The following is a 72,089-nucleotide window of genomic DNA, read 5'->3' as shown; positions in this document are numbered from 1 at the left end:
TGTTTGCATTTGTCCCTTTCTGCAGGTGGTGATGGCCATCGACTCAGAGCTGCTTCACAGAACTGTCTGCCTCAGAGACCTGCATACCACCTTGGCCAGATTTGCGGGGTTGGGTTTTCAGAACTGCGGTGGAGCACTCAACAGGACTCACAACCCGATCTGTGTACCACCCCATCGAGCAGCACAGTATATTAATAGAAATGGCTACTTCTCCATTGTGCTGCAGGCTCTGGTCGACCACCAGGGTCAATTCACAGACATTTGTGTCTGGTGGTCAGGCCGGGCACACGATGCCTGCGTATTCTGGAACTCCTACCTGTACCGCAGGCTGCAGACTGGGGTATTTTTCCCAGAGAGGAACTATGCAGTCAGAGAGGAACTATGCAGTCAGGGATGTGCAGATGCCTACGTGCATCATGGCCGACGCGACCTACCCCCTTATGCCCTAGCTCATGAAGCCCTACATTGGCCACCTGGATGCAAGCAGGGAACTGTTTAACTCCCACCTGAATCAGGCTCACTTCCAGGTGGAGTGCACCTTTGGCTGTCTGAAGGGCAGATTTAGATGCCTGCTCACTCAGCTGGACATGGGGAAAAACAACATCCCTGATATGGTTGCAGCATGCTGTGTGCTGCATAATGATATCCCTCCCCGATCTTGCACTTTTCACCCCTTTCCACACCCAATCCCTCATTCCCACCTCCTGTCTCAACCCAGTGTGTGTGTATAAGGACTGGGGATAGCAAGTGATGGAGAGGAGGGGAACAGAGAGGATGGGGCCTCAAGGAAGGGGTGGGGTCTTGGGGAAGGAATATGATTTTCATGCACTGGTGGGTTCCCCTCTCCCCCCCCCTTTTTTTTCTTAACAAACCTAGGGGTTCCTTGAAATTCTGAAAGGCTGAAAAGGGATCCATGGCCAAATAAAATTGGGAAACACTGGCTTAGAGATGCTTTGAGGATAAGTACATTAAAGGTTGTGAAGGGCTCTGATTCTAAAATAATTGGCAACATATTTGAAGTACATTAGATTGATAGACTTGTTTTGCAATTGTAATTTGAAGAAAAAAATCAGTGCACTTCTTTAAAAGCCTGAGAGTCAAAAGTCGACAAGTTGAAACTTCTTTAAAAAAAAAACCCTCAAACTGAACATTTAATTGCAGAGGGATCTATGAAATGCTGTAGTATTAATTGAAATACCAAACACCATGGTGTTAAGGATTCTGCAGAGTTAAAAGGAAGGGGACTAAGGAAAAGAAATTCTGGTGATCTAGTGGAGTTGCCCAATGGTTATGTCATGGGGACTGGTTTTGTCCCTTCATGGAAAAGTCCAGTGGTATTGGCTCACAGATCTGGGCAATCTATTGGGAGACTGAGGTCATCCAGTAGGAGCTCTTTCATGATCCACTTCTGGACCCTATTATAGTCCAGAATTCTCAACAGAGTTCTCATTTCAAAGTTGGCATGAACATGAAATATGACACATTAATTATATCATTAATATGAGAGAAATGCTGTCACTTGCTCAGCATCTCAGGCACAGGTAAATTAATTGGAAAATTGCATAATTGGGGGAATGAGGAAATATTTCTCTGGCAGATAGATTTCAGAAAAATAAACTATATGGTGGCTGTTTAAAATTGCCCAAGGATTTGCAATGTCTCAGGGGAGATAGATTAATCACCACAGTACAGGTGAGGTAGTGAAAGTTTCATGATAAATTACTTTATCACGAGGCATGTGGAGTCTGTGTACATACAAATGTATCGATCATCTTTTTTGCATGAGGGCAAAAATATTCTCAAGTACAAATAGGCATCATTCTGTTGAAGTCAGTGGAGCTGCACTCCCTCACATCTGGGCTGAGTATGGCCCTAGTTGATCACAGTTCTTCATATTCTATGTAAACTGTACATTCTCATTCTCTGCTCAATGGTAATTATTTCAAAACCTAGCAAAAATTTGAATGTCAAGGAATCCTGTGGCGCCTTTCAGCAGAGCTAAACTCAAAATAAACGATTCAACTTGAGCTACGCTAATTGCGTAGGTTAAGTTGAAACAGCCTATTTCGAATTTGGGTACATCTACGCAGCATTTATTTCGAAATAAAGCACTCTTCCCCTAACATCCTTTACTCCTCATACAATGAGGTTTACAGAAGCCAGAGTAAGAAGCCCATTAGTTTGAATTTATTTCAAAATAATGGGCTTGCTGTGTAGACACAAACAACGTTATTTTGAAATAACTGACGTTATTCTGAAATAATTTTGCTGTGTAGATATGCCCTTAGAGACTAGCAGATGTATTAGATTTATTAGGGGATAAGCTTTACCCACGAAAACTGTTAGGGTATGTCTACACTTGCTCCCTAGTTTGAGCTAGGGATGCAAATATAGCCAACTGAAATTGCTAATGAAGCGGGGATTTAAATATCCCGCATTTTATTAGCATAATCTCGCCTGCACGTTATTCCGTTCAACAGCTGATTTGAACCAGGAAGTGCGCTTCAGGATGTGTTAGTTCAAAACAAACCTCTTGGTTCGAACTAACATTACTCCTCATTTTTTGTGGAGTAACGTTACTCCATTTTTTGAGGAGTAACATTAGTTCAAACCCAGGGCTTTGATTGAAACTAACGCGTCCCAGAGCACACTTCCTGGTTCTAATCAGCTGTTGAGCGGAATAACGCGTGAGTGAGATTATGCTAATGAAGCACAGGATATCTAAGTCTCTAAGGATATGTCTACACTAGCCCCCTACTTCAAACTAGGGAAGCTAATGTAGGCATTCAAAATTGCAAATCAAGCCTGGGATTTAAATATCCTGCACTTGATTTGCATCTTCCCGGCCGGTCACCATTTTTAAAATTTACAAGTCTGGACTAACTGCCCGCATCTACACGTGGCAGGGACCCAGTAGTTCGAATTAAAGCCCTAGTTCGAACTACCTGTTAAACCTCATTCCAGGAGGAATAACAGGTAGTTCGAACAAGGGCTTTATTTCAAACTACCAGGTCCCTGCTGCATGTAGACGCGGGCAGTTAGTGTGGACTTGTACATTTCAAAAATGGCGATCGGCCGGGAAGATGCAAATCAAGTGCGGGCTTGATTTGCAACTTCGAACTAGGGAGGCTAATGTAGGCATTCAAACTAGAGGCTAGTGTAGACATTCCCATAGGTGCTACACGAGTCCTCATTGTTTTTGAAGCTTCAGACTATTTTGGCTACCTCTCTGAGACTTAGGAAAAGTTAGTAATGAAATGTTTGGATTCTTCTACCCTGAGGTATTAATCTGGGGATGACAAGAACTCAAAGCATGAAACTTTACAGCTTGAGCTAGAAAGCTAGCTTATCTAACTAGTTGAGGGCTGCAACAGATTTAGCTCCTCTGTTGCTCAGGTGCAGAGAGAGACATGTAACACATTTACCAAATAGTGGAAAACAACAAAAGCAATATACAGGCAGTCCCCAAGTTACGTGGATCTGACTTATGTCGGATCCCTACATACGAACAGGGCTTTTCTCGCCCCGGAGAACGCGGGCGGCGGAACCACCCAGACGTGCTGCGGTCCCGCCACCCGCGTCCTCCGTGGCAAGAAAAGCCGCTCCGCGTCTCCCTGGTCTTCCAGGGGGGGAGCCCCCAGCAGACCAGGGAGACGCGGAGCAAAGCACTAGCTGTGCCCCCCCCCCCCCCCAGCAGACCAGGGAGACATGGGTGGCGGGACTGCCGAGATGGGCCGCGGTCCCGCCACCCGCGTCCTCCGCGGCTTTGCTCTGTGTCTCCCTGGTCTGCTGGGGGGGGGCACAGCTAATGCGCCCACCCCCAGCAGACCAGGCTTTTCTCGCCGACGCCTGTGGTAGAGCAGCTGGGGTGCTGCCGGGTTGGTCCCGCAGTACCGCTCCTCGGCGCTACTTGACCAACCCGGCAGCACCCCAGCTGCTCTGCCCCAGGCGTCCCCAAGTCAGCCGCTGCTGAAACTGACCAGCGGCTGACTACAGGAAAACTTTTCTGTTAAAAGCATTTGCAGAAAATCATTCCAGTCTAGACGTAGCCGCTGTGTGTAGCTTTAGATCTCTTTTTTTCCTCATATGGTAAATGATTTTGACCGCAATATCCATTACTGCCAGCAGTTTTGTTGTATGCTCCGGGTGTCCCTTCTAATGTCTTTGTAGTATTCTAAAAAGAGGGTTGAACATGTTTGTATAATATCAAAACAACTACAAATGCATCATATCTGAGAATGATAGCTGTTGTAGATGTATTGAGTAGCAGACCACATTAACCCTTTAATGAGTGGGTAGTGAGAACATGTGCTGCAGTCACTTTTTCAATCTTCAAAGAGTTTTATCTTCTCAATAATCCTGGGAACTTGGTTGATTTACTTTGTTGTGTTTCTCTGCTTAACATGAATACAAAGTTGGCTTCAATATTTTGAACACTTTAAGTGGAGTTCAAATCAATGAACTGCTTGGTATCCTGGAAACTCTTGAATCTCATTGGTTTCATTTCATATAATTCTTCAGCACCAGGAAAATATTTCTTTACTGACATGCTCAGTTTTTGTCCTAAGAAATTATTCTTGTTCATACAAATATGAATCAAATAACTGATGTCAGCCAAATCTTTAACAGCTCTTGCATGTTCTCATTTGAATACTGGGTAAATTTAAGACTATATTAAGTAGTGTTTGGTTATTCCATTGCTGAAGACCTTGCTTGTGGTCACTCTGCTTACTTTGAGCTCTGCCTCTCTCTGTTTCACTTTTTGAAATGATCATCAAACATAGAAGTGACCTTGAGAGGTCATCTAGTCCGGTCTCTTGACTCAAGTCAAGAGTATTAGCTAGATGATCCTTGACAGGTGTTTGTCTAACCTGCTCTTAAAAACCTCCAATGATGGAGATTCCACAACCTCCCTAGGGAATTTATTCCAGTGCTTAACTACCCTGAGAGGAAGTTTTTCCTATTGTCCAACCTAAACCTCCCATGCTGCAATTTAAGACCATTGCTTCTTATCCTATCTGAGGTAAGCAAGAGCAACTTTTACCTTCTTCCTTGTAAGAATTTTTTTTGTACTTAAAAGAACGCCTCTTCTCCAGACTAAACATATTGAACTTTTTCAAGATTTCATCATAAGACATATGTGCTTGATCTTTCTTGATCTTGTTGCTCTCTCCTGGACTTTTTTCAGTTTGTTCACGTCTTTCCTGAAATACAGTATCCAGAATTTGACATAGTACTCCAGTTCAGGTTCTGTCAGCATGGAGTAGAGTGAAAGAATTACATCTTGTGTCTTGCTTTTACAATACTCTTTCTAATACAATACAAAATGTTGCCCTCTTTTTTGCAGTAGATACCTTTCTGCAGTATTCCTCCCTAGACAGTCATTTGACTTGTTCAGACTCAGATCTCCTGATGCAATTCTTATAGCTGCCTTTTTCAGCAAACAGAGGTTGTGGTAGCTCCTTGCACAGATGGCCCACACTCAGCATCAACTGGAACTTAGCAAAGAGTTTTCGGCACCACAGATGAAGGACATCATTTTGGTTCACATCTCCCTTCAGCCAAGAATCGAAGAGTACTTTACAGTGGTGAATATTGGCTCCAATACGCTTTGCTGTGTTCCACGAGTGTAAAGAAATCAAGTGATTTACAAAAGCTCACCCAGTAAGTCTGCAGCAAAGCAGAAAATAGAACCCAGGTTTCTAGACTCCAAGTCCTGCCATACTGTGCTTCCTACCAAGTTATTGCACAGTACCTGGGATGGCCTTAAGCATGGGTGATGTGGGTGACTGCCCAGGGAGCCATGCTCAGTGGTCACCAGGGTCACCAGGGTCACCAGGCTATGGAAGGACTGTGCCTACCCGGGAGGTGGTGAAAGAGGCCACAGGGCAGGATCCCAGATGTTCACATTCATCCCCTTTTCACCTTAAATACAGTACGTCAGCTTCAGCCCCATTGCAGCTCCACATGCTGCTGCTGGTCTGCCTTCTGAGTGGCCACCTGCTGCTAAGGGAGAAGTGAAAGTAAGTTCATTGTGGATGACATTTTCCCTTAAGCCAACAATGCACAGTACTTATCTATTCGCTTTCTCTGTGTGTCATGCCCCCCGTCATGCTTTATGAAAATTGGCTTATGAATTATTATTATTATTCGAAATAACTTTGCTGTGTAGACATACCCAAAGTTACTTCTGCTCTTTCTCCAACATGTAGAAAAGGCAACTACATTATTTTCTTCATAATGCCAACATAACTAAAAAGCCATCATTTGCTAGCAGATGCTAAAGAGCTACGACAGATATCACCTATTCCATGCGCAAGAAAAAACCCAATAGTTATCTCAAATAACACTGAAGGTTAGCTATTGGTGCATGCTAATGGTTTAGTGGCTGCATGTGTATAATAGAGATACAAACACCCACACACTGTATTTTTTTTATTTTTATAATTCATTTATAAATTATACTTGCAGAATGAGGCAACTGTGACATCCTTTCAAGTCTGTCATTTGAACACAAAGGGTGATATCATTGATGACACTGAAGTCAATACCAAAGTTCCTGTTGATTTCAAAAGGCCAGGAATTCACCTAAATAATGTGAGTGAGTGTCTAATACTACAAATAATTGTAGTGATATTTTAGGAAAGAGCTTGAAAATTGGCCATGCCAGGTGGCTGCTTTTAACACCCAATGTTGTGAATGATTATCTTTATCACAGTGTCTGAAACTCCATAATCTGCTTGATTAACCCAATTCTCACAAGAATATAGTTGTTCATGAGACCTTATACTTCTTTGTGCAAATGAACCAGTAGTACAACAAAGACATCACTTCTAAGGGGGGAGGGAGCTGGCAATTCTAGCTCATCTGGAACAAAGTAATGCAGATTTATGTGAAAAGGAAATATATAAGGGATATGCATAAGGGCCACGTGTGCATATAGTATGTGTGTATTTAAAAAAAACCATTCAATTCAGGTCATTGCCAGATTGAGGAGAAAACTGGTTTCTGTTTTGCCCAAGTTTATAATGATGATTCTCAAGAAAATGAAAATATCTTTCCATCATTTGTAGGAAGAAAAAAGATCTGTTATATTTTGTTTTGTTCTGGACTGTGTCATGCTAGGAATGAATTATTTAACATTGAACTACAGAGACAAAGATGCAGGAGGTAGTTATCTCCCTATTTTCTTTCATTTCACTCCCATGACAGAACAAATCTAACCCTGTAGTGTGAGAGAGCCAATGCAAGGCTTGGCTACTATTAATTTGCTTCAGTAAGAGTTGGTGTGGACAGATCCTAACTACTGTCTGACCAAAAAATATTAGATAAATTGATTTTTGTTAAGCAACCTCTATTTTATCTTATTGCTGTTTTTTTAAAAATCCTCTTCATGTTAGTCTACTACAATGGAAAGCCCTCACTTTTCCTGATGATTTAATGTTATAGTTGCACCTGACATTTATCACTGTGTCATCCAACTGTAGAAACATTATGACATATGCTCAATAAAGAATTGGAAAGCTACCCTCTCTTGTATGTTATAATGTAGAGCCCAAACTAGCAGACTTTGGCCATGTATTTGGTTCTTTGAGCAATACCCTTGGTTTGTATATAAAGAATTTGTCTTCTGAAATTGGTTCTGTGATTTAGGAAAGTTACATGTTTGTCTCTGTTCATTTGTTTCATCACTTATGATCTCTCTTATGTAGTAGCCTCCATTCCTACTTAGATCAGGCAAGACCTATGTATAATAATTCCATAAGATAAAGACATCATTATTTAATGCTGAAAAATATTAGCAAATGACTTCTGAGCCCGTTCAAGTGTGATATACTTATATTTACATTTAAAAATATTATTTTCAATTGTTTTCTCCAAAAAATGAGGGAATCATTATCCTTTCTCCATCTCACCATGAAGAAACATTTACTAACACCTTCCATTGCTATTTCAGACCATTTCCACATTATGGGAACTATAATGGTACATTGTAATTATGTCAGCATAACCCATAGTGTAGATGCAGTCTCCAACAATAGAAGATGTCTTTTGGTTGCTGTAGGAGCTCTATCTCCCAGGGAGATGATCAATAGTATTTTCCTATATTTAGATAGGAAGTGATATAACAGATATTCAGCTAAAATGCTACCAGAAACTTGCTAAATATTTATTAGCATTACTTTCCTTATTTTGTACTTTAATAAGAACAATCTCTGATTTTTTTCTAGTTAGTAATGGAGCTTAGCTTAAAAGAATAGTGGAAATTCTTGCTGTTCTATCAGCTGCAGCTAAATAGACTTAATTTTAATCAGCTACTGACCAGATGGTTATCTGTACAAAAAGGTATGAATGGCCCCAATGTCTGTATAATTCTATGAGAAAAACGTGTTATGGGTTTTTAAAGCACATTTGTCATCATGTACGTGGGAAAAACATGCTAAATTGACAGCCAGTCAAGGTGGTTAAAAATGTAGATTAGTATACAAAAGTTTAAATTTACAGTGCATCAAGAAGCTGAGATCCTTTGAGACATACAGACTGTCTCTGTTGGAGAAGACATGCAGGATATGTGGCACTAGAATTGCAACTTCATGCAGGAATAGGAATGATGGATGCTAAGATCGTGTAGATGGTGATAAACATCTGAAAATATCAAAAGGATGTAAACTAAGCAAATCATCAACATAGAACAAATGCCTGCATTCAGAGAGAGAAGGGGGTGTGAATAGATGGCATATGGACAAAATGGTGTGTGTGGAAACTGGCAAAGAGAGAGAAAAGCTGAGAAAAAGAAAGTCCAGCTGAGGAATGAACTTAGACAAAGGGCAACTGGAGCAGTGTTGAAGCTTGTTTATTGGTATAGATTCTTAATGGTAAGACAGTACTCAGACACACACTGCATTCATAGTGATACGTTAGAGGCAGGCTGCAAGCACGGCATCAATTACTTTCCATCTTGCAGGTAGCTGGAACCCTGGTCAGGTGACAGCTCCTCTGAGTCTGGCCGTGAAGGCGAGGGTCCCCGGAGGTCCACTCAGATCTGCGGGAGGGCTCTACTTCTTGCAGGCCATCCCCAGGCTTGGTGTGCTGTTACATCTTATCTGAGAGAGAGCGAGACTGTCACCTGGCTGCTTGTCACAATAATTTAAGCACTTTGCAAGATCCTTTCTTGCCTTAAAAGGTTACAAATACTGGACTACCTTATGATTGGATGTTTCTCAGTCACACTTCCTCACTCATTTCATGAATTTCATACATATTCACAAGGATGGGTATAATTCTATGTACGCAATGCAGCTTCTAAGCAAGCATCTGGAGGGTTTTGACATAACAGGAAGCTACTTAAACCACATTTGCTAAATAGCATTGGCTTATCAGGAACTAGTCGAGCTCTGGCTGGGAGAACTAGAAATACAAAAAAGGGGAAAGAAACAAGAATTTGAATCATAGAATCAAAGAATCATAGAATACTAGGACTGGAAGGGACCTTGAGAGGTCATCGAGTCCAGTCCCCTGCCCTCATGACAGGAGCAAATATTGTCTAGACCATCCCTGATAGACAGTTATCTATCCTACTCTTAAATATCTCCAGAGATAGGGATTCCACAACCTCCCTGGGCAATTTATTTCACTGTTTGACTACCCTGACAGTTAGGAACTTTTTCCTAATGTCCAACCTAAACCTCCCTTGCTGCAGTTTAAGCCCATTGCTTCTTGTTCTATCCTCAGAGGCCAAGCTGAAAAAGTTTTCTCCCTCCTCCTTATGACACACCCTTTTAGATACCTGAAAACAGCTATTATGTCGCCCCTCAATCTTCTCTTTTCTAAACTGAACAAACCCATTTCTTTCAGACTTCCTTGATAGGTCATGTTCTCTAGACCTTTAATCATTCTTGTTGCTCTTCTCTGGACCCTCTCCAATTTCTCCACATCTTTCTTGAAATGCGGTGCCCAGAGATGGACACAATACTCCAACTGAGGCCTAACCAGTGCAGAGTATAGCGGAAGAATGACTTCTCGTGTCTTGCTCACAACACACTTGTTAATGCATCCCAGAATCATGTTTGCTTTTTTTGCCACAGCATCACACTGCTGATTCATATTCAGCTTGTTTTCCACTATAACCCCTAGATCCTTTTCTGCCGTACTTCTTCCTAAACAGTCACTTTGCATTTGTCTTTATTAAACTTCATCATGTTTTCCTCAGACCATTTCTCCAATTAGTCCAGATCATTTTGAATTAAGACCCTATCCTCCAGAGCAGTGGCAACCCCTCTCAGCTTGGTATCATCTGCAACCTTAATAAGCATACTTTCTATGCCAGTATCTAAATCATTGATGAAGATATTGAACAGAACCAGTCCCAAAACAACCCCTGCGGAACCCCACTTGTTATACCTTTCCAGCAGGATTGAGAACCATTAATAACTATTCTCTGAGTATGGTTTTCCAGCCAGTTATGCACCCACCTTACAGTAGCCCCATCTCAGTTGTATTTGCCTAGTTTATTGATAAGAAATTCATGCGAGACCGTATCAAATGCCTTACTAAAGTCTAGATATACCACATCCACCGCTTCTCCCTTATCCACAGGACTTGTTATCCTATCAGAGAAACCTATCAGATTGGTTTGACGTGATTTGTTCTTTACAAATCCATGCTGGCTGTTCCCTATCACCTTTCCACCTTTCAAGTGTTTACAGATGATTTCCTTAATTACTTGCTCAATTATCTTCCCTGGCACAGAAGTTAAACTAACTGGTCTGTAGTTTCCTGGGTTGTTCTTATTTCCTTTTTTTATAAATGGGCACTATATTTGCCTTTTTCCAGCCTTCTGGAAACTCTCTTGTCTCCCATGATTTTCCAAAGATGATAGCTAGAGGCTCAGATACCTCCTCTATCAACTCCTTGAGTATTCTAGGATGCATTTCATCAGGCCCTGGTGACTTGCATGCATCTAACTTTTCTAGGTGATTTTTAACTTGTTCTTTTTCTATTTTATCTTCTAAACCATCCCCCTTCCCACTAGCATTCACTATGTTAGGGATTCCTTCATCAGACTTCTCAGTGAAGACCGAAACAAAGAAGTCATTAAGCATCTCTGCCATTTCTAAGTTTCCTGTTACTGTCTCTCCCTCCTCACTGACCAGTGGGCCTACCCTCTCCTTGGTCTTTCTCTTGCTTCTAATGTATTTATAAAAAGTCTTCTTGTTTCCCTTTATTCCCGTAGCTAGTTTGAGCTCATTTTGTGCCTTTGCCTTTCTAATCTTTCCCCTGCATTCCTGTGTTGTTTGCCTATATCCATTCTTTATAATTTGTCCTACTTTCCATTTTTTATGAGACTCCTTTTTTATTTTTAGATCATTCAAGATCTTGTGGTTAAGCCAAGGAGGTCTTTTGCCATATTTTCTATCTTTCTGACACAGCGGAATAGCTTCCTTTTCAGCCCTTAATAATGTCCCTTTAAAAAACTGCCAACTCTCCTCAGTTGTTTTTCCCCTCAGTCTTGATCCCCATGGGACTTTACCTATCAGCTCTCTGAGCTTACCAAAATCTGCCTTCCTGAAATCCATTGTCTCTATTTTGCTGTTCTCCTTTCTACTCTTCCTTAGAATTGTGAACTCTATAATTTCATGATCACGTTCACCCAAGCTGCCTTCCGCTTTCAAATTCTCAACCAGTTCCTCCCTATTTGTTAGGATCAAATCCAGAACTGATTCCCCTCTGGTAGCTTTTTCAACCTTCTGAAATAAAAAGTTGTCTCCAATGCAGTCCTAGAACTTATTGGATAGTCTGTGCCCCGCTGTGTTACTTTCCCAACATATATCTGGATAGTTGAAGTCCCCCATCACCACCAAATCTTGGGCTTTGGATGATATGTTTAGTTGTTTAAAAAAAGCCTCATCTACTTCTTCCACCTGGGTTGGTGGCCTGTAGTAGACTCTTATCATGACATCACCCTTGTTTTTTACCCTTTTTATCCTAACCCAGAGACTCTCAACACTTCCATCTCCTATGTCTATCTCCACCTCACTCCAAGTGTGTTCATTTTTAATATATAAGGCAACACCTCCTCCCTTTTTTCTCTGTCTATCCTTCCTGAGCAAGCTGTACCTTTCTATACAAACATTCCAATTATGTGCATTATCCCACCAAGTTTCTGTGATGACAACAATGTCATAATTGTACTTATTTATTAGCACTTCCAGTTTTTCCTGCTTATTACCCATACTTCTCGCATTTGTATATGGGCATCTAAGATACTGATTTGACCTTGCCTCCCAGTTTTGCCCTGATCCTCCTTTCTCTCTGCCATTATAGCCCACGCTCCCTCCCATTTCCAACCCATCTCCCAGGTCTCCATGTTCTCCATTTACCCGTGGGCTTTGCTCACCTGTCCCCATCAAACCTAGTTTAAAGCCCTCCTCACTAGATTAGCCAGTCTGTGTCCAAATAGGGTCTCCCCCTGCTCGAAAGGTGAACACCATCTCTGCCTAGCAGTCCTTCCTGGAATAGCATCCCGTAGTCAGGGAATCCAAAGCCCTCCTGACGACACCATCTTTGCAGCCAGGCATTCACCTCCAGGATACACCTGTCTCTGCCTAGGCCCCCACCTTCAACAGGAAGGATCGAAGAGAATACCACTTGAGCTCCAGACTCCTTCACCCGTACTCCCAGAGCCCTGTAGTCACTCTTGATCCACTCAGTGTCACATCTTGCAGTAACATTTATGTCCACATGGATGAATAGCATGGAGTAGTAGTCAGAGGGCCAGATAATCCTCGATACTGCCTCCATAACATCTTGGATACAGGCCACCAGCAGACAGCATACCTCCCGAGATGAAATGTCAGGGAAACAGATGGGTGCCTCCGTCCCCCTCAGAAGAGAGTCTCCGACCACCAGAACCCTATATTTCCTATTTGCAGTGGTAGCAGCAGACCTCCCAGCCTTGGGGGTACGAGGCTTCTCCTCCTCTGTCGTAGAGGGTGATTTCTTATCTCCTGTATAAAGACGAGCATAACGGTTTCCTAGTACCATGGTGGGAGGGTTTGGAGCAGCAGTGCCTGCTGCCAGAAATAACCAGCTGCCAGTGTCCACCCTGAGCTGTCTCCTTCTCCATCAGTGGTGTGTTCGCAGTCCTGTGTACTGAGATAGCTACCTTAGCTGTCTCCTCAGGAACACAGTCCAGGAATTACTCATGGATTTGGGATTGCTTGTGGATTTGTGTCCAGGCAGCCACACTCTATTGGGAGGGAAGGGAGGAGTGAATCCAGTTACAGAAAAGATAGTGAATGTGGGGAAATGTGGAAGAGAGACGAAGGTGAAGAGATGTTACCATTCCCCGGACCAGCTGAGGAATGAACTTAGACAAAGGGCAACTGGAGCAGTGCTGAAGCTTGTTTATTGGTACAGAATCTTAATGGTAAGACAGTACTCAGACACACCGTGCATTCAACAAAGACTTGGAAAGCTTCCCTCTCTTGTATGTTCTATTGTATAGCCCAACCTAGCAGACTTTGGCCATGTATTTGGTTCTGTGAGCAATGCCATTGATTGGTATATAAAGAATTTGTCTTCTGTAATTGGTTCTGTGATTTAGGAAAGATACATGTTTGTGTCTGTTCATTTGTTTCATCACTTATAATCTCTTATGCAATAGCCCCCATTCCTACTTAGAACAGGCAAGACCTATGTATAATAATTCCATAAGGTAAAGACATCTTTATAAAATGCTAAAAAATATTAGCAAATGTCTCCTGAGACAGTTCAAGTGATGTATTTATATTTATCTCCTGGCTTTTGAATGGACATAACTGACTACTCAGGGTGTAGAGTAGGAGAAAATCATTTTTGTGATAGGGTGAATGTCAATTCATTCTCCATATGCATCAAAGTAATAAACACACAAGTTAAAAGGGCCCCATTTAGTCTATATATATTTTTTTTGCAAATGAGGCAAAAATTCAGGAGTCGTTTAGTGAGGAAAATTACTTTGTGTAAGTGGGCCTCTTAGAATCTAACATCTCCTCTACCGTTAGCTAAACCATTCCTCAATCTCAGGTGAAAGTGCAAGTTCTAAGCAATCCAGCTGCTAACATTTTAAAGCCAACCATTTTTTTTTGTTTTTATTTGTTTTTGTGTAATTTGGCAGCCAGCACTTCTCAGGCTGCCAAAATTCACAGGGAAATGCCGCATTACTCCTCCTATCCAGCTGCTGCACTGAGTGCTTAAGAGAAAGGTGCACTGTTGTCTGAATTAGGAGGATAAATTGAGAGTATTTATATAGCTCCAAGCTTACTGTAGCTCTTTCAGTAAAAGTTAAAACTTTTGATTGCAGCCAAATTTCGTGCAAATTAGGCAGCTGAGTGGGATGGAGGACTCTTGGGAAAATATATTATACACTTTGGCCGCTTTTGCTGCTAAAGACTTTGGCAATTTCTGCAAAAGTCACTACCCATAAGGGGAAGGTTGTTTGCTGGGGAAGGCAAAATTACTTGAAGAAATTTTGAACCTATTTGAACATCATGACTCTGGAAGTTTGACTGTAATTTAAATATTGTTAGGTTCACTTTGCATGTAAAAGATATTGTGAGAAAAGGAAGAAAGGAAGGGAAAGAATAGGTAGTGAAAAAATAGGTGAGAAATGAAGTAGCAAGATGAGAAAAAACATGCCGAGAGACTGCAGAGATAGGGAGAGAGAAATTCTACTGCAAAAAGATTATGGGTTTGTCTATACTACTGTTTAAGTCAATGTAAGTTACACTAGGTAAAAACCATACTCTGGAGTGACAAAACTTATATAGTCTCAATGAGCAGTCCTGTGGCCCCTTAGAGAAAAATGTGGTCCAGCAAAAATGTGGTCCAGCAAAAATGTGGTCCAGCAGGGCCACGGATGTTGCTAGACCAGACAGCCCTGGTCAAAGAAGTTGAGAGTGACAGCTGGTCTGGTCAGTGACAGCCCACAGGACCTGGGGACAGAGAGCCCCATGAGAGACTGCCACCTCATGGGGGACAGGGGCAGAGAGGCCCAAGAGTTGCTGCTACCTTGCGTGGTGGCCAGGGATGGGGGAACCGCAGGAGCAGCTGACACCCCACAGCTGCTGTTCCCTATGGAGACTTGGGGAAACCCCAGGAGTAGCTGTTGCCCCATGCAGGCACCTGAGAAACCCAGGAGCATCTGCCACACTGCATGGGGCTGCGATAGAGCTGCTGCCCCATGCAAGACAGGGAGCAGAGCCCTGTAAGCAGTCTGGGGGCAGCAGAACTAGGCAGGTTGGCCGGAGGAGGTCAGGCATCTGGGTTCACCCAGGGTGGCAGCCAGGAGGGGAGCCACGGATGCTTGACCTCCCCTGGTCTGGCAAATTCCCTTATTGAGGACCATTGAGGTAACAATGGTGCCAGACAAGGAAGGTTCAACCTATAGTAGTATGAGCTTTCATGAGTAAAACTCACTTCTTCAGATGAGCTTTAAATGGTATCTACATTGTGCTATGTTGATGGGAGAAGCTCTGTCTACACTGCATGATTATTTTGGAATAAGATATTCCAGGATAGTGATAGAGATGTAGCCGTGTTAGTCTGGTGTAGCTGAAACAAAATACAGGACAAGCAACTGTTTTTTCTTTGTGATCCTGTCTAATGTCTGTTTTGTGGGCATTGATTCTTTGGCGAAGGGTCTAATCCCACAGACAGAGACCAGAAACTTCAGGATCTCTACCAAGCATTTATAAACCTCAACTACCCACCTGGAGAAATAAAAAAGCAAATTGAAAGAGCCAAACGAATACCTAGAAACCATCTACTTCAAGACAGACCCAAGAAAACCAACAATAGAACACCACTTGTCATCACCTACAGCTCCCAACTTATACCTGTCCAACACATTATCAATAGATTACAGCCTATACTGGAACAGGACACGAAACTCCAAGAAGCTCTGGGAGACAGACCCATAGTCTCCTATAGACAACCACCTAACCTCAAGATGATTCTTACCAACAACCACAGGACATACCACACTAATACCAACCCTGGTACTTTCCCTTGCAACAAACCCCGCTGCCAGCTTTGTCCACATATTCACTCTGCTTACACCATTATTGGGCCTAACCAAGGCCGTGTCCAGACTCAGGGGTTTTTTCGGGAAAAGTAGCCTTTTCCCGAAAAAACTTCCCCTGCGTCCAGACTCAAGCCGCGTTCTTTCGAAATTATTTCGAAAGAACGCGGCTTTTCTTTCGATGGCGGTAAACCTCGTTTCACGAGGAAGAACGCCTTCCTTCGAAAGTTCCTCTTTCGAAGGAAGGCGTTCTTCAATGTAAAGAGGCCGTCTTCGAAAGAGAGCATCCAGACTCGCTGGGTGCTCTCTTTCGAAAAAGCGGATTTTTCTTTCGAAAGATCCGCCTGCAGTCTAGACGCGATCTTTCGAAAGATGCTCTTTCGAAAGATGCTTTCGAAAGAGCATCTTTCGAAAGAAGCCTGCAGTCTAGACATAGCCCAAGTGAGTTACAAGATCAAGAATACATATTCCTGTGCCTCCAGAAATATAATCTATGCTATCATGTGCCAAAAGTGTCCGTCTGCTATGTACATTGGACAAACGTCTCAGACCCTTCGCCAAAGAATCAATGCCCACAAAACAGACATTAGACAGGATCACAAAGAAAAAACAGTTGCTTGTCATTTCAACCAGAAAGGACACAGTCTCAATGACCTGCTAACCTGCATCCTACTTCAGAAGACATTCAAATCTGCACTTGAAAGGGAATCCTCTGAACTGGCATTCATGCTAAAATTCGACACTCTCGGCACTGGACTTAACAAAGACCCCAGCTATCTTACACATTACAAAGATAGCTTCCCCAATTATCACCTCTAATACTATTTACTCACAGACATTTCCCCTTCCCCAACTCTAATATCATTAACTCACTGGCATTCACCTTCCTTCCCCCCCCCCACGTCCCCCTTCTGTTCTGTAATGTGATTTGTCCTTTTCATGTGTGTTCATTTTTTTTAAATTGTATCCTTTGGTATATATGGTTGTGACTATTTTCTTCCATTATTTGATCTGAGGAAGTGGGTCTGGCCCACGAAAGCTCATCATCTAATAAACCATCTTGTTAGTCTTTAAAGTGCTACATAGTCCTGTATTTTATATTCCAGGATAGTTATTTCGAAAAAGCTTCTTTTGAAATAGCATGTCTACAGTGCAGGGAAGCCTCAGAATTAGTCTGAAGCAGGCTTCCCTAATGTAGACGTGCTACCTCAATTTAAATTCCTTCCTTAGAGCCCCAGAAGGAATAACTTAGAATGGCTCTGGTGAGAGGAGCTATTTTGAAATAGCAGAACTGGAGCAGCCACATATGCTTTATTTCAAAATAGCTATTTTGGAATAGGCGTTATTCTTTATCCAATGAGATTTACATAGTCGGAATAAACCATCCCTTAGTTTGAAATTATTTCAAAATAACAGAATTACTGTGTAGACGCTCGCATGATTATTTCGGAATAATGGTCGTTATTCCGAAATAACTTTGCTGTGTAAACGCACCCTCATTGAGCGTCTGCCTCTCACTGAGGTGGAGTAATTATGTTGATGGGAAAGTGCTTTCCTGTCAACATAGCACATCTTCATCATAAGATATATAGGCCTCGCTACATCCAGAAGTAGTGATATGCTTTAGCATGGGCCAGCTCATCATTCTTATTTCCATTGAGGAAACCTGGTAGTAGAACTCTGCTATATTTATACATGTTTTTAAGGTTAAATGTTCATAATTATCTTAGCTATCAATGTAATCTATAAAACAAGGTTACTGTCGTAGTAGATGCAGACAAGAAACCATAGATATGATGTATCTTGAATTCAGTAAGGTGTTTGACAGTGCCTTGTGACATTCTCATTAGAAACTAGGAAAAGATAGTCTAGATTAAGTTACTATACCGTGCATGCATGCCAAAGACTATCAATGGTTCACCGTCAAACTAGAAGGAAGTATTTAGTGCTTTCTGGTGTGTGTATTCATTTTAATGGAAAAATAGGCCAAAAGGACATGACCCAATCACTGTCCAACATTAAACAAAGTTTGGGGGTTGGTATGTGAATTATTGCATTTATCTACTTTGCCTGCTTAGTACTATGTCAACACATGCTTAAAAATTCTTTTAACTTTTTATTAAATATACAGATAAAAAAGAAAAATAATTAAAGCCTTTGAAATTTTTAACCATATTTCTTGTTCTCTTTCCCTTTATCTGGACATAGTTTTGAAAAGGAAAACCTGCTTGTTTGTTAGTCTCTTAGGTGGTATAAAATGCTAATAACTCCTTTTAAGGAGAAAAGAAGATATTAGTTAAGATAAATCGGAACTCTTGTTGATGTTCCTGTGAAAGTCTGGTTCCATTTTAGATTAGATAGCATTTGGGATTCAGCAGAAGTTGATAGAATTGGTAGAGTTGGTGATGTCATCTGGATCCCTTTCTCTGGTCTGGTTTGGTGAGGACTTCTCTCAGGATAAGGACAAAAAGGGCTCGGGGTCCCAGGAGGTGGTAGGAATAGAAGCCTAGTAAATAGTGAAGTTTGTTGTAGTACTCTTGGTCTGTTCTTCCATCCTCTGCACTCGACATATCTTTCTGAAGGGACCCAGAAAGAAACTAATGTGTGGAACAGTCAGTTTCTTTATTTGTCCAATAGTGATAGAAATGTAGCCGTGTTAGTCTGGGGTAGCTGAAGCAAAATGCAGGATAATGTTCCCTTGCAACAAACCCCGTTGCCAGCTTTGTCCACATATTTATTCTGCTGATACCATTATTGGACCTAACCAAGTGAGTTATAAGATCAAGAACACATATTCCTGCGCATCCAGAAATATAATATAAGCTATCATGTGCCGAAAGTGTCCGTCTGCTATGTACATTGGACAAACATCTCAGACACTTCGCCAAAGGATTAATGCCCACAAAACAGATATTAGACAAGATCACAAAGAAAAAACAGTTTCTTGCCATTTTAACCAGAAAGGACACTCTCTCAATGACTTAACCACCTGCATTCTGCTACAAAGACCTTTTACATCTGCACTTGAAAGGGAATCCTCTGAACTGTCATTCGTGTTAAAATTCGACACTCTCCAAAGAGGATTGAACAAACACTTGAACTATCTTACACATTATCAAGATAGCTTTCCCAATTATCACCTCTAATACCATTAACTCACAAACATCCCACTCTCCCCATCTCTAATATCGTCAATTCACAGACACTTACCTTCCTTCCTTCCCCCCCCCCCCGCATCCCCCTCCTGTTCTGAAATGTGATTTGTCCTTTTCATATGTGTTCATTTTTTTAAATTGTATCCTTTGGTGTATATGGTTGTGACTATTTTCTTCCACTATTTGATCTGAGGAAGTGGGTCTGGCCCACGAAAGCTCATCATCTAATAAACCATCTTGTTAGTCTTTAAAGTGCTACAGTGTCCTGCATTTTGCTTTATTTGTCCACTAATTAAGCCTATATTCATGTGGTTTATTACAATTCAGCCTCTGAAAAAGAGCAGATGTTTTTCGGTTAGATTAATTCAGTCTGCCTCCATTTTTTTAACCTGTTTCCTGTCACCATTTGTTGTTATAGAGACATTTTATGAAATTTAACATACTTTGCACATTGAGAATTACAATCAGGATAAATTTTACGGCCCATTTATCACAACAAGTCCTAAAGGGGACTGGACTTGGTCTGATACTATTCAATATTTTCATTAATGACTTGGATAATGGAGTGGAAAGTATGCTTTAAAATTTGCAGATGACACCAAGCTAGCTCTTGGGTGGACAGGATTAAAATTAAAAATATCCCTGACAAATTGAAGAACAGGTCTGAAATAAATAAGATGAAAGTCACTAAAGAAAAGTGTAAAATTCTACACTTAGAACAGGTGTCCCAAATTCCTGACCTGCGGGCCAACCCTGCCTAAAGCAATTGTGCAATCTGGCCTAGGACTCCTGGCAAGCCAGGGAGGAGCTATCCATTACAACAGTGTTTCTCAACCAGTGGTACAAGTACCTTTAGGGGTACTCGAGAGAAGTCTGGGGGGTACGTCAACACACCTGAAATGTGGAGAAAACTGAATTTTTGTTTTAAGTTTTACAGCACTTTATATTTTTGTACTTTTTACACCCAAAAATGTCATCATCCACCTGGCTACGATTAAGTTGTTTAAACAAATGTGTTGCAATGGTAGAAAACAATTTTGTGTGTACTTATAACTTTTTTTTAAAAGGGGGTACTTTTAAAAAAAAGGTTTTGAAACACTGCATTATAAGACCCCCCAAACCCGCCCCTTCCACCATCACCATGGCCTCTCCCCTTTGGCATCCAATCCTCCAAACACTTGGAGGCTATAGTGTAGACGTAGCCTGAGAGTAAATTAACTCCTGTGACAGTTTACCAAAGGCCTTGTGCATTTTCTATCACTGACAATTTAAAATCAAAATTATATGGTCCTCTAAAAGATATGATTTAATAATTATTTTGGAGATGCTCTATGACCTGGGCTATATTGGAAATTGACTAGATGATCAGAGTGATTCCTTCTGGTCTGAGGCGATTATATACATGTCATATACATTTACAGGCTTTGTCTGCAGTAGTCCAGCTTCATAAGATAAAAATGTTTCACTTTTCCAACTTCAAAGTAAGTAAAACTCAAGGTTCATAAATAAACTGAATTTGTTCAACATCTTGCAGCTATTCGGTGAAGAATATTGGTTGTTTTAGTGGCTAAAATGTAAAATGTTTAAGAACATCCATATATTACTCACCTAACTCAGTCATGCCAAAGAGAAGCCTGTTAATGAAACTTACCCAGAAATTCCATCTGTCCATTGGGGGGAAGACCCCTTTGCAGCTAAATGGAGAAAAAAAAACCCTTTGTATTTAATAACCACTTAATTTTTTTTAAATTGATTGACAGACACAAATTGTTACTTTAAATCAAAGAACTTTTTTCATAAGGCATTTTAATGAGGGGTTTTTTTCCTTTCCTTTTTTAACATTCCCTTTGATCCTATGCAATCTTCAATTCTTGCTATGGGATTTTTTGCCTACTTTCAGCCAGCTGTTCAGTGAGCCCTTTTCTGGATGCATCTGGGGAAAAACATATATGAGCAGTAGGACTAAGCATTTACATTAGCATGATTTGAGGGGCAAAGCACCACAGAAAGACTGTACCATAAATATTTTCCCTTTGTTAAGAAAAATAATTCATTTCTCATCTATGCTTCACCCATTTCCAAGAGATAATGGGTTCAGGATGAAAAAGTGACTGACTGACATTGAAAGGAATGTTTTTCAAGGAGACCGTGTCCCTAGGGCTCTTTGAGCAGTAATTTGATGTTTAGATTTGTGTACCTCATTATTTTGAAGGTCTAATATTTTCTTGGGTCATGATCCTGCAAGTGGCTTTGGTCAGATTTGAAGAATCTGTACTCTTAGAGGCAGTTACAGGATTTGGGTGTTAGTCTTGGTCTACACTATAGAGTTAGGTCTAACTACAATACTGCTTCTGTAAATCACTCATTCTAACAAGCTCATAATTGTACCTCTGTAAGAAGTGTAATGCTTAGGTTGATATAGTGTCTGGGTAGACATTGTGGGTATGTCTAGACTGCATGCCTCTGCCGACAGAGGCATGTAAATTAGACTATCTGTCATAGTCAATGAAGCGGGGATTTAAATATCCCCCGCTTCATTAAAATAAAAATGGCTTCCACGCTGTGCCAGCTCAGCTGAACTTTGGCATAGCGCGACAGGCAAGACGCAGCTCGGTCTACAGGGAATGCCTTTGTCAACCGCTCCCTTATGACTCGTGAAACGAGGTTTACAGGAGTGGTCGACAAAGGCATTCCCTGTTGACCGATCTGCGTCTTGACTGCTGCGCTGTGCTGACGGTTAGCTGAGCCGGCACAGGGCGGTGGCCATTTTTATTTTAATGAAGCAGGGGATATTTAAATCCCTGCTTCATTGACTATGTCGGGTAATCTAATTTACATACCTCTGTTGGCAGAGGCATGTAGTCTAGATGTACCCTGTGTTATTTACATTGCCTGTTGTTTGTCACTCCCATGTAGGGCTCAAAGCTGGAGCTTCCACCCACTTGAGAGATAACAGTTTAAGTGCTGAGACCTGCAGGCAGCTGACGGCTTTGCTCCCCCCAGAGGAGGGAGTGAGGGGGTTCCTTCTGTGGGGCCTGACATCTGTCTTTTGTCTCTGTGGTAGGAAGCATAATATTCAGTAAGTGCATAAAGCATTATGAGAAAATCATCAAGCTTTAGATTCTTAGGATTTTTCTTTGCACAAAAGAGGTGGGAGAAAAATCCCTATGTCCTTCTCCAAACTATGCTAGTAAATATAGATGTTAATTCTTTGAGTTGCAGGGCATCAGTTTAGAAAAGCATCTCTGTTCAGGAGAGTAGAAGCCTGTGCTTAAAGCCTGTTGACATAAATGGGACATAGACTGGTTAAAGTTGAAAGGTGTTTGAGTGCTTTCTTGAGTACAGATAGATCTAAGTATGAACTTGAGCATTTTCCTGCCCTGCAGCTTGACTATATCTATACAACTGTTACATTTGTGTTAAAGTAATGATTGTTATCTCTTTAAATCTTATACTCACAAGAGTCATTCTTTTTTAAGAAATAATTCACAAATAGCCATTTTGTGTGCAACATAAAAAAGTATACATATGATACCATTTCAAATGTAAATAAGAGATGAAAAGCCACTGCCACTTTTTTGGCAGTGCCTATAAACTGTTTTTGCTGCTTCAGATCTGTGTTCAGCTTCTTACTGGCTGCACTGATTCATCAACAGGAATAAATAACAGAGTTATTTCAATAAAAATCCAATATAGATAGCAAATCACACTTACATAACTGCCTATATGTAAGCATCCCACAGTGCTGCACAATAGTTGTCAAATTAAATTCCATTTAATTAAAATCTCAATCAGACAGATCAGCTTTCGGTTCAGTTAAAAAAATCACTATTTTGTGTCACTGTATTTGATATTAGGATATAACGAAGATGAGGTGCTAAATAGCTGAGGACTTGATGAGCTCAATCAAAAGTTCTGCATTACTAACAAACATATTCTCCTATCTCATGACAAGTCAAAAATAAACAGTTGAGTTGGAGTCAGTGTAGTGTCATATTTTCAATAACCATTTCAAATCACCTTTCACAATAACTTTTTTAAAATGTGCTTTGGCAATTTTATGTTGAAATTTTGTGTGTCTGAGTGTTCTATATTTACATGATCTCAAAAAAATAAAAAATATATAATCAGAGCTTAAAGCATGTCTAACGTTGCAGCTAAATACATAGTTGCAGTCTTTTTTCCTTTGAAAACTACATGAAATGAAGACTATGTACTAAAAGACTATGTTTTCTAAGTGCTGGATCCTTTCATGAGTCCTAGTTTTTAGCAAAAAACCCCCAAAAATCCTAAAGAAGAAATATGTGTAACTATTACAAAACTAAATAAAATGCACTGGGTTTTCCTTACAACTAACTTTAAGGCCAGAAAAGACCCCTTTGGGTCCAGCCCCCTGCTTTGGGTAGGGTATGAAAGAAGCCAGAGAGGGTGCACAGTGAATTCCCTCAATATAGTGGAACCATTCACTGGTATAAAAAGTGGAAGACCATACAGTAATGGCAAAAGTTAAAGTCAGGCATGAGCAGCTCTAGCTTATGCATAACTGGGAAGTTCCAGATCTAGCATTGCAACCATGCTTTTTGAGGGCCCACATCAAATCTGAGAAATCTCCAGTTTAAAAAACAACATTGAAATTGGCCTTTCAAAAGATGTTTTATTGAAGATAAATGACTGAGTTTTGTTGTACAAATCAAGTATACTGTTGTTTCCCAGTGTTCTTTCCACATCCGTCCCACACTATGACTCTTCACAGAAGACATTGTTATAGTAAAACTTCTAATTAAATGCATACAAATAGATAAAGCTAAAACCAAACTAAAACCAGCCACAATCACTCCCAAAATATTAAGAGATTAAGAATAAAAAGCTGTCAACCATATAAAAGGAATTATACTGTAAAACCCTTGAACATTGTGAGACCAAATTACTACTTATGGAATTATAGACATAATTATGCTATTTAGAAAACTAAAAAGAACATACCATTACTATACTAACCAAAGAGGCAAAAATCTATTTTCTTCCTTTTCCTCAGTAGCTAGAGATGGAATAGTAGATACAGAGGCCTTTTAGTTACTCTAAAGAATTCTCTCCTAGCTGTCTGTCTGCTTGGTGTTACCAACGTGCTCAGGATCTAACTGCTCACCATCATTGGGATCTGGAAGAAATTTTCCTCCAGGACAGATTGGCTGAGATTCCTCTTTTCCCCTTTCTTCTGCAACATGGAGCATGGTCACTTGTAGGGTTAAACTAGAGTAAATGGTGGATTTCCTGTAACTTAAAGTCTTTAAATCACGATTTGTGGATGTCAGCAATTCAGTCAGAGATTAAGAGTGTTACAGGAGTATGAGGTTCTGTGGCTGGCAATGTGAAGCAGGTCAGACTAAATGAACATGATGGTCTTTTCTGGCCTTAAAAGTCTGTGGATCTATGAAATACTTTTCTCCTGATGCATAATTAGATTCCAGAACTCATTCCACAGGGATTTGCTGGGGCCAGTGATGTATCTTTTGTTCTTGCTGATTATATGAACATCCAGAATTATCATAATTAAATACAAACATTTTGGAAGGGATATTAAACCCCATGGCTCAAGCCATAAGACAATATTTTACTATTAGAAATGGATGAGACAAAAGGTAAGGGGCGGATTATTTTACTTCTACTGACTGGGATAGTCTTTCATCTTCTTTTAATGCATCTGATCTGACCACTGTCAGAGAAGGAAGATTGGACTACATAGACTTTGGATCTGATCCATTAATGCAATTTCTATGTTCTTATTTCTTGTGCATAACTCACAAATCTGAGGCCCATAAGGAAAGCTCACAATGCAAAAAATTAAAAATAGTTAGCAATGGAACTACAAGCCCTCCTTAAAAACTTGTGTTGTATTGTTTGTCTCCATTTTCCCCAGTTTGAGTTTCTTCCATTGCGGGTCAGGGGGAAACAGTAGAGAGCACTACAGCTTCCATGTATTCTTTCAATAGATAGCAGAAGGCTAAAATAAAAATTAATTTACTGACAATTATAGCAATTCCTTTTAGAGGTTCTGCTCTCTCAGTTCACTCTTTAACCCTGAGAATCTATATTTATTTAGCTTTCATTTGATTTTCTGTGATCTCTAACTTTCTGGATAATAAAATCTTTTCCTTGATTAATGAGGGTGAAACTGCTTTAGCTGACTATGTTTCAGATGTAGAGCTCTCTTGGGAGATACTTGTAAGCTGCAAGCTCTTGTACAGCATTAGATGATATTTCCAGTTCAGCCACCTCAACTATACGTGTCAGTTTTAGGGATCCAACTGGGTTTCTGCAGAGTAGCCTACAGGTACAATAGTTTTCAGGAAGGTTCATCCTAACTATAATCAGGCTCCTAATTGATTAGAGTAGAAAAGTGTTCATATACTTTGGATAAGTCCCTCAGATCTTATGGGCAGGCTCCCCTGGGATGTGAACATGAAGGAGAAAGGAGTCCAGGAGAGGTGGCAGTATTTTAAAGAAGCCTCATTAAAGGCACAGGAAAAAACAATTCTGATGTACAGTAAGAAAAACAAATATGGTAAACGACCAGATTGGCTTACCGGGGAAATCCTTGATGAGCTCAAACACAAAAAGGAAACTTATAAGAAGTGGAAACTTGGACTAGGGAGGAGTATAAATATATTGCTCTAGAAGGCAGCGGAGTAATCAGGAAGGTGAAAGCGCAATTGGAATTGCAGCTAGCAAGGGATGTGAAGGGTAACAAGAAAGGTTTCTTCAGGAATTTTAGCAATAAGAGAGTTATCAGGGACTGTGTGGGGCCTTTACTGGATGAAGGAAGTAACCTAATGACAGATGATGTGGGAAAGGCTGAAGTACTCTATGCTTTTTTTGCCTTGGTCTTCACAGAAAAGGCCAGCTACCAGACTACTGCACTAGGCAACGCAGTATGGGAAAGAGGTGGGCAGCCCTCAGTGGAGAAAGAACAGGTTATGAGTTATTTAGAAAAGCTAGACATACACAAATCCATGGGTCTGGATATAATACATCCAAGGGTACTGAGGGAGTTGGTAAATGTTATAGCGGAGCTTTTGGCCATTATCTTTGAAAACTCATGGAGGCTGGGAGAGATCCCGGATCATTGGGAAAAGGCAAATGTAGTGCCCATCTTCAAAAATGGGTAGAAGGACAATCCAGGGAACTACAGACCAGTCAGTCTATTCACAGTCCCCAGAAAAATAATGGAAGGGATCCTCAAGAAATCCATTTTGAAGCACTTGGAAGAGAGGACAGTGATCAGGAATAGTCAACATGGATTCACAAAGGGCAAGTCATGCTTGACCAATCTAATTAGTTTCTACGATGAGGTAACTGGCTCTGTGGATATGGGAAAGTCAGTGGATGTGATATACCTTGACTTTAGCAAAGCTTTTGATACAGTCTCCCACAATATTCTTGCCAGCAAGTTAAGGGAATATGAATTGGATAAATGGACTGTAAGATGGATAGAAAGCTGGCTAGACTGTCGGGCCCAATGGGTAGTGATCAACGGCTCAATGTCAGGTTGGTAGTCGGTTTCTAGTGGAGTGCCCCAAGGATCTGTTCTAGGACTGGTTTTGTTCAACATCTTTATTAATGACCTGGATGAGGGGATGGATTGCACCCTCAGCAAGTTTGCAGATGACACTAATATAGGAGGAGAGGTAAATATGCTGGAGGGTAGGGATACGGACCAGAGTGACCTGGACAGATTGGAGGATTGGGCCAAAAGAAATCTGATGAGGCTCAACTAGGACAAGTGTAGAGTCCTGCCCTTGGGACGGAAGAACTCCAACCATTGTTACAGGCTGGGGACTGAATGTCTAAACAGCAGTTTGTCAGAAAGGGACTTGGGGATTACAGTAGATGAGAAGCTAGATACGAGTCAATAGTGTGCCCTTGTAGCCAAGAAGGCGAATGGAATATTAGATTGCATTAGGAGGACATTGCCAGCAACTCTAGAGAAGTGATTATTAACCTTTTTTTGGCAGCGGTGAGGACACATCTGGAGTATTGTGTCCAGTTCTGGGGCCCCCACTACAGAAAGGATGTGGACGCATCGGAGAGGGTCCAGCAGAGGGCAACCAAAATGATTAGGGGGCTGGAGCATATGACCTATGAGGAGAGGCTGAGGGAGTTCGGTCTATTAAGTCTGCAGAAGAGTAGAGTGAGGGGGGATATGACAGCAGCCATCAACTTCCTGAAGGGAGGTTCCAAAGACGATGGAGAAAGGCTGTTCTCAGTAGTGACAGATGGCAGAAAAAGGAGCAATGGTCTCAAGTTACAGTGGGCGAGGTCTAGGTGGGATATTAGAAAAAACTATTTCACTAGAAGGGTGGTGAAGCACTGGAATGGGTTACCTAGGGATGTGGTGGAATTTCTATCCCTAGAGGTTTTTAATTCTCAGCTTGACAAAGCCCTGACTAGGATGATTTATTTGGGACTGGTCCTGCATTGGGCAGGGGGCTGAACTTGATGACCTCCTGAGATCTCTTCCAGCCCTATGATTCTATGATTAAACAGCTCCCTTCAGTCCTTCCTGCATATATCTGAAATTGTATTTGAAATTAGAATGTCAAAGAGCAGTGCATCTGCCAAGGGTTTTTTGAAGTCTCCTACTTGTTGGGTGCTACTAAAGGTAATAGCTATGCTAGATAAAATTCAGAAATCAATGAAATGTCCTGGAAGTTAACTTAATTCAGAAGTAACCCCCTCATGGATGACCATACCCTTAGAAGCCCTTCTCCTTAGAATACCTTTTTAGTGTAGTTGAAGCTCTCTAGCATGAATTGTTTGGTGCTCAGAAGCAGCATCTTTTGGTCCTCTTGGAGAGGATACCTCCTCCCAAGTGAACAGCAGAAAAATGTGGTTTTAGTCCTTTGTCAGCAGGAAGATTGGATTTATGTCTGTGCAGTTATTCCATACTGGTATAAAATAGAATAGCACATGGTACTTAGAAAGCTTCTGTCAAACAATGTCCAAAAATTGTATTGGCAATATCTAATTGTTATTGTATTTATGTTAATGTACAGCTAGTGAACTTTGGTATCATTCTGACTGGCATATTGATGTCAGCAGCAAGACATGTATTGTATGTGTGCAAAAGCAACAATTAAAGATCTACTATTTAAAAAGGAAAGAATGTGTATAATCAAACAATCAGTTAAAATCCTGCCATCAGCCAGACAGGATACCTGCTATTTGACACTAAATTAATTTGAATGAGAGCTTTCAAAGAGTCAGTAACTGTCAGATCTTTAGCTTGACATGATCTGATTTCAAACATAACAATGGTGGGGAATTAAAATGAAAATTAATTTATGAACTGCCAGACAAAAAGACGCAAATGAAGAAGTGGACAAAATATAAAATCATGAAATCAGTTAACTTTTTTTTTAGTAGCAGGTATGAACTGTACAGGGGTATAACTGTGCCCTGCAGTCCTAAACAGTGACATGATACTGTGGAATCAATCCCAATTTATGTATCAAGCTATTATATATTCATAGCCATTACTGAATAGTGTGACAGACAGAAATATAATGCAGAGCCTGATTCTTTCTGTCTTATTTGTGTGATTGCAGTTGGGGCTACTTGAAGAGTAAGATACTCAGAAAGTCCATGGGTTAGACTGGCCTAACTCTATGATAATAAAAGTAATAAATACTACTAGCAAGAGTCGGGTGGCAAAATTGGACCCTTAAAATTATTTAATTTCTCCATAGAATGTAGTGTATCATCTGCCTCTGTGTCTATTGCTTTTTTCAGTTCATTAGACAGATTTGCAATAATGGCGTCAAAAGAATGGTGGACTTCTATGTATAACATCTTAGGAAAGGGCACAAGAAGAAACTGAATGACTAGAGAAGTTTAGTCACCAGTGCAATCTACATAGTATATATTTAAACATTTAACTTTATTAAAATATTTTTCTTACAAAGGCCTGGTTTTGTAGTACTTAATGAATCTTTCTGAATTAGGACACATTTTACCCTCAAGCACTTTGATGAAACTACTTAGAAGTCAATTTTTAACCCTCCCATGAGAAAATATGAAACTTGCATTATTTTTTCATCATTTTCAAATACTCATAACATTGCTTCCATTTGGTGAAAAATATTGTCAGATCACAATGTTTGACAATCCAGTGTGTTGTGTTTGTGTGGAATGGTGATCTGTTTCACTCAGCATCTTTTAAAAATGAAAGAGAAACAAACAAAAACTGTTAGACTTTTTCTCTAGAATACATTTCTTGATGTATGAAGGCCTTACTCTCATTTACACTCACACCTCTTTATATCACTCTGTCACAGGAAAGGCACTTTAATGTACATATAAACCAGATACAGATATTCTATTTTCAAGACTTGAAACTAAGATGATTTTGATACATATATTGCTTTGCAAATGATAGGCACTCTTTAAACTTTCAAACAGTAGAACATTCTCTAACTCTAGAATGATTGATTCATTTTACTTTCAGTTTTGTATCAAGCAAACAAAGAAATAAACCACTTCCACTAGCCTCAGTATATATTTTTTGCTCTAGGTAGGGTAACTATTACAAAATAACATCAATTGTAGTGCTTCTTTCTTTTGTATATAACTCCATCTCACTTAGTAAATTATGCTTTGTATTGAACATTATAAATTCAGTGATTCAGTCTTTTGAGATAACTCTTTTCTTTTTTAGAGCAAGATTGTAGTATTGACAAAAATCCCTAAAAGGGGTATTACAAAATCACAGCAATATATGGGGATAGCCCACTTCTGTACTCTGATGGGATGCAGCTTAATCCTCCAAATATTGGCAGTCAGGGATTTTGCTAGTAAAATAAAATTGTACAGGAATGTACTTGTGGCAGATACAATACACATAGTAACTGAAAACATTGGATTCTTTGGACTATTTTCTTTATATAAAATAATCAATGTTGCATGCTTTTAACATCATTGAAGGAATAAACTGTACCTTTATTCACCAGATTATGACTCTGACAAAAACAGGATGAATAGACAAAAACAGGAATGCTTCCTGACTTCTGACTTTCTTTACTGTTTGTGACCTCAAGAGTGAACTACTAGGATGTACACTATGCTATACCTTATTATTTTCCCCACCCAAAACCTATAGCTAGTGAAGAATCAAGTTACCTGCTTATCTGGCAGAACTAGTTTATGTTATACATTAAACCTATCCTCTGAAGTCTATGGAAGTTAGGGTATGTCTACACTACAAAGTTAGTTCGAACTAACGGACGTTAGTTCGAACTAACTTTAATAGGTGCTACACTAGCGCTCCGCTAGTTCGAATTTGAATCGAACTAGCGGAGCGCTTAGTTCGAACTAGGTAAACCTCATTTTACGAGGACTAACGCCTAGTTCGAACTAGCTAGTTCGAACTAAGGGCTGTGTAGCCCTTTAGTTCGAACTAGTGGGAGGCTAGCCCTCCCCAGGTTTCCCTGGTGGCCACTCTGGCCAACACCAGGGAAACTCTATGCCCCCCTCCCGGCCCCGGACCCCTTAAAGGGGCACGGGCTGGCTACGGTGCCCGTGCCAGGTGCAAGCCTGCCAGCACCCAGCTAGCAGACCCTGCACCTGGTACGGCACAGAGCCACCCACCCGATGCCCCCCAGCCCACCCCCTCTTGCCGGGACCAGGCTGGCGGCTCCCGGGAGCTTGCCCTGGACCGCAAGAGGCGGGCACCTTCCTGGGCTAGTGCGGACATCGTGGACCTCGTCCACGATCTCCGCACTAGGCACAGGAAAGTGGCCGGCTAGGGCAGGAGAGCTGCCAGCCTGGCCACCCAGGAGCAGGTGTGCATGAAAATCAAGGGGGTCCACTGAGACCCCCGACACTGAGCCCTGAGCTTACAATGGCCGTACTGGGTCAGACCAAAGGTCCATCTAGCCCAGTAGCCTGTCTGCCAACAGCGGCCAACCCTAGGGACCCTGGAGGGGATGGACCGAAGACAATGACCAAGCCATTTGTCTCGTGCCATCCCTCTCCAGCCTTCCACAAACTTTGGGCAGGGACACCACTCCTACCCCCTGGCTAATAGGACTCCATGGACCCAACCTCCATCACTGTATCTCACTTCCCTTTAAACTCTGTTCTAGTTCTAGCCTTCACAGCCTCCTGCAGCAAGGAGTTCCACAGGTTGACTATTTGCTTTGTCAAGAACAACTTTCTCTTACTAGTTTGAAGCCTGCTACCCATTCCTTTCCTTTGGTGTCCTCTAGTCCTTCTTTATGGGAACTCAGGAAGAACTTTTCTGAATGCACCCTCTCCACCCAACCCCTGCTTTTAGAGACCTCTATCCTGTCCCCCCTCCGTCTCCTCTTTTCTAAGCTGAACAGTCCCAGTCTCTGTAGCCTTTCTTCATCTGGGACCTGTTCCCAACCCCTGATCGTGTTAGTTGCCCTCCCCTCTCCCAGCCTTTCTCTTCCCCTCTCCCACCTCCTTTTCCCAGTCTCCCCCAGTTTTTTTCAATAAAGACAGAGTCAATGTTGGAAGAAACGTTATCTTTATTTTGTACATCAATAAGAAGAGGGGCTAGGGAAGGGTAAGTGGAAGGAGGTGAGGGAGGAATGGGGTACGAGCCCCCGATGGGGAGGACTGGGCTGACTCTGCGGGCTTCTGGGGGTGGAAGCTCTCCTGCAGCCCCCCAATTACTCCCTCTCCCCAGATGGCAGCCTGCGGCAAGTGCAGCCGGGCTGATGGCCGAGTGGTGTGATGTGCCCAGTGTGGGCACTCAGGGCACTCCAAGCCAGAACTTCTTTGGAAGCGGGGCACCCCTTAGAACTGTGTGTCCGGGGTGGGGGTCGGGACCCTTTAAGCGCAGCCCTCGGCTAGCCTGAGACAGCATCTCCACGCTCTAAGTCCTCCTTTTATGCCCTGCCGGCACTGCTTCCGGCCATCCTTAAGCCCTGTTCAGAGTCCACTCAATGTGGACTTACTAGTTCGAACTAGCAAAACGCTAGTTCGAACTAGTTTTTAGTTCTAGACGCGTTAGTTCGAACTAGCTTAGTTCGAATTAACTAATTCGAACTAAGTTAGTTCGAACTAGCGCTGTAGTGTAGACGTACCCTTACTGGTTGGTTTGAGTTTTGATATATAAATAATTAAATGGGTTTTATTTCTCTGGGCCTAGTACATGAGCATACTTACTTGTCAATATTGTGATGTCTGAGATCATATAGAAGAATTGTGTTAACAGTTCTAGTATTGATCATCTGATGTTAGATCCTCAGCTGATGTACATCATTTTTTCTCCACTGAAGTCAAAGTAGCTATGTAGTATATCCTGAAGATTCGGTAACGGGAGACTAGTGACAACTCTGGAATTGCTTCTCCTTTAGGATTGCAACAGCCCAGCTATGCTGAACTTCAGGGTAGATGACAAAGTTTATCTGTTTCTCAAGCTTTTGCTTGAATGGCTTGTGGAAGAAATGTATTTGTTCTCTCTAAGGGGATCGATGTTCAGCAACAATGGACAACATGTTATGCATTTTCTTTACAAAAGGTAAATGAATCCCAGAATGCTTTTGATCACAATGTACATACATAACTTTCTTGTAACTGTTTTAAAATACAGCTGTGACACGTTGGATTAGCAACAGAGTGCCCCAAATGTGAGCAGAAACTGCAGCTTTGGGACAGGCACTCAGTGAAGTGAAATGCATGCCCCAGTTCAATTGGGCTACTTGCATGCTTTTAAATGTAGCATGTGTGTAAGTGCTTTGCTGCACAGAGATTAGCCAACCAGGTCTAAGAGCTCAGTCCACAGATGGAAGCATCTCAAAGAAAGCACAGAGATGGGAGTAGGAAAGGAGGTTGAAGCTAGCATTTGTGTTAGACAGCTAGAATATGGTACCTTTAATGAATGAACCAGGCTTCATGTAATATAAAGGGTCCAATTTGGTTCTCATATTAGTTTAGGGCTGTGGTACATTCAGGGTGCAATCCAGATTAATGAACAGCTGTGTGCCATGAAATTTCCAATCTGTGGTACTGGTTTGCTGTGAGATCTACAACTCCTGGTCTGCTTACAAACAGCCACCAGCATATCAATTACCCCAAATTATATTGTGTAAGTGCTACAGCCAGACATTTTTTAATTAGACTGCAGAGCACCAGCAGCAAACTCCCAGTCCTAGACTTTCTCCAGACAAATGCATCTTGTACTGCCCAGTTTTCTCTTGGACAATAAAAGCTCATATAAAATCTGGCATTTTATTAATGGAAATGATATTAAAAATCCTCTTAGGCCTAGTGGAATTTCCCAAACATATTTAATTCAAATATGCTGGTTTAAATTTTAAAAAATTAACTACAAAAAGATAGATTTTTAAGTGAATAAAAGTAATGAGGCATAAAAGTGAGAACTGATTACAAGAAGTAAAATGGAACTAATGCCTAACTTTCCAACCTTGAGAGAACTCAACAAAAAGGTCTCTCTCATCATATATTTTAGCAACCTTACCAGCTGAACTTCTTTCAGACAGGATACTCACCCAGTCCAATGCCACTTGCTTGGCTCTTCAGGTGTTGTGGGTGCTGTGGGAAGGGGGAAATGATTTAGGGCATCTGCTCTTTTCTTATAATTCTTTCTCTTCTTTGAGAAGTATCTTCTGCTTAGGTGAAGGAGATAGATCTGTGTGGACAGGAAACCAAAGCTGTCAAATACAGATATTTTTGCTGAAAACCTCTTACCGTCATCCTCACCATTTACCCATTTTATTTTGCTGACACCTGGCTGAAGTGTCAGCTTGCCTTTTGTTTCTGGGTAACTGATTTGTGGCCTCTCCTTGTAGTTGGAATATCTCTCAGTAATACCATACAGTAAAATCTTATCACTTTACATATAATATTGCCATAAATACTTTATCAGGACAACAATGACCAGCAAATTATGAATTTTCAAATGATATCTTGCAGCACACAAAGTTTATCATAATCCTGTAAAATGGGTGAACGTGGGATACAGACCATCACAAACACATGTAATTAACTTTCACTTCATTGGAGTTGTCCTTGATTTATATCTATGTAGCTGAGATCAGAACCAAGTTCCAACTATGTAATAGTTAGGTAACCATTTGCATACTGTAATAGCTAGGTAATTTGCTTACTGTAATAACTAGGTAATCATTTACTTACTGTATCTCCTCCTTGCCTTCCTATCTAGTCCCTGATAGCAACTTTTTGTTGTTGGAGAGTTTAGACATAATTACTTTTTAAAAGCACTCCAACTCTTTATTCACAAATGTTCTGTCCAAATATGAGGCAAAATTTCTGATGAACGTATTGACTTTAGGACTGAACTAGAAATTATCAGATCCCTTGACTATGCTCCCTATTGCCAGGTCCAAACATTGGGATCAAACATTTTCGAAAGGAATAAGTTTGATGAATACTGTGCAGAATGCTAACCAAAATTCCGGAGTGAAGCTGAGACTCTTCTGCATAGCAGAACACCACCCATATTTGTCACTGCTATAGGGTCTGATCCAGTGCTTATTGAAGTCATTTGAGACTCACGTTAATTTCAGTGGGTGTTAAACAAACTCCCTATTGCCTAGAGAAGACATGATAAAACTGACTTTATTTCATTGCCAGCCATCACCATAGTACTTGAGTTTATAATGTGGCAAATCTAATGTAGCCAAGCTGTCTGTGATGATTCTAATTTAAAATGCACAGCCATGAATTGGTGTTATCAAAGACATGATACTAGATCTGGTGGTAAAGTTGTAAAAGATAATTCATTTCTCATTAGCTATCTTAAGATTTTTAATTATAAATATAATGTCTGCTTTTGGAAGGGTAAAAAATTGTATAGTACTGTAATTTGATTTATTATAGTGCTCTAATTATACTGCATATCTATTAATGTATCTGCATATGAGTATTAAAATTGGATCATCACATTTTTGACCTGCTTTATTAGGTCAAAAAGTCACAGATTACCCAAGAGTAATCTTATTCCAGACACGATTGCACTCTAATTCAACACATGGCTAACCAAAAAGATACCACTGTTCTTCTCAGGGTTGCAGCAGCTGGTTTAACATGTTGAGTGCATTTTAACATTTTGTGGAAAATCTTCTTCACCTTTACACACAGGAATAGTCCTGAAGCAGTCGTATGAATATGGTGAACAGAATTTTACTCTCAGTCCTAGAACATGTCTTTGTTGTTAGATTCTGATTAAACTCAGACAAAAATGGACAAATTAAAATGGGAACAAATGTTCAAATCATTAATAGCAAGAGCACAGTTTAGTAGAGCTGACCTAATTTTTTTGTTCCATATTTTTTTCTTTGAAAATATATTTTTTTCTAAATCAATGTTTAAGATGCTGTTTTTAATAATCATATTTTTATCCTTATCCAACTTTTCAGTAGCCAAATGGAAAAAGAGCGGAAATGGAAACCAAAGAGTATAAAGGAGGACAACCCCTGTGCCAATAACGTGGAATGGGGAAGAGACGGGATGGGGAGGGCATGGGGCCACAGACTTGTGGTGGGTCGGGGAGCAGTAACATGGTTGTGTCATGTGATAAGGTCACTTAGCCCCCTTTGCTTTGTATCCCTCCTCATTAGTCTCCTCAGGTTGTAAGCGAGGGGTGGGCAAAATATGGCCTACGGTCTGGATCTGGCCTGCCAAGCCATTTGATCTGGCTAGCAGCCTGCCTGCCGAGACCCCGAGACTGTTGAAAAAAACTGGGAGTTCCCGCCTCCTCACCCCCTAGAGTCGTACAGTGCCTAGAGGGAGCCACCAGTCATTTTGAACAGCGAGGCACATTCCTAACAGGGAGTGTGAGGTGCAAGAGATTTTGCGGGCTCCCCAGGCTGCAGGCTCCATTTGACTTGGGGATGGCGAGAGCGTGTGAAATCTCTTCCTCCCACCTCCCGCCAAGGGCATGCAGCACATATAGGGAGCCCATCAGCTATTCAAACAGCTGGCTATTTCCTCTTGGTGCTGTGCAGCCTTAGCGGGGGATTAGAGAGTTTGTGCATTCTCCCACCCAAGGCCCCGCTCCAGCTGTGAAGATTGGCCTGGGGGCAGGGGAGTATGCAAAGTCTCTCACAACCCAGGGACATGTGGTCCTGAGTAGCACAAAGAAAGAACCTCCTTCTGCAACCTGCAGCTGCTGCAGGAGGGAGCCTGCCTTGAGGACCCTGGTGGGTGTTGGCCAGGAGCTGCCTAAAATGAGTGATTCCCGTCCATAGTCTTCCTCTGGTACCCCAGTTCCTCCTATTTCCCAACTCCCTGCCCTAGATCACCACCCAAAATCTTCTGCACACACATCCTGCCCCAACTCACAATTCCCTCCCAGGCCCCACACCCACTACCACACCTCTCCCGCAGGTCAACATTTACTCTTACCCCTCTATTCCCCCTGCACTTCCCATGGCACCACCAGCGCATCGAAGCACAGAACCCCAGCCCCTCTCCTGGTGGGTTTGTAGCGCATGTGTGCTGGCTGCCAGCACCCTGGAGGACCTTAGGACCCAGGAGGAGAGACAGAGGAGCGTCGCTCTGGGCAATGTGCGGCATGCAACGTTTAAAACCAGGAAGGGTGGGTGATAGGGGGAGAGCGTGGAGGGTCTTTCCCCTCTATCCAGGAAAGGCTGGTTGTTTTCTCTCCAGCAGGGTACAGAGACAAGGAAGCTCGTCGTGGAGCTACATCCTCACCCTGCACAAAGCGATGGACTGAGGGCCAACTAGAGACTTGGACTACTGGGGTCAGGCTTTTTGGGTGCACAGGGTTAGGAAACATTAAGTCAGTATGACAGCAGGTAGACAAAAGGGGAAGAGGCTATGACGGTGAGCCTACTGCCTACCAGTTGCCATCCTGCTACAACTACAAATAGAAGGATATGGGTTAGGCAGACATCTTGTTATCAATTTCATTTATCTATTTTATGAAGATGATGAGAATCACGGATCATATGGTTCTAGGCTGGGCGCTAACATATCTCCTATGACTTGATTTTTCTCAGAGTACTATATCTAGATCCAACACTAAATCAGAAGAAGAGTGTGGATCAGGAAGCCAGATCAGTAATGTAAATCTGCAATAACACAGATAAGAATGGGGCTGTGTCTACATTGGCAAAATCTTGCCACCTGTCTACACTGGCCGCGAGTACTTGCGCAAGACCATTGACATTCTAATGTAGGAAATCAGTGCTTCTTGCGCAAATACTCTGATGCTCCCGCTCAGGGATAAGCCTTTTTGCGCAGCTATTCTTGCGCAAGAGGCCAGTGTAAACAGACAATGTTAATTTCTTGCACAAGAAAGCCCAATGGCTAAAATGTCCATCGGAGCTTTCTTGTGCAAGCGAGTGTCTACACTGGCACGGATGCTTTTGCACAAAAGCACATCTCTTGCGCAAAGGCACATGCCATTGTAGACGCTCTCTTGCACAAATACTTTAACACAAAAACTCTTGCGTTAAAAGTATTTGCGCAAAATCATGCCAGTGTAGATGAAGCCTGAGTGTTGGGGGAACAGGAAGAATAGTGACTTCTCACTTAGAAAAGAAAGCTTTAGAATAAGATACTTTATTAAGCTTGCACTTGGAGCTTCATTTAAAGGTTATCTATATGTTGTTTGGTTAAGTGGAAAGAAAGCTGTTGTTCATTTCATGTACATGGGCAGATTCTGGAAGTAAATCTTCGCATAATGAAACAACTGCAAATTCAAAATGTATATAAATGATCTCTTTGTCATCCGTTAGGTGGGAAACACATCACTTTAATATCTTTCAAACTGAGCAGCATAATTATTTGATGAGACCAATCTCCATTATTTATCTCATCCTCTAATTATAATGTATTAGTTTTACCAGTGATTATGGAGAAATTAGTTTAGCCAAGCAAGAAATCAATAATTCAAACCAATAATTAAATTTCATGAGAAAGTTCTATATTAATGTTGGCACACAGTAACTTGCTGACTATTTAATATCTCTCCCCAAGTACCATGCATCCTCCAGATGCAGAGAAATAGAGGCAGAGGGTACTGTTGGGACGAAGAAGTGGGAGAGAGAAAAGGAAGATGGGAAAATAGATTAAGAAAAGTGTAGTGTCTTGTTTGTTAATAGAGTTGCTGCAAAATGGTCTCTGGCTGGCTTAGCCCTGCCAAGTACTGTGGTTTAAAGCTCATCAGCAGTTTGCTCTCCTCCCAATAGGCTTATTCTTCACAGTGAGCCTACATATTAGGCTCACTTTGAAGAGTGAATATAGAGAGAGAGTTGAAATTTGAGCCTCAGAGCTAGCAGGAAGATTTTGCAAATTCAAAATCCTACTGAGCAGCTGAAAAAGAGAGACACACATCTGAAGTGACTTGTGCTGAGTTGTCATTCTGATCATGATTTGTTTTTCTTAAGAAGGCAAAGAAATACTATAGGAATAGAGACATAGGCAAGAGAGGGGATTTCAGTTCTGTTTTCGTTGAAGTCATGTGCTTAAATGCTTTCCTGAATATGTGCTCGGTTCCCAGCTCCTTGTAAGATCAAGACCTACATGCTAAATACTCATTTAAGTGCAGTTTGCCTTGAAGCCAATAGGAACAGCATAGTGGTTTTGGCCAGCCAAGATAGTTTTATGGGTTTATTCATCAAAAAAAGGTGTAGGCCTCTTAAATGCAGCATTGATAAAGCAATTTTTTAAAAGAAATCACAAAACCCATCTGTCATCATGCCTCAGTGAGTCACAGCTGAGGGTGCAAAATTCAGGATAAATTGCTGAGAAATATGGCAGACTCACTCCAAACTAGTGATTATTCTATTATTCACATAGCAGGAGTTATGTGTCTTGCATCAATTTTCTCCACCACTATAGACTTAGCTTCAGACTTAGTTTGTGGAAAATTAAAGGCACAGTAGTGCAGAGTTACAAGAGCGAGTCACATGCCCTTGCATTCTTTGATGATGCATAGAAGCAGCCATTATACATAGTTTGGCAGGCCATCCATTGGCAGGTTCACCAGATGTGGGGAAACCTTTTTCTATGACCCATTGTGTTCTTTAACGGACCATCAACTTGAATGGTCCATCCATTCTGCGCTAGCCAGACTGGATATAAATTACCTTGTGGGTAGTACCTCAGGAGCAAATAGATTTGAAATATTGGTACATAGCAATATTCATAAATGTAGATACAAATATGATATGTATATAAATAGGATAATCATACTCAAAACAGAGATGGACTTTTGGCTATTATATTGGGATCATGAATTTCTCAAAGTCCTAAGACTTTGGTTCCTGGATTCTATTTTGATCCAATATTACAGAGTGGGTCTGAGTAGGATTGCCACGTGTCCAGTATTAACCAGTCCTGTCTGGTAAAAAAATTCAGAAAATACCAGATACCTAAAATGTCCGGTATTTTCTGATTTTTTTTTCCTGGCCAGGAGGCGAAAATCCTGGGGGATTTCCAGGTTCTGCAGGGGAGCTGTCCGGCCTGCCACAGGGAGACAAGATGGTGGACGGCTGCCGTTAGCCTGTTAGGGCCAAAAAACCTCAAAAGAATTTTTTAAAGAGGCCATGTTTATTTATTTATTTGCTCTCAGGGTCCTTTTTTCCCCCCGGGTGTTATTTTTTTGAGGGGGGGGGGCAGTGTTTTTGGTTAAACCATCTGGCAGCTGTAGGTCTGAGTCACATAGGATCAAGGCTCTTTTTCTGTGGAACACATATTTAGATTTCAATCCTGTTAAATTTTATGGCAGTAAAATTTTATAGAAATTGCTCTAAACTGGGGTGGGGAACCGCAGGCCTGGGGTCAAATGTGGCTCCTGGCTTTCCTGGATCAAGTCCCCAAGGCTCCCGGCCTCGCATAGCAATGGGTCTCTGGTGTGTAAGGGGAATGTAGGAAGTGCCTTTTTCCTTCTCAGTTGTGGGCATCTCAGTGAGGGGGTTTTGTGCTTCTCACTTGTGTGCAGTCTTTGGCTGATTTTTCTGTGGGTCACCAGCCCCCAGCCCTGAAACTAATTTATAATTTTGAAACAACAGCTAACTATAGTAATTTTTCATTAACTGTACCTTGTATTGTGTTGCTTTGAGTTTTTAGACATAAAAGGACTGTTCCAAGACCCACTGAAGTCAGTGGGACACATGACATTGACATCTCTGGAGCTTGGTTCAAGCCCAAATTTAGAATTGGCCAGCCTTTTATTTGGTTGAGAAATCAGTAATTAATGGAAGGAAATGTAAAGTCAGTTATAAACTAAGTGATGCATACTTACATGTGTGACAGTAAAAGAACTTCTAAATCTATAATGACTATATCTGCATATAAATCTATATGTTCTTTCCATATGACTTTGGCACACAGCCCTCTCCTTAGCACAATATTTTTTAGTCTATACTAAATTGTTTTATGTGTGTTGAATAAAGTGTTTAATATAGATTTGCCCTGTATCTATTTATTACTGTCGCTCTCTCCTCCCACGTACTTTGTTCTACTTCTATTTGTCCTTCTCTTCAAAATCAACTAGATAATGTATTTAATGTATTAGTGTTATAAGCAGCTAACTTGTATTTAGTGTTAGAAAATTCTGTATTGTTTTCATTTTCATTTTATTTAGTTTAGAGAGACTATTAAGAATTGACAGATTCTAATCATTTTGACAAAATTCATCACTGCCATTAAAGGCAATTCAATTACACTATAGTTGAATGAGGACCTCTGTGATTATAATTAACTCAGGTGGTGTGACTGGAAATGATGATAATTCTTTCATATAAAATAAGAATGATTATCTAATTCTGAATCTCAGCATTACCTTCTCTGAGTTTGTTTTGGGGAAAGATAGAGTTAATAAAATGACTTATAAATCCATAATCAAAGGCATAATATTTGCCCTCAACATCTGAAGTTAAATTCAAGACTTAGGTTTTTTGTAACCTGAAAATTGTGTTGGGTATGGTCCATCTTAACAAGCTGCTAGAGAAAATTTCTCCAACTTATGAAAGGATGGTCCAGCAAGCGTGCTTCATTTTGGATATTTGTTGTGTTGTAAATGATACTAAGGAGATCCAAAAAGCTAAGATGTATTTCTACTTTGCACTGGTCTTTTTTTAAACTTCTTGCTAAAATCCAAAATTTGAAGGCTTCCTGATGTTTTATTTTAATTATAAAATCGCTAGTTTTATTATTTTCCCTTTCCAAAACAGCCTTGCATTAGTAGTGTTTACTCTTGTCTCTTTACTGACAGGAAGAAGAAGAATTTTAGGACATATTTTCATCTTTGAGAGATGAATCTGTAGAGATTAAGGGCTACACTCTGATCTTGAAGTCAGCTGACTTATTTCTAACACATAATGCTATCCCTTCCAACTTTAATATCCCATTAAAAACTCAATGCACCTGATGTCATATATGTGATGGACATTAAATAGACATTAATGCCATGTCTAGGCTACATGGCTCCGTCGACGGAGCCATGTAAATTAGTTTATTCGGCATAGTCAAAGAAACGGGGATATTAATAATCCCTGCTTCATTAAAATAAACAAGACCACCGCGCAGTGACGACAATCAGCTGATTCAGCACAGCGCAACAGTCTAGACGCGGCATGGTCGACAAAGGAAGCCTTTCACGAGGCATACCGGAGTGGTCAACAAAGGCTTCCTTTGTCAACTGTGCCGCGTCTAGACTGCCGCGCGCTGTACCGGATCAGCTGATCATCGGCACAGCATGGCGGCTATGTTTATTTTAATGAAATGGGGATTATTTAAATCCCGACTTCTTTGACTATGCCGAATAAACTAATTTACATGGCTCCATCGACGGAGCCATGTAGTCCAGACATACCCAAAAGGTCATATCAAACTATTGTAGTAGTAAAAATAAAACAAAAGCAAGCAACCAAAATCCTGTTGTACCTTTCCTCATCAACTTTTGAAGACAAGATGGAGTGGGAAGGTTGTGGAAGACTTTGTTAGCAAAGGACTTTTCAATACTTTCACAAATCAGTTTAGGATAGTTATTTAATTTGTTACAGCTACTGTCTCATGCTAAACAAACATTCAACTAGATTAATTTTAATTTTCCCATTTCTTTATTTTACATTGAATCGGCAATTTTAGACAATCAGAGACTTTCCCAGCCAGCTAGCCTATTGGAATAATTGGTGTCAATTAGATTTGCGTGGAGCAAATATGTACAGTGGGATTTTTCTTTGCAAACCTTTCTGTTTCTCTATAGGGCTTTGGTATCCTGCAACGATTTTTCTTGTAATTAAGGTTTAAATACCTAATCCCACCAGATTTGGCACACAGGGAGCTGTCACTCAGCTAATCATACCTTCCTACGTTTCATTGCCATATTCTATGTGAAAACATATTTTTCTCTCAATGCTCCACATGGTTAGGCAATTTTAAAGGCAGTTTATTCAAAAACAATCTGAATAACTAAACCATTTACATTGTAGTCAAAGTCAGTTGATTTTGTGCATTAAATAGTGTTAAAGAAAACATCCAGAGATAAAATATCTACTTATTTTCTCTAACTGACTTTCTATTGCTACCACATTTGGCAATGTGGTAACTGAACTCTATCATTTTATAAGCAAGATATGAGAAGCAATACTTCCATTTCACTCTGCTCTGATCAGTCTCAACTACCGTATTGTGTCCAGTTCTGGGCACCACATTTAAGGAGAGACAAGAACAAATTGGATAAAGTCCAGGAATAGCAACAAAAATGATTAAAGGTCTAGAAAACATGACCTATAAGGGAAAATTGAAATAAAATTGGTTTGTTTAGACTGAAGAAGGGAAGACAGTTTTCAAGTATATAACTGGTTGTTACAAGAAGGAAAAGCATTATTCCTCTTAACCTTTGAGGAGAGGACAAGAAGCAATAGGCTTAAAACTTCCTAAATGTTAAGGTAGTTAAGTACTAGAATAAACTGACTTGGGAGAATGTGGAATCTCCATCATTGCAGAATTTTAAGAGCAGGTTAGACAACTGTCAGGAATGGTCTAGATCAGTGTTTCTTAAACTATGTTCTGCGGAACACTAGTGTTCTGTGAACAACTCGCAGGTGTGCCACGACCTCTTTGTTTTTGTTACTTCTTTGTTTTTGTCTTTTTTGTCCGACAACAATTTATTTTGTTGAAGAAAATTTTCATAGGTGTTCCACATAAAAAATATTACTGCTTGATGTTCCATCGTCTCAAAAAGTTTAAGAAACACAGCTTTAGATGGATATGTCTACACTTGCACCCGAGCTTGGACTAGGGATGTAAATGTAGGCATTCAAAATTGCTAATGAAGCAGGAATTTAAATATCCCGCGCTTCATTAGCAAGATCTCGCCGGCATGCTAGTTCAAATCACAGCTGCTTCGAAAGTGAAAGTGCACACCAGGACATGTTAGTTCAAACCAAACCCTGTGATTTGAACTAACGTTACTCCTCAAAAAATCCCCGCTTTATTAGCAATTTTGAACACCTGCAATTGCATCCCTAGTCCGAACTAGGGGGTAAGTGTAGACATACCTAATGGTGCTTGATACTGCCATGAGAGCAGGGAACTGGACTTAATGACCTCTCAAGATCCCTTCCAGTGCTGTATCTCTATGAGCCTATGGTATCCATATAATTGGCTAGTTGGCTTTTGCATTCTCAAAAAGAAAGCCTAAATGAAAAATTTATTTTTTTCAAAGAAAGTGTGATTTGCTCTGACTTGTACTGGAAAACTAAGGTGCCTCAATTGACTATCCAGTTTTCCCTGCTACTCCAATGGAAAAAGGTCTCCACACTTCCTTTCTCAGTGGTACCAACTGGCAGTGGCAGCAGATATTGTACTTATGGGGAGTACATACATACAAGGTGTATTCTCCCTGAAGTGCAGTTCAGTATTCAAGTGCTCAATTGGAATCAAATGAAGAATCTAGTGATGCAGCAAAGCTTGGTGGAAAATTTTCCATTTCATCTTTTCTTTCTCACAAATGGAGTCAATCAATTCATCCAGGGAACTCACCTGGATATAAGAATTTTTTCTCATTTGGAACAGACATGAACTTAAGAATATGGGTTCTTGTGCAAAAGGATTTTTTTTGTGTGCAGAATGACCCTAACTGCTTTTTTTTCCGCAAAAACCTCTTCCGCAAAAAGGATAGGAAGAGACTATTCAAATGAGAATATGAGAAATGCTAATGAGTGCTTCATTTTCATTTCCTCTTCCACAAAAATGATGCAGTGGAGACAGAGCCTAATAGTACTACATTTAGACTATTATAGAATTTGGTGTTTATGTTTGTCTGTATCTCTCAATAAAAAAATGAAATGTTGGTTTTCTTCTGTATATGAATGGAAGCAAATGTGAACATCTCAAAATTGTTCATACAGTGGAAATGTTGGTTTTGTTCATACCCTCTTTAGGAATGTTTTTTTTCTCTAATGTTATGTTCTCCTTGTTTTTGTTCCTTACAGTCAATTCTTTCCCCATTAATTCAGAGTTTATCATAAAAAAAGTCTGCCAACAGGTACTACATAGCATTATGTGAGCCACCAGTTTCCCACCTGTAATACTTTATAACTTTCCCAGTGGGAACAGAGTGCAAATGTGGTATCTGATTTTTCTCTGTAATAACTGATTTTGGGGGGGGGGGGGCAATGTATGTGCAAACATATATTACCTACATTTGTGTCATATCCTTTACTTTTACGAATATAGTGTGTTATTTTGTAAATCCCATCTTTTGTATTATTGGAAATGATTTTCTTTTTCTTCTTCCCTTTTCAGGGGATGCAAGAATTCATTCTGGTAAACTAATACGAAGCATCTATTGGAAATACTGGAAATACAATTTGCAGAATAAATGTTACATTCTGGGTGTACCATATGTTTATTTCATCTGGCCTCACACCAGCACAGACAAAATAGCTGTCTGGAGTTCTGCTTTGAAAATTGTTTTCACAACATTTCTTTTACTTAATCTGAAATGTTCCTTAAAGCAACAATAATGCCCTGAGTACAGGGTATTGCCTTGGTCCGAAAATCAATATCATCCCTGTGTTGAAGTTCTGGGAAGGAAACTTCAGGAATTTATTCTGTCAGTTTTATGCTTGCTGGGGACTCTCACACATGGTGAGTATCCCCAGCAAGGAAATCACAGGTGGATTCCATTCCCTTTACATTTCCTGAAATCATCCTCCCACCGAACAAACATAAGCTGGAGTACCAAGAATAAATTAAAAAATAGATACAAACTTTAAAAATGAAATGGAAGAGGGGAACATTTGTGTGTTGTAATTAAGGAACCTCTAAACATTTGAAATCATGCAGACATAAAGTAAGCCAAAGAATCTAAACAGTTTACAGTAATATACCATGTGAACAAACCTTGTAATACAGTTTTAGCTAATGGTGTGGGAAAAAAGTATCCACTATGAGATATTTTGAAATTATTATATCTGGCAAATATATACCTGTGAGATTATTTCTGCCATTATTTTATTGTCATAATACCATTTTTTGCATTTACTATTGTATATAATGGTATAATGTATGTAATGGTATAATGACTAGTTATAAAAGGGAAAGAAAAAGATCAATAGTACAAAATGCAGCTGCCATGTGGTTCAATCTCGATGTTTTATGTCAAATTATCAAATCCGTGGTACCTCCAACATGTACCGTGTTAAAACCTTGAGATTAACCTAAGAAAATATTAAACATGGCTAGAAAAGAGAGAAAAATGTTTTGCTATTTTATTAATGTGAGTAATAAAATGTTATTTGCAAAATCAAGATGCATTATTGACACAGGCTGTGCATTCAGGAGGAAAGACACAGCGATTTATATGGTCTCCATCCCTGCTTAAATCAGTAAGTCTATGTCTACACAGTAGTGTTATTTCAGAATAACTAATGTTATTCCAAAATAATAGAGAGGTAGCTGTGTTAGTCTGATCTTGGTAAAACAAAAAGGAAAAATATGTAATACTTTAAGGACTAACAAGATAGTTTATTAGGTGATGAGCTTTCGTGGGGCAGACCCACTTCTTCAGATCATATTCTGAAAGTGAATTGTCATGACCATATATAACAAAGAAATACTTTCTTCATTGTATTCCTTTGTTATATATGGTCATGCCATGTCACTTTCAGAATATGATCTGAAGAAGTGAGTATCCCCCACGAAAGCTCATCACGTCACCTAATAAACTATCTTGTTAGTATTTAAAGTATTCCAAAATAACATAGTCCACATCTACACACAAGCAATTATTTTGACTTCTTCCTCTGACTGCTGTAACTCTCATTATTTGAGGATTAAGGGAAGTCGGGAAAGAGTACTCTATTGAAATAACTGTTGTGTAAACAGCGCCAAAAGTTGAAATAAGCTATTTCAACTTAAGCTATGCAATTAGCGTAGCTCAAGGTTGCATAGCTTATTTCAAATTTAGCCCTGCAGTGTAGATGTGCCCTATGAGACTTCTCAGGCTATATTAAATATCTAGTTCACAAAGAATATGCTCAGATGCTCACCCCAGTTCTCAGCTCTCCCATTATAGGTAATGTGATATAGCTAAGCAGTGTTGGGATACAGGAGAACTACCTGATAAACTAACTGGCAAACACATGTATAACAAATACTGTAGAAGGAAACACATCTTGCAGATAATATTGTCAGCCTGAGCTCCCAATATGATTCTGTGGCCAAAAGAGCTAATGTTATTCTGAGACAAATAAACAGGGGAATCTTGAGTAGGAGAAAGGTGGGGGATTTATTTGTATTTGTATTTGGTGCTGCTGTGACTGCTGCTGGAAAACTATGTCCAATTCTTGTGTTCACAATTCAAGAAGGAGGTTGGTAAATTGGAGAGTGTTCAGAGAAGATAAATGGCTTATAGTGATAGAATCAAGAAGCTCACTCTATTTACCTAATGAAGAAATGGTGAAGGGAACTTAGTCTGCCAATACTGCCATGAGAAACAAAACTTTGATAATTGGCTCTTCAGTATATTGAATAACAGTATAAAAAGATCCATTGACTGGAAGTTGAAACAAGACAATTTGAGACAAGAAGTAAGATGCAAATTTTTAAGTGAGGACAATTAATTACTGAAACAACTTTCCTAAGGTTATGGAGGATCACTGACATTTTAAAAATCAAGACTGGATTTTTTCTAAAAGATGTAATTTAGTTCAATCATAAATTAATTCAGGGAAATCTTGTGACCTTTGTTACACAGGAGGTCAGGCTAGATAATCACAATGGTTTCTTCTTACCTTCAAATCTATGGATAAGTTGTCAGAATTCACAGGAAGTCAAGATAAAATAATGGAGCTGATTCATACATGGGTTGTATAATATTTGTAGTTACTACTCAGATTTTAATGTCATAGCTGGTTGCTTTAGATGAAATCGGGAATTGTTTGATACAGCATTACACAACTGGCCAGGTACATTATGTTTGTATTACCCCTCCATGCCATAGCTATTTCAATATCAATAGTTCACTGCAATAAATTCTGCCCATCAATTAGGTCCTGATCTGGGAAAGCACTTAACTATATTCTTAAGTCCTATTGTCTTCAGTGATTTGATAGTGAATTCAACAATCGGAATATACTGGCTTTGTGTGCCAAATATAGATTTCATTGGGACTTATACATGTGTTTGAGTGCTTTTTTTAATAGGGAATGTGTTCTTGAATCAGGGCTTTAGTACTGTGTTCACTGCAAATTTCATCTAACTGTTCTGTTTCCTTGGAAACCTGCAGCAGCCATGTGGCAATATTAAAAGTGAAAATTTGTGTATTGGTCTCTAGAACAATGAAGAGTAAGATGCATAAAATACCAAGAATTAAAATAATGTGTTCATGGGCCATAATTTACAGGGATTGTCTGGTCATTTCACTGATAAGACTATCATTGTGACATGTAGGGGGAATCCACCGTGTAAGAGGTCTTTTTTTCTTTATTATGCAAAAAGAAAAGAAAATACTTATTAGATGAAGCTACAGGGACTTAAGGTCATAAACAGCACATTCAATTTATGCTGAGTCTTAAGGAAACTAGCCTATGTCACTGCATTCAAGCTTGTTTTCATTCAGTTTTTCTTGATACTGGATTCTGTACAATCCTGCATAAGGACACATTTACATGGAGCCCTGTGCCTAGATAGAATCTCTGTGACTTTAATGAATCTTCATGTGAGAGCAGAGGTCCGACTAGGACAGGGGTGGGCAATAATTTTTGATGGTGAAGGGCCACACTCTTTCATGATATTAACGGAGGAGGTACAGGGTCTGGGATGGAGGTTGGGTGCAGAAGGGAGCTTGGGGCAAGGGAGGGAGTTTGGGTGAAGGAGGCAGTTGTAACCTGGGGCACCGGACTGGAATGCAGGGGGTTGGATTGTAACCTAGGGCAGGGAATTAAGGTATGGGTGTGTGTGTGCAGGGATCTGAGTTGTAAACTAGGGCAGGAGGGGATTGTGATCTGGAACAGGGGACTGGGGTGCCGGATCTGGGAGGGGATATGAGTTCAGGAGGGGGCAGAGGATTTGGGTATGTGGAGTAGGGAACAGGAGTGGGGGGGCAGAGGATTGGGGAAGGAAGGGACTGGGGTGCCAGAGGCAGGATCTGGCCAGGAGACTTACCAGCCAGCAGCCCATTCCTGAATCAGCTTTCCTGCCTGTCCTGCCCCTACAGAGGCTGCAGCTATGTGCTCTGGAGTCCCTTATGCTTCGTGGCTGCCGGTAATTGAAACAGGCAGCTTCCATTGGCCAGTTTCTGGCCAGAAACCAGCCAATGGGATTGTGCTGGGGGTGGGAACAGCTCCTAAAACTTTCTTCCCTCCTCTCTGGATTCACAATTTTTAAATAAAACCCACCCCACATCTGCATTTCTGAGCACTGTGTGGGTGGTGGAAGGCAAACAGGGAGCTTGCCTGGGGCTCCCCGCAGCATCTGCAGGCCAGATCTGGAGGCTAGTCAGGCCAGATCTGATTCACAAGCTGTATTTTCCCCAGTCCTGAACTAGGTCATCTATTTGCAGGACTAGGACATAGTGGGACATGTACACTGCATGTGGAAGCAAGCCACCCAGCCAACATCCAGAGATCAGGTGTACATATATTGAATGCATTTAATCTATAGTAAGCATTCACCTTTATGGCTTGATATGGTATTTAATATCAGCTTTGTGTTGCATCAAAAACTTTCCTAAAGCAAATACACTTGTGATTAAACAATAACATTTACTATGTTATTATCAAATGTTTTCAGTTTAACTATTAGAGAGTATTGGGCATCTATTCTTAAACTTTTTATACGAATACTATTAGGAAACAGATTATTAATTCTTGCTGCCTATGTTACATTTTCTATTTGAGTAAACAAAGTAAAAATATGCAGTAACCAGTAATTAGCAGAGCACTCACAGGTAGGTTTTTTTGTTTCTTCTGGTGGTGCACATTCTCATATGCCTGGGTGCAGATAAAAATTATTCTGCACATGGATGAAAAAGATTAGAGGGAACATTGCTGATGAGCCTCCTTCTCAATCTCTAACTTAGGGTACATCTTCACTGCAATGTTTTTTAGGAATAATGGCCATTATTCTGGAAAAACAATACTTGTGTCTACACTGCAAGGCTGTGTCTACATTGGCACCCCTTTCCGGAAAAGGGATGCTAAAATAGACTTTGGAATAGGCCAATCTGTGGGGGATTTAAATATCCCCCACGGCATTTGCATTAACATGGCTGCCGCTTTTTTCCGGCTTGGGGAAAAGCCGGAGAAAAGCGCCAGTCTAGACGTTATTCTCTGGAAAATAAAGCCTTTTCTGGAGGATTTCTTATTCCTTCTTGAATATTTAAATCCCCCGTGGATTTGCCTATTCCAACGTGCTACATTAGCATCCCTTTTCCAGAAGGGATGCCAGTGTAGACGTAGCCCAAGGGTATGTCTACACTACCACCCTAGTTCATTTTTTTTAGGGGAAGCCCAGGGTAGTAAATCTGGCCATGATGGGGTCCAGGTCTCCCAGGCAGATGACTCTGAACAGCAGATGGAGTTTGTGACCCTCACCACCTGCAGGAGAGGACAAACAAACACACAAAACAAAGAATCCTGAGCCTAGCCCCGCCTCCCTCCACCATGTAAGAGCCTTGCTCCCACACATAGGCAGAGGGTCTTGATCATGAGCTCGGAGTCAAGCTCCTGCAGGACCATGAAGGGAGCCTGCACAAACTGCTTCAGAAACTGAAGAATAGCAGTGTGGAGCCATTGCATGCCCAGAGGCAGCTCCAGCTCCATGGCAAGAAGTCATGTGGTGTCCTGAAGCAGGATAACCAGAGCACACCATGTAAATGCTTTGCTGTCCCTCAGAGAGGTAGGCAAGCAAACAAGCAGAAGAAGCTGTGAAATGCATGTCCAGGGGGTCCCTTTAAGCACATGTCAGGAAGCAACTGCTGATCTAATGCCCTGCGTGAACTGGTTCCGGGTAGCCTTAAATGCAAGGTAACATCCAATCAGTGGGGCTGCTATTGTTCGAACTAGCACATTGCTCTTTCATTGTGCTTTTTGTGTGTGGACGCTCTCTTTCGAAATTAGCTTTTCTGGAAGATCTCTTCTGGAAAACTTATTCCAAAAGAAGCTTAGAGTCTAGACATAGCCTTAGAGATGGTCTCAAACTGCAAAATTATGACACTCTTTGCCAATTACTAATTATTTTTGTTCATGTGGGGATCCAAATTCAATAGTTTGGTTCTGTTCATGGTAAAATTCACATAATCTGCAAAATCTAGTAATAGATCTTGATTCAGATTATGAATACTCAGATTTCAGGAGTATTTGAATCTAGAGTTCTGGTTTGGGCACAAATTTATTTGAATTATCTAAATTATAAGAATGTTATTTTAAACATTCAGAAAATAGCGAGGGCTCTCTCCAAATTCAGATGGCATGTCTGAGACCTTGCAGTCCAATTGTCTAAGCCTTGACACCACTGCCAACTTTCTCAATCTCCAGCAGCTCTTGAAAGATATGGATCTTTGGCTCAAAATACCAGCTACATGTTTTGTTAGTCTTTAAGGTGCTGCTAGACTATTTGATTTTTTTTTTTAAGTTTTGCCTGAATTACTGTGTTGTTCTTTGTAGGATGTACATGATAGTGAAAGTAAGTAAACCCCAGTCTCTGCAAAGAAATGAGTCCAGACACACTTTCTTCATGACATCTCAAAAGATACATTTCAGAGAGGTAGCTGTGTTAATCTGTTTGAGCAAAAACAACGAGGAGTCTGGTGGCACTTTAAAGACTAATAAACAAATTTATTAGGGTATTAGAGTGTAAGCTTTCATGAGCTACAACTCACTTCCTCAAATGCTGATAAGAAGAAAGAAGCGGGGGGAGGGTTATATGACATCAGTGCTAATTAAATAAGAAAGCAAGGGAGTACTTTAACCTCCCTGGGCACAGTTTTGGGACCTACAAGTGGCCATTCCCAGAGTGAAAACTTTTCCACGTTGCCATTCTTAATGTTTGACGTGTCCATTTTTCTTTTGCATAGAGACAGTTTGGTTTGCCTGATGTACATGGCAGAAGGGTTTGTTGGCACATGATGGCATATATTATATTAGAATGATGAGCTGGAATTCATATGCAAATTTGACACCCTGAACTTAGGTCTAAATAAGCACATGGAGTGGTTTTCCCATTACAATAGGTAATTTCCCATTCAGGTATTCTCACCTTCTCACTACTGTTGGAGATGAGCCTCTCTAGGGCTGTGTCCAGACTCAGGGTTTTTTTCGAAAAAAGTAGCCTTTTTCCGAAAAAACTTCACCTGCGTCTAGACTGCAGCCGCGTTCTTTCGAAATTAAATCGAAAGAATGCGGCTTTTCTTTCGACGGCGGTAAACCTCATTTCACGAGGAAGAACGCCTTCTTTCGAAAGTGCTTCTTTCGAAAGAAGGCGTTCTTGAATGTAAATAGGGCTTCTTCGAAAGAGAGCATCCAGACTCACTGGGTGCTTTCTTTCGAAAAAGCGGCTTGCTCTTTCGAAAGAGGCTTGCAGTCTAGACATAGCCTAGAAGTGAAAGGTTATGCTCTAATACCCTCATAAATTTGTTAGTCTTTAAAGTGCCACCAGACTCAAAAGATATAGAGATCCCTAGAAAAATAACAAACACACATGCATATGTGTGTCTTTGCACTTTGGGATTTGGTCCCGGCACCCAGATTTCCTCCTTCTCCTGCACAGGCTTGTCTGCTCCCCTTTGCTGTTGCGAGTCCTTTTTATAAACTTGCAGACCTTTTTGTCAGGTGACCACCCTGTTCCTCCTCAGGGTAGTTGGTTACAGGCCCACTTCACAGAACTAGTTCTTCTGGGTACTATCAAGCTCATTATACTAAAGCATTTTCATTTGAAAGGAGGGCTATTTCAGGTAAAAACTCTTTCCTGTTTTCCATTGTTAGATCTTCATGACAGAGGGTAAAAGGCAAATGTGTAAGTACAGTACAGTTATACAATCAAAATGGCTTTCACAAAATAGAAATGATTTTGTAGTTTGATATAGATATTTCTGTAATTATATACTAATCCATTATACAGTCACTGTAAATTAATTTTACACATCAGTAAATTATGTTTGTTTCCTTTCAATGCTGCTTGAAGATGTTTTTGTCCCACTTAGTTGTGTGTTAAAACAGGAGTTCACATTATTCTATATAAGTGTGAGAGAGAAATTTCAAAAACTCAACACACCTGTTCTTCTTTTCCCTTTGTGACCCATGTCAAACAAAGCTACATATTTAAATCTTTTGAAACGGATACCAGCTGCTCAGCAAATATTTTTCATCTTATCCTTAAAATGTCTCTCAAATCAATATTTACAAATACATAGCATTCAAATTTATCTTCAATAAATAATAACGGAAATAATTTGAAATCACTGTTCAATCTATGCTTGTTAATTATATCACTATTGCCAGCTTCTAGTGTTCAAAACTCATCAGTCAGGCCACCAAAACCAGGTGATTTAAAAAAAATATGAAATTATTTTTATTTGCCTTTGAGCTTTTGAATCTTCTAAGTATGCATTTTGAAGATTTCTCCACAACTATGAGATCTAGAAACCTACTTCTTGCTCTCCACCCCCAGTAATAAAATTTGAGAGTCTCATGAAGTAATATGACTCCAGGAGCTCAGGCTTTATAAACAACACCAAACAGTATTAGACTTGAAATAAAATGATAGCTGGCAACTGCTTTTTTTTTCCCAGACATTTTTGTAATGCACTGTGAACATTTCATTTAGACCTAAGTAAGTTCTAAGCATTTGCTTTCCCACGTCTGAGGTATGCTGGGAGTATTTCAAAAGAAACTGAAACATAGCTTCACAAAGCAGATAGAACAAAGAGTAGGTTTTACCTAGACCCATTTCTTTGTACTTTGTTTGTAGGAGCAGTAAATATCTTGATATACCTCTATGGAAAAGGTATGATTTATAGCAAAAGTGTGTGGGAGAAAGAGGATATTTCTTGTAGGGTTATGTTATTGTGGAACCTTGTTATGTATAGAATAATCAAATGAAAATATGAGATGCTTTTCTAAATCAAGGTTGGTGGCTTGCATTCTGTGTGCAAGGGGAGTGGAAAAAAGAGAATTAATACTTTATTTGGGTGTGAGCACGTAACGTTTAGCAGAAGGGCCTGAATTCTTGAAAGGGAAAAATAAAAAAAAAAATCTCTAGGATTGTTCTTCAGATGACTATATAGCTGTAGCAGCGGTTTAATGTTTACCAGGCATTTCTTCATTTAAATAATTCAGGAATTACAAATTACTTAGTGTTTGTTAAATGCTAATATCTATGGAAAGTTGTGGTGAGCAAATGGGCCTTTCAGTGTTTTTTTTAAATGTTTATAGATAACTTAAAGCACGAATAGTACTCTTCCTTTATCCTCACCCCACCTTATCAAATACAGAATTCCTTATTTTGACAAAATCTCTCTTCCTGAACAAGAATGTCTGGACTTGGTCTATTTTAATCTTGGATTCTGCAAGTTATGTAATTTTAAGCACATAAGTAGTCCCTTTACTGTCAGTGGAACTGTTCCTATAGTTAGTTGTGTGTGTGCTTAGTACCTTGATAAATTTAGGCTTTAATTCTCAGAAATAATATACAAAAGCAGATCCTCTGGTAGTAGGAAAGAGGGAATGGCGAAGGAGGGCAGGTCCCACAAAAGTATATAATTATCACAAAGCTAAACGAATTAGAGGATGTATCAGACATAGTAGGTCTTCTTGTCTATCATTTGGCAAAGGTCTGAATGCATACTACCCAGTTGCCTTGTCCAGTCTTGTTTTAAATGACTCAGATTGAGTGGGTTGAACCACTTTAAATTCCACGGTTTGATTTTTTTTCTTTACATCTCCAGATGACATCTAGTTTCATATAATCTGATGCTTACAATATAAAATTGTCATAAATAATAAACAGTCATCCTTGTGTGGCAAGATTTGATTGGGAAGCTAAGACATTTTTATGAACACACACACACACACACACACACACACACACACACACACACACACACACACCTTTTCATTATTTATAACAATATAGTCTGCATGTGATTTCCTATAATTGTCTCATTTTATTGTGTTAAAATTATACATGGGGTGTAAGTAGAAATAGTATGTACTGCTTCACGATAACTAAAAATGGAAGGTGGGGAACAAAATGCAATCAGGCAGGAAACATTAATTACAACAACTTACACAGTCAAATAGTTCTCAAAATTTGTGAGGCTTTTTTACTTCCATGACATGAATACTAAATAGAAAAAGCTGCAGCACTGGCATTTAACATCACTGCATTTCATGAAAGAAATACTGCATAAGAGAGCTCTACTAATCAACTCATTTTCTATGGCACTGGGTTGAATAGCTACACATTGCCTTTTCCTTTTCTTTTTTTTTTTAAACAGATGGAAAGAAAAAAGAAGCTATGAAAAATTCATGGAAATAATACAGAAACCCATACAGTCATGGGCAGTGAGTTGGCATGTGGAAAATTGGCTCAGGTTTATACAGTATATGTATATATAATGATTACAATAAATATTAAAGTACTAGTTTTTATAGGTCAACACATCCCTGTGTACCTGGACAGCAAAGGTCAGATTGTACCTGGCTTTATATGAGAACACAGGGGCAGAGGGAGAATGCAAGGAATCTGCTGTTGCCTCCCCCCCACACACACATTTTACAAGGCCTGCAGAAAGAACAGTCACATTTTCTTGGGAGTGCACATGTCCCACATCACATGCAATGAAAAGGAGGTACTGGTGCAATCACTGCAGTTCCTCAGACTACACAGCTGGCCAGGCTCACAGTGGTGAGAGGCAAGCTGGATGGTGCATGCTGGGAACCAGCAAGCTGCACAAGGGAGCTTGGGGTGCCTAAGGCATAATTCCACTCCAGCTTCGTATTCTCTTGCAGGCTGTGCTGTTAATGCAGACTATTGCCCCAAGAACAGTGCTGTAACAATCTATACCATTTTTAACATCGCCTTTTGTAATGTATTTAGCCCCTTTCACAGAGCAATGTTATTTGTAGGTGACTGAAATGTTTTTTTGTCCATTATCAAACAACATATTAAAGAATGGATTGATAGATGTTATGCTTGGGATGGTAAATTCACATGACAATTTTACAAGGCTGTTTTAATAGTAATACTTTGCATTTGGGGATATCAAAGCACATTATAAATATGAATTATTTCCACTTCACAGTGTTGGCAAGGTACAGTTTATAATACCCATAACTGTGTTGGAAACAACCCAGACTTCTTGTTAATTATGTGTCTTGATAGTCTAACTTCTAATGTACATAAGGCCAGCAGGCTAAACTGGCAAGTTTGAAATCTCCTTCAGTGGCATGGACTATTGCCTTACTAGCAATAATGCATTTAGTCAACAATGACTTTTCCACCCTTGGAATAAATATAGCTATTGAGAAGATCATTAATAATCATCGCTGAGTCATTCACCTATATCAATATTCATATGTAAAATCACTACAGGTTTGTGTTCCTTTATTATTTTGATCACATAAGATTAAATATCTAACTGGGTCATTTCTAACCTTTGAAGGTGAAAGGAATAAATTACTGTAATGACTATGTCATTCAAGCTCTCAGGAATATAAATGTGACAAAAATTTAAATATTTTTGTCATATACATCATTTACCCAATTAGATGTACTGTAGTGATGGCTGTTGAATTTACCATTTTAGTAATACAATGGAAAAGAGAAGATAATAGTTTGGATTTTTTTTTCTTAAAGTAGCTTATGATTTTTCATTGCCCTTAAGTCGAATTGTTTTCTAGAGTATGTGAAAGCAGTGAATTTGATTAGTTTTTATTTAGGATAACATGTAAAAAAAAGCTTAAAAAATAACAATAGTCTGGTAGCACCTTAAAGACTAACAAAATATGTGATGGTATCATGAGCTTTTGTGGGCATAGCCCACTTCTTCAGACTGGAAAAGTTAATATTTGCCAATATAGGTTGAATCTCTCTGGTCCAGCAGTCTCTGGTCTGGCAACATCCATGGTCCAGTATGATTCTAGTTAACAGAATGTCCACTTATCATGGGTGTGGCCAACTTTTCCGCAGTACCATAAAGTTTATTTACAGCCACTAATACTGCCTCTCAGTGTTCTGTGCTATTATTTAGCTCTAATCAACCCCTAAATGTCGTCTAAGAGCCCATTAAGCAGTAGAAGTATTGATAATTCTGCTAGACAATATTGACCTCACGTGGTTTGGCAAATTCTCTGGTTTGGCACTGGTCAGGTCCTGAGAGTGCCAAACTAGAGATGTTCTACCTATATGTTAAAAGGGTAAATGGGTTAACCTGCATAAAAGTGGTTAACCTGATGTTGATCTCAGGCAAAATCATGTAAAGGCTCATGTGGGACATATTCAGTAAAGACTCTTAGAATGATAGCATCATTTGTACCAATCAGCATAGTTTTATAGAAAATAAATCTTGTTGAACACACTTAATACCATGTTCTGATGAGATTACAAAATGGGTTGATAGCAGTAACTATCAACATAATGGGTGAAATCCTGGCCCCACAAGGCCAATGGACTTTTCCCATTGGCCTCAGTGAAACCAAGATATTCCCAATATATTTAGATCTCTTCAAAGTGTTTGACTTAGGTCCCCACACCATTCTGATTTTTAAAAAAACAGCACTAGACAAAGTCAACGCAACACATATTCAATGCCTTTAAAACTGTCTGATAGCTCTCAAAAGGTAAGCGTAAATGGAGAATTATCTATCATTGGGAATCCCTAAAAATGTCTTTTTAGACCAATGAAGTTTAGTATCTTTACAAATTGTTTGAAAAAATATCATTGTTGTTAAAGTGTGCGAAGAACAAAAACATTGGTGGTGTGTTCCGTGATGATGGGGACAGATCAGTTATTTTGTCCAACCTGGATTGCTTGATAAGTGCAATTCATTTGAATAATATTCATTTTAATCCATACAAATGATAGCTCTTTCATCTAGGAAAAAGAATATAAGTCATACATAAAGGATGAGGAATGGTATGCTGGAAACTGTTGACTCTGTAAGGGTACGTCTACACTAACTCGCTAATTTGAGCTAGGTAGGCAAATCAGACAACCAGAGTTGCAAATGAAGCCCAGGATTTAAATATCCCAGGCTTTATTTGCATGTTCCCGTCTGGCCGTCATTTTTAAATCCCCCTTAGTTCGAACTAAGGTGGAATGAGGTGTAACAGTTAATCCGAACTAAGGATTTAGTTCGGATTAACTTCTGACTGCTGCGTGTAGCCGTGGGCAGTGAGTTCGAACTAAGGGGATTTTAAAATGGCGCCCGCTCGGGAACATGCAAATGAAGCCCAGGATATTTAAATCCCAGGCTTCATTTGCAAGTTCGAATGCCTACATTAGCCACCCTAGTTTGAACTAGGGGGCTAATGTAGACATACCCTAAAGGAGTTAGTGGTTATGGTATAACGAATAAGGATCAATATACAGGATCTTCTAACAGGCTAGAAGGGAATGCTGTGGCTAAGGGGTTAATGTAATTTTTGACTATGTAAACAAAGAGATAATGAAGGAGAATAGGAAAGTAGAATTATCTCAGTATACTGTACTGCTGAGAGAAACCATTTCAGAATAGTGTGACCAATTCTGCTTTCCATGCTTAATAAGCATGTTGAAAAATTGGAAAGGAGCTAAAAGGAGGATCCAAGGTCTGTCTGGAAAACTTGCCTTATCTTGAAAGACTTTGGAAGCTCAAGCTGTTTAATTTATTGCAAAGAAAGTTAAGAAATGACTTGGCCACAGTGTACATAAAAAGTTAAAACGAAATGCATAACAAAATGCAACATCTAGAAAAAATGTCAGAGATAAGGTACACATTTTTAATCATGGTGGTAATTAATCTTAAGAACAGTTTAACAAGGGATGTGCCAGATCTTCACTCATATGAAGTGTTTAAATCAGGATTAAGTGTCTTCCCAAAAATACATGCCCTAACTCAGCAGAACATATGGGCTTGGTGAAATTCCAAGGCCTTGTGTCCACAGGAAATCAAATGAGATAATCAAAATAGTCACTTCTAGTTTAAAAATCTAGGAAGAGGAACTTTAATTTTGCTCCCTAAATCTTTATTGATTTATCTACATAAATAGTTTGATTTTCAGAAATGTAAGGCACTAAAGTGTGGGGATCCACAAAATGTTTGAAAAATACCAAAGACCCAATTGTAATTGAACTGGGCATGGAGGTTGTAGCACAGTGGTGGGCAAAAGGGCCTGGGAATGGGGGAGTGCGTGTAGCCTCCCGTCCTGCCAGGAGCATGTGGTGCTTTGAAGCACCCCACGCTGCTTGCAGGCCGGGGAGGGGAGAGTGGAGGAGGCTTTGCACACTCTCCTACCCCCAAGTCAAATAGGGCTTAGGGGTGGGGGAGCTGCCTGAAGCTTCCTTCACCCTGCCCCAGCCCTGTGAGGAGCCCACAGCACTTCAAAGTGCTACATGCTCCTCGCACGGTGGGAGGAGGCTTCCCACGCTGGGGATGGGGGAACATGCCAAGCCTCTTCCAGAGAATGGGTGCCTAGTGGGAAGGGGAGGCACAGGAACTCCCCCACCTCCAAACCAATCATGGTCTGGGGTTGGGTAGCCCCGCCCCGCCTCTTCCCCTTTAGGCTCTGCCCCTTCCAGGGTGTCCCAGGACTACTTCAAAAAATTTTGAAGTAGCCCCTGGGCAAAAATTATTGCCCACCCCTGTTGTAGCAGGAGCACATGGATAAGCAGAGATTTGTGAGAGTTTAAGGCCGTTGGAAAAGCATCACTTGGTTTAAGGCAGTTAGAAAATCATCACCCAAAGGTGTAAAATCAGTTGTTTATTCCTATCTCCTATGCATGCCACCATCCCGTCCCTTATATTTGTTTTCTTATTCAGGGATGGGACAAGTGCTCAAATAACCATTGATCGCTGGAGCCTGGGCTGGGTTGTGCCTTCCTCTTTGATTGTCAGATGATGACATTCACCCTATTTGGTAGATTTGGGAGTACTATCAGTAAAAACCAGTAAAGGGCTAGATAGTGGGGTCCTAGGGAATGGTAGACTGTGCATTAATATTTGCAATCTAGAAGCATATATCCTTTGTGCAATTGTATTTCAAGTGTCATGTTCAAATTAGGCGATAACATTTTAACCAGTGATTTTAATTGAAAGCAGAGGTATATGAGAAAAACCTACATGTCTTCCCAAATGTAACTGAGGCAGAGGGCACCATTTTATTCAGGATAAATGCTCTATCTTTCCCTGCAGCACATAAATGCCATACTTCCCTGATGCTGTGTCTACACTGGCATGAATTTCCGGAAATGCTTAAAACGGATTACTATTCCGTTTTCAGTTTTTCCGGAAAAGGAGCGTCTACATTGGCAGGCTGCTTTTCCGGAAAAGCCCTTTTTCCGGAAAAGCGTCTGTGGCCAATGTAGACGCGCTTTTCCAGAAAAGAGCCCCAATCGCCATTTTCACGATCAGGGCTTTTTTCCGGAAAAGACTACTGGGCTGTCTACACTGGCCCTTTTCCGGAACAGTGTTCCAGAATAAGGACTTATGCCCGAGCAGGAGCAGAATAGTTTTTCCGGAAGAGCGGCTGATTTTGTACAGTAGAGCATCGTTGCTTTTCCGGAAATTCAAGGGCCAGTGTAGACAGCTCGCAGCTTATTCCGGAAAAGTGGCTGATTTTCTGGAATAAGTGGCCCAGTGTAGACACAGCCTGACTGTCCATTTAAGGGTTGAAGATCTTGGCAATACTTGGGAAAAATAAACAGTAGATAGCTGTAAGCACGCAGTGCCCCAGTACAGTTAATTAGTGGAACTACATTCTCAGAGGACTGCCCAGGATTTAAAGAGAGTGACTGCTGGCAAGTAAAGGCTCATTGGTGAGTAAGCAGCTGATCTAATGAATTTAGAAAGCCTTTGGGATGGTACAAGATGATGGAATTTTAAATTAGGCTGATATAAAAGTGCAGTGTAAACATGAGATGGTTTACTACACACACATCATTTGCATTTCTGATCAGAAAAATCAACAGGAACAATGCTGTGCGCTACTCACAGTGGATTAACCTATTAAGGAAGAGCCCAAAAAGTACACAGATTCCTTCAATTTATCACATTGAACTGAAAATAAGATGCTCGTTCAGAGACATATTTTATAGATGAATCTAAGTACAGTAACTTTGACGATAATTAGCAGCAATTTGCAGAAGAGCATCAGTCTGCCCATCTGCGTGGGGCAAGTACAGGACATAGTACACAGTTTACATGAATGAGCTGAAGAGTATTGCATGGCCCATGAAGTGGAAGGAGTCTTTCCTCTAGGTTGTGAAATAGCAGCAAAACTTGTTCTCTCACTGCTGCAGCCATTAAGGCACCTGTGCTCCACTTCCAACAGGAACAGCATGTTGCTCTGCATAATTGCTTGTGAGTTTGTCCTCAATGTCATTATCCACTTATAGTTGTTTGCCCCCAAAAGTTCCAGTGAGCCTCAGTTAGGAGATATTTCAAATATTTCTTTACAAGTGTTTCCTCAATATTCCTCATTTCAACAAGAAATGGTCATATAATAACGGAAAACTTAATCACATTTTCAACTTTTCTGTGTTAGATAGTTATTGTTATGGCTTTGCTATTACAATCAAATATCAGACCTGGCAGTGGGAAAGATGTGTGTGAGGAGAGCAGAGGCAAGGAGAGCTCAGCCTGATACAAATGGACTGAAATCTCCCTTTGATTTATCGACAGACTCTCTCTGCTATTATTCAGAAAATTGGACAAAAGTAAAATCTCTTAAAACCAGGCTTTGAACCAGGGGTATGTAAGAGAGGCTCTGTGGGCGGGATCCAGGCCATAACTGCCCTGCCGCTTCCTCCCCACTGGCCAATTGAGACTTGGGGGTGAGGGGAGCATGCAAAGTATCCTCCCACCACCAGGGGTGCGCAAAACCAGAGGGACCACCAGCTGTTCAAAATGGCTGGTAGTACCTTCTAGGTGCCATGCACCCCTGGCAAGGCAGAGGCTTGGGGCAAGAGATTTAGAGTGCTCCCCCACCCGCAAATCCTGATTGGCCTGGAGGCAGGGAGAGCACACAAAGTCTCTTTCTGCCTCCAGGGGCACGCAGTGCCTAGAGGGAGACACCAGCTGTTCAAAACAGGGGCCATGTACCCTTGGCAGGGTGGGGGAAGGGAGCAAAGACTTCGCACACACTCTTACCCCCAGGTCAATCAGGGAGGCAGGGTATGTCTACACTACCCCCGTAGTTCGAACTAGGGGGGGGGGTTATGTAGTCATACGGAGTTGCAAATGAAGCCCGGGATTTGAATTTCCCAGGCTTCATTTGCATAAAGCTGGCCGGCGCCATTTTTAAATGCCGGCTAGGTCGGACCCCGTGCCGCGTGTAGCTGCGCAGCACGGGGTCCAACCTAGCCGGCATTTAAAAATGGCGCCGGCCGGCTTTATGCAAATGAAGCCCAGGAAATTCAAATCCCGGGCTTCATTTGCAACTCCGTATGACTACATTACCCCCCCTAGTTCAAACTAGGGGGGTAGTGTAGACATACCCTGAGAGAGTACATGAAGTCTTCTTCCCTTGTCAGGGGTGAGCCGTACCTACAGGGAACAGCCCCCTTCTCTCCAAGGCCCCGCCCCTTCCGCCTGAGGCACAGGCCCTTGGGGGGCAGCCTGCAACCACTTCCAAAATTCATGAAGTGGCTCCCCTGCAAAAATGATTATCCACCCCCTACTTTAAACAATAATTAGCAAATATCCACTAGTACAGATTCTATACTTAATCCATTTTTTTTGGTAATTTGCCTGAATCAGAACTTCATTATGTAACCCCAGATGAACATATATACAGTCTCTTGGATGCCAGTTGTCTTAGCCATCCATCAGCAGCGTATTTTTGCCACTCATAAATTGGGAGTACCATCGCCTTAGCATACATGTACCAGACAACAGTGGGTTTTATATGGTCAGTCTACATTACAAGATACTCTGAACTCCCTTCTCTGTGTTAGCAGAGAAGCATTAACATTTTCCTGTATATTTTATCACACTTGGGGTACGTCTAAACTACATGCCTCCGTCGACAGAGGCATGTAGATTAGCCAGATCAGCAGAGGGAAATGAAGCCGCGATTAAAATAATCGCGGCTTCATTTATATTTAAATGGCTGCCCCACTCTGCCGATCAGCTGTTTGTCGGCAGATCGGGGCAATCTGGATGCGACGCGCCGACAAAAAAGCCTTTCTTGACTGACACAGGTAAACATGGTTTCACGAGGCATACCAGTGCCGATCAAGAAAGGCTTCTTTGTCGGTGCATCGCGTCCAGACTGCCCCGATCTGCTGACAAACAGCTGATCGGCAGAGCGGGGCAGCCATTTAAATTTAAATGAAGCCGCGATTATTTTAATCGCGGCTTCATTTCCCTCTGCCAATCTGGCTAATCTACATGCCTCCGTCGACGGAGGCATGTAGTCTAGACACACCCTTGGTGACAGAAAGAGAGAGAGAAAGATAGGATTCTCGTGTACATTTGGCTCTCAGCAAGATACTCAAGATAGAATGACCACTTGGGACAACTTAAAATTACTTATCTTGTCAAACTATATGTAAGAGGACACAATGTTGTGAACTGGCAAAAGCATATAAGGGTACGTCTACACTGCTGTGACCATAGCTGATTTAAATATAATTTGGTTTACTCAAATATCAATAGCAGTGAGACCACAGCCACATGAGTTAGCTGCTGAAGTATACATCCAGGGTTCTGGGTGTGTTTTTATACAACCTGAGCTACAATGGTTTAACTGCTATTGTTCTTGGAGTTAGCTAGACCAAAGCTAGTTTGAATAGGTCTATGCATACTTATGATTGCAGCATAGACATATCCTAAGTGAATTAATGGGACATCTCCAGTGTTCCCTCTAATCTGTGTGGCAGCACGGCTTCACAGGTGGTTAATCAGCCCTGTCCAGTCAGTCAGCTCCATGCAAGGAGCCCTGAGCTTCTGGCTGGGCAGGACTGATTAATCTCCTGTGGAGCTGTGTTACCACATAGCTTAGAGGGAACACTGGACATCTCCTATTGAAAGACCATGGAGCTTATGCTATTACATTTTCTGGTGCCTTTGAAAATGCCACCTCAGTGTGTAAGTGACACTGTATAAGAGACACGTGAATGAGACCAAATGTGTACCACAATAAGGCTATGTCTAGACTGCAGGCTTCTTTCGAAAGATGCTCTTTCGAAAGCATCTTTCGAAAGAGCATCTTTCGAAAGATCGCGTCTAGACTGCAGGCGGATCTTTCGAAAGAAAAATCCGCTTTTTCGAAAGAGAGCACCCAGCGAGTCTGGATGCTCTCTTTCGAAGACGGTCTCTTTACATTGAAGAACGCCTTCCTTTGAAAGAGGAACTTTCGAAGGAAGGCGTTCTTCCTCGTGAAACGAGGTTTACCGCCATCGAAAGAAAAGCCGCGTTCTTTCGAAATAACGCGGCTTGAGTCTGGACGCAGGGGAAGTTTTTTTGGGAAAAGGCTACTTTTCCCGAAAAAAACCCTGAGTCTGGACACGGCCTAAGAGAATGTATTTACCTAAGACCCTATGCACAAATATGACAAATCCAATCCACTTCTCAATGGTGGAGGGAAGTCCTGGAGTACTTGTGTGGTTCTGTTGCACATCAAGGCCTAGATTTACTGTGACCGTATAAGGCATGTGGAATCTTTCCCATGTTGCATGTATTTGTTGTACAGTGTGGGATTAGACTGGGGTGGTATGGGGGAAGTGAGGCAGTAGTAGGCTGCATTCAAAGGATCAGCCACGGGTAGATTCAGATGTATAGGCTAGAAGGGATAGTCAGGAAATTCAGACAATATAAAATTATTTTGTTAGTAAATTATTTTGTTAGTAAATACTCATCAATACCTATAGCTAACATTCTGAATAAAGATTCATAGATTCATTCATAGATTTTAGGACCACAAGGGACCATTACAATAATCTTTAGTAACACAGTTCATAGAATTTCACCCAGTAATTCTAGCATCAAATCCTTAACTCTCATTTGAACTGCAACATACCTTTTAGAGAGATGCCCAATCTTGAATTAATTACCTCACCTGACAGAGAATCAAAAGCTACAATCATCATTGGGTTTGAAATGGATACTGTGTGCAACGTTCTCAGTCCATTCTCTTGGTTGCCTTAAGGAAGATAGAATGCTGGTATATTTAACTACCTGAGGATTCTCTCAATATGAGAAATACCTAAATGATGGAGAGAAAACTCTGATCTCTTTTGCCAGGGTGATGGTGCACTGAAGATGTGTCTGGAGCACTGATTTGGTCTGGTTATTCCCAGTTGCCAGAATGGCTCTTTAGAGTCTATGACAGCCAAGTGTAATTTTGAGCATCCCCCAGGAACTGGTCCCTACACCTTAACTGGCCCTTTCCCCTTTGCCCCTCAGCCACATAGCACTCCATGCAGTCCTTGCATATTGGAGGATATAGCTTCTAAAGATTTCAATAATGAAATGTATGCAGAACTGATTTCGCCCAAGGTATTCCACAGTGTACTAAATGTAGTTACACCAGTGTAAAACAGAGATAATAGCAGAATCAGGCATACATTAAGTTCCCAAACCATCAAGATATTGAATGCCATCCAATATGAATGCATAGTGGAGATCATATTGTCAGATCTGTGGTTGAAGTTTGCCACTAAAATCAATTGGCTGAAGTTTGCAACTTTCCTTGAAGCTGAAGGGCAAAACTTAGGTAATTACTTTATTGAGAATAGACACAAAACAAAGCCATGCAGTGTTTTCTTTTTCCACTCTGTGCTGTTGTGTTCATCCTGTTTAATCCAAATATAATGTACCTGTCAGAGCATTATCCATCAGATGCCAGCTCAGAACGCCACACAGTCATCCCTGAGCATGTAGTGATATTTGAAAAGTACAGAAACCCCACAAACTACTGTTGGAAGAACTGCTATAAACTACAGTACAATATCTTGTCATCAATCCTGTTGCTTATTGCTCACTGTTGCGATTCAGTGCAAAGAAGTGCATTGAATATCATCTTTAGAAGTTATTTTTCGAAGAACTTATCTAAGGGCATATTTTATTCAGGGTCTGCGCTTAATGGAATCCACTAGAGGCATTTCTAGTGGTTTTGATTTGCTATGGACTGTGTTCAGATAATTTGAAGATGAGTGGAAGTTTAAAACTTCAAGTGATTTAGATAAATATTATAAAGTTAGATACACAATTTATGCTATTTTAGTCTAATATATCTATTTGCTTAATGTGAACCAAAAAAGACATATCAATGTCTTAATTAATTATGCTTAATATAATTGTCATAGCTGAAGGAAAACCACCTGTTCTAACACTTTTAACGTACATTTTATAAGTACATTCAGTGCTTGTGAAAGGTGCCAGATGGACTTTGACAATATTTATATTATACCAATATATTTATCTGTATTAATTTTATAATTAACATTATTAAAATTCGGTGTTCTAAATCAAAATTAAATTAAGTTTTCTTTGAAAACAAAGCAACACTTTTCAGATTAACTTTAAAGGTTTTGCTGCTGTTGTTGTTGTTGTTTTAAAATCTGGGCAGAAATGAACCCTGGATTGAGACCCCCCCCCATAGTTTTCAACAATTTATTATATCAATCATCAACACATTTATGAGGTTTGAACTATTCTGTGCTGTTGTAAAACAAAACTATTTTTGGTAAAGTGAAAGATGCTTGAGATTAATCTCTGCATTTGCCTGAGTTTAATATTGATTTGCAAATGACATAACCTTTTTTTTTTCAACAATGACAATTGAAATATATTTTAATATTCAAAAAGCTTTATTTTAGGAGAAAAAATGTCTCTTGACATGCACTTTCGACTCTCTGCAGTAGAGTGACAATATTTATAGCCTAATGGGAATTTTAGTTTCAAATCCTTAATGCTCCAAGACTGAAGTACATTTCCTGTGAAGCACTCTGTTGACTCTTTCACCAGAGCATGCCTTCACTCCCACACCAGAGATTGATGTGCTGGCATTCGATTTAGCAGGTGTAGTTAAGACCCATAAATTGAATGCTGAGGGCAGCTCCCACCAGCCTCTGTACTCCTCACAGTTGCAAGGAGTCAGGGAAGCTGATAGGAACATTTGCTCCTGTCGACCTCCCACAACAGGGATGGCGCCGAGCTCAGCATAAGATAAGCCGACTCTAATTACATATTCTACGTAGCTAGAGTTGCATACCTTAAACTGACCTCCCAGGTCTTGTGTAGAGCTGGTCACAGGGGGTACGTCTACACTACAAAGTTAATTCGAACTAACAGCCGTTAGTTCGAATTAACTTTGATAGGCGCTACACATACAAACCGCTAGTTTGAACTTAATTCGAACTAGCAGAGCGCTTAATTCGAGCTAGGTAAACCTCATTCTACGAGGACTAATGCCTAGTTTGAATTAAACAGTTCGAATTAAGGGCTGTGTAGCCACTTAATTCAAACTAGTGGGAGGCTAGCCCTCCCCAGCTTTCCCTGGTGGCCATTCCCTATTGGGGCCATAGGGAGGAGTAAGTGGAAGAAGGTGAGGGAGGAAAGGGGTACGAGCCCCCGATGGGAGGACTGGGATGGCTCTGTGGGCTTCTCGGGGTGGAAGCTCTCCTGAAGCCCCTTGATTGACCCCCCCCCCCGGATGGCAGCCTGTGGCAAGTGCAGCCGGGCTGATGGCCGAGTGCTGTGATGTGCCGAGTATGGGCACTAAGGGCACTCCAAGCCAGGACTGCTTTGCATGCGGGGAACCCCTGAGAACTGTCTGTCCAGGGTGGGAGTTGGGTCCCTTTAAGCACAGCCCTCGGCTAGCCTGAGACAGCAGCTCCATGCTCTAAGTCCTAACCTGATGCCCTGCCGGCACTGCTTCCGGCCATCCTAAACCTCGGTTCAGGGTCCACTCAATGTGGACATGCTAGTTCAAATTAGCAAAATGCTAATTCGAACTAGTTTTTAGGTCTAGATGCACTAATTCGAATTAGCTTAGTTCGAATTAACTAATCCGAATTAAGTTAGTTCGAATTAGTGCTGTAGTGTAGACATACCCAGGGAGAAACCATGGAACATTGTGGGAGACTTCATTCTGTGACAACAAACTGAAATGAAAAGTTTTGATTCAGAAATCTCAAAATGTTTCACTTTGGTTGAAAGAATTGAAAAAATATTTTGGTGTTTCCAGATCAAAATTCAAGATGAAAACTATTTTACAATATTAGAACTTCCTACGGCATAAAAATGGTTTTTCAATCTGTTCTATTTCTAACATCTGAAAATGCCTTATCTTTGCTCCATCCTCTCATCTCAAGTGAATACTTTAATTCTTCTCTACTTTTTATTCTCTTATCATAAATACAAATTTATCTCTCTTTCTGTTTGGTAGTCTCTTTCTCTAGTTTTGGACCTGATTTTGAAACAGATCCTCCATTTTTGTGTTTTCCATTTTGTATCAAGGGTGACTTATAGCTAAATTTGTACAGATCCACCGACTTGAATGGAGCTATTTCAATTCACATCACTTTACCATCAGGAAATTAGACGAATTAACTTCAGATGCACATAGTGCGCATGGTTCACAGTGAGTGTCAGGTTTTGCCCACAGAAACTCTGAATCTGTTTGAGACCTGGATGTTGAACATTATTTAACTCAGTAGAAGAACTTGGGATGTATTTACTATGAAAAGAGCTGCACAAAATAAAAATAGCATTTTATTCTTCAACTGGAATGGAAAACGGTATGCTGAATAAAGGAAAGATAATTGTGAACCAGCTTTTAGCTATAAACACGTTGCATTGAGCATGAAGTTTTTAAATGAAATATTAAAAACAATAAAGAGATATGCTTTTAAGCTACCCACTAGTATCAGAAGTTCTATATTTATTGTCTATTAGAAAAAATATCAAAATGTTTCTAATAATTTCTGAATGAATTGAGAACTGCCTTCTCAAAAGCAATGTCTAAGGAATTTCTTAAAATCTTCCTTAAATGGCATGATATTGACAGAGCCATCTGACAATTTCATCACTATTTCTGGACAAATTTTAGTGATGCAGAAGTAAACAGATCATGGAAACATTTTTACAATAATTATTTTTTATTTATAAATCAAATTCTGCCTTTGATGTGTGTACTCAGCTCCTCCAGCCTTCATCAAGAACCTTAAGAGTCCTCCTACACTTGAAAATAAAATTGCATTAGACCTTGAAAAGTCATGTTAATTTAAAACAATTTGCAGTTGGTGTTGACAGAGCCTGTCCTGTTTAGCACCATGTTATCTCTTCATGAGATGTGCTGAAATCATTGGGTTATCAGTGCCTGCTGATATTATGTTATGTTTTGTAACAACCTATTTTTCTAGTCACTACAACAGAGAATGCTAAGGTAGAATTCTGGTCTAATTAGATTGCTAGGGCACTTCTCAATGTTAATAGTGACAAACAACATTACATAAGTGGTTGTCTTTTTATTTACACTGCACCAACTCCACCAACGTCACTCACATTTTATGTAATTTATAGCAAGGGTATTCTGTACTCCACCCAAGCAACCCTAGGGTGGAGAGATATGAGAAGGAAGTGTAACCCACATGCCTAGTAACCTGCACAAGTGGGACCTCTGGAGCTTAGTGTAGGAGTCTCTACAGCTTGAGCTATAAAGGCAGCTGGTTCTCAACTTAGGCTGTAGAGCTCACTCATTCTTATCTCTAGCTGTAAGTGGTTTAAGTGCCACTCTCTGGGGCAGTGAACCACACACGAGGGCTACGTCTACACAGCTACCCTCTTCCACAAAAGCTTATGTAAATGAAGTGCAGATTAGCATAATGCCACACTTCATTTCAATAATTAATTAGGAGCCTTTTTGCACAAGAGGTTTTTGTGCAAAAAGATGCCATCCATACAGCTCCTTTTTGCGCAAAACTCCCCTCTGTGCAAAAGCCGTTCTTTCTGAAAAAATGAGTCCTAACGGTTCTTGCGCAAAAACGGCTCCTAATTAATTATGCAAATGAAATGCAGCAATGTGCTAATCTGAGCTTCATTTGCATAGTCTTTTGCAGAAGTGGGAAGCTGTGTAGATGAAGCCTAAGTGTGTGGGTTACAGAAACAACCAGTAGGAGTGTTTGTGTAGCACCAGGTAAAGACACAGCTGTATCTTAAGTCCTATTTCATGTTCCTGTTAAATGTTTTCTCTGCTGAACCCTTGCTTTTCTATCCTTTCAAAAGAAAGTTATTGAACTTGCATAAATTACCATGTTGTTCTTTGAATATTGGAAGATGTGTAGTCCGCTAATGTGTGTTGGAGCAAAGCACACCAACATGAGTGATTATTCCCTTAGTATTGTGTGTTGGAATGGTGCATATGACCTACAGTTATTTGCAGATTCTCCTGATGCTTATAAGGAGAGAGCCACCCTGATCTCTCCTCTGTTCCTGCTTACTGCCTGCAGACTTATCCAGAAGCCTATGTTCAAGGCTTTTTCTCACAGGGTTGTTTTTTTCCTTTCCTTTGTGGGTCACATTTGTATCACTGAATTTTTCACTTTTTAAATAAGTTTTCATAGTTTTTATAGGGTTTGTTGCTTTCAGTGTTGTGCTGGAATTGGATCTGGTTTCACTCCTGTCTTCTTCTCTACAAGTAATTCTACAGACTCCAGTGTGAACCCTTTTATTTTAAATTCTCTCCATCATTTCCACAACAATCCCTGTACAACAGACTATTTAAGCTCTGCTGTGCTTTCCAGCTCTTTCCCCAGAGCCTGAGGAAAACAGAGTTCTCACTTCTCTGTGGTTTCCATGCAACAAGGCTCAAGGAGCCCTATTCTGAACTCTCTCCCCCTTTGGCACTTTCTTCCTGCCTTTTTTTTCAGCCTTGGACTAATGGGGAAATTGACTTCTTATCCCAGACAGCCTGATTCTCTAATTAACCCCATCTTCCCTCCGAGAGGATTTTAAATCTTACTGGGACCTGCTTCAAACAATGTTTTTAGCCATGGATATGTAGGTTGAACTTATCAGGAAAATACCCCCATTCTACAGGAAATTACTCTACAGATGTTTTTCTTCCATTAATGATGCTTTGTTACAACCTGCAAAAGTTTTGTGGTTAATCCTTGTATTGCTTACCCTGATGGCTCAATGCATAGAGAAGTGCTATCAAATACATTCATGTTGCAGATGCCTCTTCTGTGGCAATGGCCTCTGCAATTGTAGGGATTATAGCTTTGCAATTGTATTTTATGTAGGATATACATTTTGTTGGACAATTTCTCTTCTATGATGATATAGAAAAAGTCTTACATTCTTTTAAAAACTCTGACATTCCTCTAAATTCTCTGTGTATATATATCTTGTACACTAACAGGCACCAATTCAAACCTCCTCAGTCTTATTATCAATAACATGAGAAGCTCCCTTTCTATTTATCAAAGCACCAGGAGAAGAATAAGAACATCCATAATGGGTCAGATCAAAGGTTCATCTAGCCCAATATTCTGTCTTCCAACAGTAGCCAATGCCAGATGCCCTTAAGGGAATGAACAGAACAGGGAATCATCAAGTGATCCTTCTCTGTTGCTCATTCCCAGCTTCTGACAAACAGAGACTAGAGACACCATTCCCATCCATTAATGCCCTCCATCTCTTCTCCATTTATATCTTAAACTAGTTTCTCCAGTTTGGAGGTACAGAGAGGGATCCAGATGGTGGTGCCCTTACACATATTTTGGAAAGGCTATCAGGAGAAGCAGGGTGTGAGCACCCGTCACACTAAGGCACTGTCACAGTAAGGCACTGATAAAGGAAATGTTGTTGACTTTGGCATGCTTGGAACTAACTCACCTGAGTAGAATACGCTTTTACAACCAAATTGCAAAGAACAACATGGTGAGTGATGGGGGCAAAAAACATTACTGGCATCAAGAATGAGCTTAATAAGCTTATGCACTGGACTTTATGATGAGCCTGCTTAAAATGGCATGTAGCCAATATGAAAGCTCTAGTAGCAAATATGTCCAACAGCTGGAGATGGAACACTGGACGGGAAGAGCTCTGAATTCTTTCCCAGATGACTGGCTGCTAGGTCTCACTCACATGCACAGGGTCAAACTGATTATCATACTTGGGATAAGGAAAATTTTTTGCCCTGGATCAGATTAGCAGAAACTCTGTGTT

The sequence above is a fragment of the Pelodiscus sinensis genome, chromosome 2, assembly GCF_049634645.1.
Source record: "Pelodiscus sinensis isolate JC-2024 chromosome 2, ASM4963464v1, whole genome shotgun sequence".
In the NCBI taxonomy this organism is placed as follows: domain Eukaryota; kingdom Metazoa; phylum Chordata; order Testudines; family Trionychidae; genus Pelodiscus; species Pelodiscus sinensis.
This window is presented reverse-complemented; position numbering follows the sequence as displayed.